This window comes from Scyliorhinus canicula, chromosome 12 (assembly GCF_902713615.1).
Source record: "Scyliorhinus canicula chromosome 12, sScyCan1.1, whole genome shotgun sequence".
Classification (NCBI taxonomy): domain Eukaryota; kingdom Metazoa; phylum Chordata; class Chondrichthyes; order Carcharhiniformes; family Scyliorhinidae; genus Scyliorhinus; species Scyliorhinus canicula.
Window position 1 is genome coordinate 74682154 of NC_052157.1, and position 71741 is coordinate 74753894.

The 71741-nt window shown below is 49.5% G+C and overlaps 1 protein-coding gene across 2 annotated transcripts; it reads right to left on the bottom strand.

Moving 5' to 3' along the window:
* Positions 1-33150: 33150 nt before the first annotated feature.
* On the bottom strand, positions 33151-60267 carry LOC119975256 (transcobalamin-1-like). 2 transcript variants are annotated; one of them, XM_038814938.1, is made up of 8 exons: positions 58858-58932; positions 57225-57386; positions 53424-53578; positions 52342-52508; positions 48276-48462; positions 42489-42675; positions 34505-34623; positions 33151-33351 (listed from the first exon to the last, which is right to left on the bottom strand). In XM_038814938.1, exons 3-8 carry the CDS (start codon positions 53461-53463, stop codon positions 33290-33292), a joined length of 762 nt encoding a protein of 253 aa, XP_038670866.1. In that variant the 5' UTR covers positions 53464-53578; positions 57225-57386; positions 58858-58932; the 3' UTR covers positions 33151-33289. The 2 variants fall into 2 exon arrangements, with proteins under 2 accessions (XP_038670866.1, XP_038670867.1); XM_038814939.1 differs by lacking the exons at positions 48276-48462; positions 52342-52508; positions 53424-53578 and adding an exon at positions 60128-60267 and having other exon boundaries at positions 58858-59019.
* Between the last annotated feature and the right edge of the window lie 11474 nt (positions 60268-71741).

The window sequence follows — 71741 nt, forward strand, 5'->3', positions numbered from 1 at the left end:
ATTTCTTTATTTCCCGTTATGAAACTAATTAGTGATGTTGCCTGAGGGATGTTGTGCTGACAAACAGTTCAGAGGGTGGAACATTTCGGCAGCAGAATCTCAAAGGTTCATCCCGCTTACAGACTATGAGTAGGTGCCCAGTGCAAAGAACAGGCCCAAATCCAACAGATCAATTCCCTCAACAGTTCCCAAGACAGTTGATAGGAATAAGTGTTTTTTTTTTAACCTTCCCCATGTAAAGTAACAGCAAGTTGGGTTTCTTTGTCATGATTTTTAAAAAAGTATTAAAAAAGGCCAGGAAGAGTGAAGTCAGAGAGAGACAGAGACAGAAAGGGACACCTGGAGAATTATATAAATACAGTAAATCGTGAGAAATCTGCCTATATGTACCTTGGATTCTGACTGAAATGCAATTATTGTTTCTTCTCTAATCGAACACTGCCAATATGATGCTGCCAAAAGCACAAATTCCAAATGAGCCTAAAGAAGGTCTTCTATTCAATATCCTGACTGTTCAGCTGTGTTGCTGTTGTTGTTAATTTATATTTTAAAAGTTCCTTCTTCTAAACAACACATTTAATTACCTGCTTTGTTATGTTAGGTTATTACACACAGGTAGGCCAAAGAGGGTGAAGACATGGTTGAGGCAGAAATGTGGTGTGGCGGGGCGGAGAATCCAACCCATTATATAATAACGAACAAGAAGGTTTTTAGGAAAATTCACAGTGGTTTCAACGCAATCATTCGGGTTATAATTCCACTTTTCGTTTTACTAAATTCAAATTTCACAATGATCCTTGGTGGGATTCAAAAGCAGATCTCAAGGAGCCACTACACCAACAATTGCCTGAAACATGCAAACACGTAAAGGGGAAGAATCTAGGCGGTGATGATGGAAGGTGGCAGCAATTTCGAATGTAAACACTGTCACGTTCTGGTGCGGTAGTGAGAGGTGCTGCTGCATCAAAACCCACTTTGTCTCTCAGAACGAAATATGGAGAGCCACAGATAAACAGGAGACAGACACCCACAAAAAGGAACCCAGTGCATTGATTTAAAATGCCTGCTGCCTGTTTCATTTTGTCACCTAACTCATCACGCCAGAGACTTGATGGGGAATATTCAAGACTGTTCAAAACATTTTCACATTTACAAATTGATACCACTCTCAAGAGGGATTGTTAGCTTGTGGGTTAGTCAATTTCCAAATTTAATTAATTGATGATATGTGGAAAATGGTGAAGAAAATATGAGAACAACAAGACCCAGAGGCAGCAATTTGTTCACAATCAGTCAAGGTTTAAATAGATTTAAAAAAAGAGAGCTGGATAAAGAATAGTTGAGAAAAATCCCCACACAGGGCCTCAGAGTATTACATTGGAATATCCAATATGACAGTCAGAGGCTTTTTCTCCGGGTGGAACAAACCATTACAAGGGACATAAATTTAAGGTAAAAGGTGGAAGATATAGGGGTGATGTCAGAGGTAGGTTCTGTACCCAGAGAGTAGTGGGGGCATGGAATGCACTGCCTGTGGAAGTAGTTGAGTCGGAAACGTTAGGGACCTTCAAGCGACTATTGGATAAGTACATGGATTAGGGTAGAATAATGGAGTGTAGATTAATTTGTTCTTAAGGTTCTCTGTTCTTACTGTTCTCTGCACAGTAGCATTGTGGATAGCACAATTGCTTCACAGCTCCAGGGTCCCAGGTTCAATTTCGGCTTGGGTCACTGTCTGTGTGGAGTCTGCACATCCACCCCGTGTGTGCGTGGGTTTCCTCCGGGTGCTCCAGTTTACTCCCACAGTCCAAAGGTTGGGTGGGTTGGCGATGATAAATTGCCCTTAGTGTCCAAAATTCTATGATCTATGATTAACCTAGGACAAAAGTTCGGCACAACATCGTGGGCCGAAGGGCCTGTTCTGTGCTGTATTTCTCTATGTTCTATGTAAAGGGAGGCCTTTGGGCACAACAAGCGGGAGAGCCTGCAAAAACCGTTACATTTGGCTTAGTTGACTAAACCCCTCAAGTTTTTTGAGAAGATTAAAACTTTCAAACAAGCACCAGGGCCGAGCTTGGCTGGTGGAGAAAAGGCCCTCCATGTCAAATCTTTCCTCCACCCTATCTACACACTGCCCTCAAGGTGGTACGGTGATAAATATATTAGTGTACATGTCCTTGCAGAATGTGCGTTTGCAAAGTAGGTCTGGAGAGAGATCAGCTAGTTTTTTGTCGAGGTTGACACCAAGCAGTTCCGTGGCACAGGAGTCTGAGCTCTATGAGTTGTTCCCAAGGGGGGAATCTGACACAAACATCAACTGATGTTGCAAAACCATCAACTCTGTTAAAGGCGCCTTTTAGACCTGTCTCCAAAACCTGTTAGTCTTCCAATGCGAAGAGGTCTCCCCGACCGTGTGTTTCAGACTAGCACATTCCAAAGTCCAGGGACGGAATTCTCAATCACTGATGCCAGAATCAGGAAATGGAATTGGACGAAGAATCAATTCCGATGCCGAAATCGTGTGGGGTGCCGATTTCACGCCAAATCGCAATTCTCTGTTGCCCCGACAGTGGCGTCAATGAACAAAGAATAATACAGAATAGGAGCAAGCCCTTTGGCCCTCCAAGCCTGTGCCGATCACGTGTCCTATCTGGATCAACCGCCTGTATCCACCTACACCCCATCAGTTCATGTGCCTATCCAGATCAGTCTTAAAGTTCGCTCACTTATCTGCCTCAACCATCTCACTTGGCAGTACATTCCAGGCCACCACCACTCTCCCCGCGCACCACGACTCAACCTGTCCCCCCCCCCCCCCCCCCCTCACCTTGAACTTGTGCCCCATTGTATATCTCAATTCCTCCCTGGGAAAATGCCTCCAAAATTTCACTGTATCTATCCCCTGAATAATTGTCTAAGCTTCTATCAGGTCACCCCTCCGCCTCCGTCTCTCGTGGGAGAACTTTCCCAATTTATTCACTCTCTCCACATAGCTAATACCCTGCAACATTCTATTTAACTGGAAAATAATTTTTGAGCTTTTATACTCGATACCGGTCCTATGAAGGCAAGCGTGCCATATGCTTTCTTTACCATTATTTATTTAATCATGAAATCCATCGAGCGGCTAGTCATGAGACGGATCAACGCCAGCCTCACAGATGGTCTTGATCCACTGCAGTTTGCCTATCACCGCAAATGGTCCACAGTAGATGCAATCTCCCTGGCTCTACAATCAACACTCGAACACCTCAACAACATGGCACCTACATAAGATTGCTGTTCATAGACTAATGCTTCGCCTTCAACACCATTATCCCGACAAGACTAATAATCAACTCTGCAATCTTGGAATTGACACCTCCCCATGCAACTGGATCCTTGACTTCATCACCAACAGACCCAGCACCTCCTCCACAATAGTCCCGAACACTGGAGCCCTGCAAGGCTGTGTGCTCAGTCCTCTACTGTACCCCCTATACACACATGACTGTGTGACAAGATTAAACTGCAACTCAATCTATAAGTTTGCAGATGATGCGACTGTGGTGGGCTGTATCTCAAACAAAGACGAATCGGAATACAGATTTGAGATAAATCCCTTGGTTGCATGGTGTACCGGAAACAACCTCTCTCTAAATGTCGTAAAGACCAAGGTACTGATCATTGACTTCAGGAAGCGTAACACGACATACACTCCCTTCTGCATCAATGGCTTCGAAGCTTAGATGGTCGATAGCTTTATTTCCTGGGGGCTCACCATCACCAACAATTGCCCTGGTCCACTACAGTCTATCCCTTCTGCGAGCCTCAGAAGCACATGGCATGGGGAGTAGTAATGAAATTACTACCCTAGAGATCCAGCTTTTTAATCGACTAGTAACTCCCTAAATTGCTGTTGCAGAATTTTGCTACTCTTTCTACCTATGTCATTCATGCCCATGTGGACAATGGCCTCTGTCTGATTTCCGTCCTGTTTTAGGATGCTTTGTACCCGCTCAGCGACGTCCAGGACCCTGGCACCAGGGAGGCAAACTACCATCTGGAGTTTCTTTTGCGGCCACAGAACTGCCTGTCAGTGCCCCTAACTATTGAATCCCCCAACACTATTGCTTTTAGATGCTTTGTACCCCTGTCTGTGCAGCAGAGTTAACCGTGGTGCTGTCGCGCTGCCCACTGCTGCTACAGACCTCTGATGGACCTTCCCCCTCATGGGTATCCAAAACGGCATACTTGTTAGAAAGGAGGACAGCCATAGGTGACCCCTGCACTCTCTGCCTACCCCGTCTGGCGGTCACCCATTTAGCTTCCTGTACCTTGGGTGTGACCACATCTTTGAAGCTATTATCTATAATAATTGGAGATAATTGTGTACACTTCAGTGCTTCCAGCTGCTACTCTAACCAATCCATGCATTCGGTGAGCTTTTGCAACTGAATTTCCTTTCCATAGATGTAGTCCTCAGGGACACTTGAAGTGTCCATGATGCCGCACATCATGCAGGAGTAGCACACGGCCCCGCCAAATGTCACCTCTCTCCCTCTTTTGGGTGTCAGATAAAAAAATTAAATACTAATGCCATTAATAAAAATGTACTGCTGCTTCTTTCACAAACAGACCCCCCAAAATGTAATGTGTCTTCTGGTTACCACAGGTTGTTATCCATTATTAAATCTAGCTTGCTAATCTCAAGTCAGTGTGAGAAGATAAAAATAAAGAACAACTCTTACATTACAAAATGTGATGTGTGATGCCGGCGTTGGACTGGTGTGAGCACAGTAAGAAGTCTTGCAAAACCAGTTTACAGTCCAACAGTTTGGTATCACTAGCTTTCGGAGCGCAGCGCATTCCTCATTAGAAAATGTAGCTCAGAATCTACTCCAGTGAACCTCAGAATTAAAGGTTGAAGGACACAAGTCCTCTGATTTATTGTGAAGCAATTAAGAGCCACTCTCTCTTTTGCAAGTCTGACGTCTACAGAACGTTCACTTGGCGCTCAGATTAAACACTGGACACAGCTCCCGCGATTCCCGGCTGTTCCTGGTGTTCATGTGAATGTAAGTTCCTGAGTGAGACGTGGCCCGAAACCCACCCCACGCTCAATTGAAACACTTACCGGTCACTAGGCTCCACCATCCGAACACTGTTCCCGTGATTCCAGGCTGCTCTTGGGATTCCTGTGAAAGTTAGTTCCCGAGAATCAATTCAGTGGGCAACACAGTAGCACAGTGGATAGCAATATTGATTCACAGCTCCAAGGTTCTCGGCTCAATTCCCGACCTGGGTCACTGTCTCTGTGAAGTCTGTAAGTTCCCCAGCTGTCTGTGGTGGTTTGCTCTTGGCGCTCCGGTTTCCTCCTGCAAGTCCCAAAAGACGCGCCGTTAGACAATTTGGACATTCTGAATTCTCCCTCTGCGTCCCCGAACAGGCGCTGGAATGTCGCGACTGGGGGCTTTTCTCAGTAATGTCACTGCAGTGTTAATGTAAGCCGACTTGTTAAAATAATTTACAATTCTAGAATGTATGTACAGTTAACATCATTGGCATGCCATTAGTATTCACCGCAATTCACACCTGCCAATGGCCCGAATTCCCCACAGCAGGGTTCAGTTGTGTTTTTCAAAATTGAAAAACTGGTGTTGTGGCTGATGAGGGAGAAAGAGGTGGTAAGGCATGGAGAGGCGCGACTGTGCGCTGCCGGGTCGGAACTCGCCGGGCTGGCTGTGGTTGTGGGCTTGCCTGTCAGGGCTTCGGTGGGAATGATGGGAAAAGGGGCCGTGTGGCCGGGGTGACCACCTATGGACCGCCATTTCCATGGCCTTCAATGCATCCATCTTGCTGCTCACCACAATGATCACCCACCTTGCCCCCTGTTTCTCTCGAGTGACACGGATATGTGTGCCCCCAGACCCGCACCCTAACCTGCAGCCTCCACCGCACCTTCTCCCCTTCTCGGCCTAAACCCGCCGAAGGCCATTACACGGCCCACGTAAGGGCAATGCCCAGAGTAGTCCCTACGCGGGTGCCGTGATGCATACCGTTGACATGGGCAGCGCCAGTCGATGGTTCCCCTGCCAATAAGCATGGGCACCATGCCCAGAGGCCCTGATGGTGCTCAGCGCCGATGGGGCCAAGGGTGCTGGGATGGGGGTGGAGACATGCAGGACCAGGGCCTGCAGTGCCAACTGGGGGCACCATTTAGTCCATTGGACCTTGTTGGGCACAAGGTATGCACCATGCTGACATAGAACATAGAACATAGAACAGTACAGCACAGAACAGGCCCTTCGGCCCTCGATGTTGTGCCGAGCAATGATCACCCTACTTAAACCCACGTAACCCGTATACTCATAACCCAACAATTCCCCCATTAACCTTACACTACGGGCAATTTAGCATGGCCAATCCACCTAACCCGCACATCTTTGGTCTGTGGGAGGAAACCGGAGCACCCGGAGGAAACCCACGCACACACGGGGAGGACGTGCAGACTCCACACAGACAGTGACCCAGCCGGGAATCGAACCTGGGACCCTGGAGCTGTGAAGCATTGATGCTAACCACCATGCTACCGTGAGGCCCCATGTCAGCCTTTCACTCCCTGCACCCAATGGATATTGGAATACAACCAGCAATGGTGGCCTTCCTCCTGGCCGTTGCAGCCCTGGAGGATGTCATGCGGCTAAAAAGCTGGTGCTGCTTGAGGGAGAGGATGCGGCAGCAGCGGAGCATAAAGCAGTCGAGCCTGCAGAACTGAACAGCCGGTAGCCGCCCAGGATGGAGAATCAGCTGGCTAACAGGCCGAGCAGGAGGAGATGCCAAGAAGGTGCAACATAAGGCCTCGCGTTTACCAGCAGCGCCTGCCATTCAAGGACCTGACGGACCAGGCACGCCGCCCAACACTCCCGCTGAGCTTGCTGACAGTGCGACATAGCTGCCAGATGATGGCGCAGCTGGCACGCAGGGGAATGGGGAAGGACACCTGCTCCCAGTGGCCGTCAAGCTAATGGTCGCCATGGAGGTTTATGCCACGGGGTACTTCCAGATGCCGAGTGGGGACCTGTCTGGTATCTCACAGAGCTCGGTGCACAACCGCACTGTCACAGAGGCCCTGTATGCCCGGTTGGCCCATATATCCCTTTCAATGTAGACCGAGCCAAGTCAGTGGGATTCGCCTCCATTGTCGACATGCTCCAAGTCCATGGGGTACTCGGCAGGATGCATGTTCCCCTATTAGTAAGGCCAGATGACAGGCCGCTCTACACAAACCGAAAGGGGTTCCACTGGATGAACGTGCAGTTGGTGTATGACCATTCATTGCGCATGGTGCTCATGTTAACCCAATACCCAGGCAGAGTGCACAAAACCATCACTCTGGCACACTCTATGAATCCTAGGTTGGGGGGGAGGGGAGGGTGGGCAGTTGGTAGCTCCTGGGCAACAGGGATTATCTGCTGCGATCGGGGCTCATGACACGTTTTGGAAGGCCACAGGCCGATGTGGAGACCTGTTACAACGACCCCCAAGCAGCGACTTGATGCGGTTCAGGTGTCTGGATTGTTCTGGAGGGCCCATCCAGTATAGTGCTGGAGCTAACCTGCATCATGCTGGCCTGCTGTGTCCTCCACAACATCGCACAGCAGAGAGGTGATGTGCTGGAGGAGGTGGACGATGAAGGCCAGATCTCTTCCAATGAAGAGGATGCAGGGGAGGCCTGATGGAAGATAGCGCCGGCGCATGGCAACTCTCTGCAAGTGTTCCCAAACAGATCCGCCTTTTACATCTCTTTTTATCGTACTAATCTTTTAAAATTTAATTCTGACACTAACATTATCACTAACCTTTCTCTTTAATCTTCCCTTGCAGGTTTGAAGATCCTCCGAGGCCCATGGAGAAGACCTTTTGACCCGACTCGACTTGACCTTGCTGCACTCCTCTGGAAGCTGATGAGATCCAAACTGGACATGTGGCTTTAACCTCGAACTGGACCCGACCCGGACATCGGAGCCCCCGGTCCGGCCTAAATATCGACGCCAGCCCCCGGACTGCCCGGCTCAGTCGCCGGAGCCTCAACCCGGCCCCCGACCATGAGACCCGTCCCTACCCGACACAGAGAGATCGCCCAGGGACCCAACCTACATGAGGATGGAGGAAAGAAGAATCTACTTGGAGGCCCGACCTGGCCTACTCCAAGGCCGGACCCCAGGAGTGCCCAAGGAGGGAACAGAACACGAGACCCAGCCCAACCTGCCTCAGTAAGACCCTGCCTGCGACACGGGACCCTGAAATGGCAGAGACCCTGCGCGAGGACCCGAACTTGCCACAAGGTGTTCCCATACTTGCTAAACAACGGGTCCCGACATGATCGCAGCCATGTCCCCCGGCAACCCCAATACCACAACCTGTGCCCGGGACACTGCCAGATGCGACCCCGGAACGGAACCAGCGCCCTGGCACCCACCAGTGCCCCAGCCCCTGCCAGATACAACCACCTACCTTCCATAAGGTCAGACCACTCCCATCGGATCCCGGGAGCATCCAGCCGTAGCCACCTACCAAGGAAGGGAGGGAAAGTTGGAAGTCTTCAGGTGAGACTGAAGCAACGCGGTTTCAAGACTCCTCTCCGTCATACTCCTGGCTAATGGCCAAGCGATTGAAAAAAGGCTGGGTGAACTTAACGCCAGACCTACCTCTCAAGGGGAAGTAAGAGACTACTGTGTGCTCTGTTTCACAGAGACATGGCTCACCCTCACATCTCCGGATTATTGATTGACATGCTTTATTGTCACATGTAGTGAAGTATTTTTCTGCTTTTGAGGGAACATGCACAATACCTGCATAGTAGACAATAGAATAATCAACAGAGAACATTGACAAATGGTACATTGACAAGCAGTGATTGGTTAAAGTGCAGAACGAGAGGCCAAGCAATGCAAATACATGAGCAAAAGCAGCATAGGGCATCACGAATAGTGTTCTTACAGGGAACAGATCAGTCTGAAGGGGGTTGAAGAGTCTTTTATCAGTGGGGAAGAAGCTGTTCCTATGTCTGGATGTGCAGGTCTCCAGAATTCTGTATGTTCTGCCTGATGGAATGGTCTGGACGAAGGCAATGCCTGGATGGGAGGGGTCTCTGATAATGCTGTCTGGCTTCTTGAGGCAGCGGGAGGTGTGTACAGATTCAATGTGGCGATGGCAAGCTTGTGTGATGCATTGGGCTAAGTTCACCAGAGTCTGCAGTTTCTTGCGATCTTAGGCCGAGAGTTGCCATACCAGACTGTGTAACAGCCAGATAGGATGCTCTTTATCGTACATCTGTAGTCGTTTGTGATAACCGATGCAGACATGTCACATTTATTTCGCTTCCATAGGAAGTAGAGACGTTGTTGGGCTTTCTTGAGTGTTGCATCGACGTGAGTGGACCAGGACAAGACTGTTGGTGATAGTGACCACCAGGAACTTAAAGCAATCAATCATCTGCACTTCGGAGCCAGATGGGAGTGTGTGTTCTGCTACGCTTCCTGAAGTCGATGATCAGTTCTTTGGTCTTTCCAACATTTACAGAGATGTTGTTTTTGGTACACCATGCAAACAAGTGATTTATCTCCCTCCTGTAGTATGATTCGTCCTTGATTGAGATACGGCCCACCACTTTCGTATCAGCTACAAACTTACAGATTGAGTTGGAGCTAAATATTGCCACACAGTCATGTGTGTATATGGAGTACAGGAGGGGACTGAGCGCACATCCTTGCGGGGCTCCAGTGTTGATGACTATTGTGGAGAAGGTGCTGTTGCCTACCCTGACATATTGTGGTCTGTTGGTGAGGAAGACGAGGCTCCAGCTCCACAGGTAGGGGTCAAGTCCAAGATTGCGAAGTTTGTTTATTAGGAGAGTCGGGATAATGGTGTTGAAGGTGGAGCTGTAGTATATGAACAGCAGTTTTATATAGGTGTCCTTGTTGTCGAGGTGTTCGAGTGTTGATTGTAGAGCCAGGGAGATAGCATCTGCCATAGACTGGTTGCGGTGATTGGCAAACTGCAGTGGATCGAGACCATCTGGGATGCTTGCAGTGATCCATCTCATGACTAGCCGCTTAAAGCATTTCATGATAACAGACGTCAGGGCCACCGGTCGGTAGTCATTGATGCAAGCTACCGTGTTCTTTGATACTGGCATTATGGTGGTCTTCTTGAAGGATGTGGGGATCTCAGAGTGGCGGAGTGAGGTGTTCAAGATGGCTGAGAATACACTCGCCACCTGGTCTGCGCAGGTTCTGAGTGCTCGCCCAGGGACTCCGTCGGGGCCCATCGCTTTCTGCGGATTCACTTTCAAGAAGGCAGCTCTAACCTCTGAGGCTGTAATAGTGGGTATGGGCTGTGTCCAGGGCTGTTGGGGCAGGTGGCACTGATACCTTTGCTGACTACTCAAAGCGGGCATGGAACTTGTTCAGGGATGCTTCAGCCCCAGATATTCTGCCTGGCCTTGCTTTATAGCCTGTGATCTTGTGTACGCCCTCCTATCATCGTCATGGGTTAGTGTCGTTGGCCTGGGACTCTAGTTTCATACGGTATTGTTTTTTTGGATCCCTGATGGCTTTCCGTATGTCGTACCTGGATTTTCTATATAGGTCAGGATCGTCAGACTTGAACTCCTCCGTCTGGAACTTTAGCAGGGAGTGAACCCTACGATTCAGCCAGGATTCCAATTGGGGAATACCGGTTGAGGCATACCAGGACTGTACCATACAACGTGAAGGTTTCTTCATTCAGCGGTCAGACTGCACCGTGTCATCAGGCAAAGCAAAGTGTGAAGGGATTTGCCTCCTCATCAACTCCTCTTGCTGCTTGAATATGGTGACCCTGGCGGCCTACTGCTCCCTGGATCAGGATTACCTGTCTGTTAAGTGCCGCCCATACTACTTTCCACGTGAGTTTACTTCAGCCATTATCATAGTGTCTACATCCCACCCCAGACAGAAGAGAAGAAGGCGCTCGACGAACTGTACACTGTTATAAACAATGAAACAGAACACCCGGAGTTCTTGTTCATCATGTCAGCGAACTTCAACAAGGCCAACCGCAAGAGCGTACTGCCAAAATTCCACCTGCACATCTCCTGTCCCACTAGGGACAACAACCAAATTCCCACCCAACTCGATTTTCAAATTTGCTGATGACACCACAGTAGTGTATCGGATTTCAAACAATGATGAGACAGAGTACAGGAATGAGATAGAGAATGTGATGAACAGGTGCGACGACAATAATCTCTCCCTCAATGTCAACCAAACGAAGGAGATTGTCATCAACTTAACATAGAACATAGAACAGTACAGCACAGAACAGGCCCTTCGGCCCTCAATGTTGTGCCGAGCCATGATCACCCCACTTAAACCCACGTAACCCACATACCCGTAACCCAACAATCCCCCCATTAACCTTACACTACGGGCAATTTAGCATGGCCAATCCACCTAACCCGCACATCTTTGGACTGTAGGAGGAAACCGGAGCACCCGGAGGAAACCCACGCACACACGGGGAGGACGTGCAGACTCCACACAGACAGTGACCCAGCCGGGAATCGAACCTGGGACCCTGGAGCTGTGAAGCATTGATGCTAACCACCATGCTACCGTGAGGCCCCATAACTTAAGGAAGCGTAGTGGAGGACATGCCCCTGTCTACATCAATGGGAAAGAAGTAGAAAGGGTCGAAAGGTGCAAGTTTTCAGGTGTCCAGATCACCACCAAACTGTCCTGGTCCCCCCATGCCGACACTATAGTTAAGAAAGCCCACCAATGACTCTACTTTCTCAGAAGACTAAGGACATTTGGAATGTCACCTACGACTCTCACCAATTTCTACAGATGTACCATAGAAAGCATTTTTCTGGTTGTATCACAGCCTGGTATGGATCCGCAGGAGATTACAAAAGGTTGTGAATGTAGCCCAATCCATCACGCAAACCAGCCCCTCATCCATTGGCTCTGTTTCTGATTCCCGCTGCCTTGGAAAGGCAGCCAGCATACTTGAAGACCCCACACACAAGGACATGCTCTCTTCCACCTTCTTCCGTGAGGACAAAGATAACAAAGTTTGAGGTCACATACCAACCGACTCAAGAACAGCTTCCTCCCTACTGCCATCAGACTTTTGAATGGACCTACCTCGTGTTAATTTGATCTCTCTACACCTTGTTATAATTGTAACATTATATTCTGCAATCTCTCCTTCCTTCCCTATGTACGGTATGCACTGTGTGTACAGCATGCAAGAAACAATACTTTTCACTGTATACTAATACATGGGACAATAATAAATCAAATCAAACACTGCTACTCAAAAATCAAGGGCACCTACCATTCCATCGCCCGTTCCATCGCCCGGTCGCTCTTTGGAAAATAAGTCCATAAGACAGTGCCCCTTCTCCCGGAATACAAACACAAACCTAAATGGGAGAATCTGGCCAAGAAGGTCGTGCAGTGCTGGTCCGAGGAAACAGAAGAGCTCCTAGGTGACTGCTTGGAGTAGGTGGACTTGCCCATATTTAACAACACAGTGACCAAACTAAATGAGTATGCCACCACCGTCACAATGTTCATCAGCAAATGTGTGGACGACTATATATCAAAGAAAGCAGTATGCACATTCCCAACTGGAAACCATGGGTTAATTGGGAGCTTGACTCCTTTTTGAAGGACAGGTCTGTGGCGTTCAAGTCAGGCGACCTTGACCTGTACAAGAAATCCAGGTACATCCTCCGCAAAGCCATCTGGGATGCCAAGAGAGAATATCAGACCAAGCTAGAGTCACAGGCCACGATTACAGACTCTCGGAGGGCAGCACGGTGGCACAGTGGTTAGCATTGCTGCCTCACGGCGCTGAAGTCGCAGGTTCGATCCCGGCTCTCGGTCACTGTCCGTGTTGAGTTTGCACATTCTTCTCGTGTTTGCGTGTGTTTCGCCCCCCACAACCCAAAAAGATGTGCAGGGTAGATGGATTGGCCACGCTAAATTGCCCCTTAATTGGAAAAAAAATGAATTGGGTACTCTAAATTTCTTTTTAAAAGACGTTATAGACTCTCGTTGGTTATGGCAAGGCCTAAACAACAAAATGAGCGACAAAGTGAAGCCGAGCATATGCTGTGGGCAGTAACGCATCCTTCCCCGATGAGTTGAATACACCCAATGTTTTGTTCAAGCAGGAAATCATTGATCCGCTGTCGAGTACCCCAGCAGCACCAAACGCACCAATACCCACCGTTACAGCTTCAGAAGTCAGATCGCCGTTCCTGAAAATCAACCCTTGGAAGGCGAAGGGTCCTGACGGCATCCCTGGTAGTGCACTCAGATCCTGCGTAGACTAGCTGAGAGATGTGTTCGTGGGCATCTTTAACCTGTCCCTACTTTGCTCCGAGGTCTACACCTGCTTCAAGAAGAGCACCATCATCCCGGTTCCAAAGAAGAACCAGGCAACGGGCCTCCGGTGGGCCTGACATCAATCGTAATGAAGTGCTTCAAGAGATTGGTCATGAAGAATATCAATTCCATATTTCCAAAATGTCTAGATCCACTGCAATACACATACCGCTGCAACCAGTCCACAGCAGGCGGCATCTCCTTGGCCCTACACTCATCCCTAAAGCATTTCAACAAAAAGGACTCTGACATCAGACTCCTGTTCATTGACGACAGCTCCCCCTTCAACACTACAATGACAGCCAAGCTCATATTAAAAATCCAAACCTGGGACTTAGCTCCTCACTCTGCAGCTGAATCCTCGACTTTTTGACCCATAGCCCACAATCAGTAAGAATAAACAACAACACCTCCTCCACCATAGTCCTCAATATCGGGAACCTGCAAGGCTGCGTACTTAGCCCCCTACTAAACACCCTATACACACAATTGCATGGCAAAATGTGGTTCCAACTCCATCTACATGTTTGCTGACGACACGACCATAGTGGTTTGGTGATCTCGAACAACGACAAGTCAGAATAAAGGAGGGAGATAGAAAACCAAGTGGAGTGGCGCATCGACAACAACCTATCCCCCAACGCCAGCAATACTAAAGAGCTGGTCATTTACTTCAGGAAGGAAACTACTGTATGCACCCCCCCCCTCTGTGCATCAACAGAGCTGAGATGGACATGGTTAACATCTTCAAATTCCTCGGAGTGCACATCATCAAAAATCTTTCCTTGTCCACGCACGTCTACGCTACCACCAAGAAACATAACAGCGTCAATACTTCCTCAAGAAACCCAGGGAACTCGGCATGTCCACACTGACACTAACAAACTTTTACAGATGCACCATAGAAGGCATCCTATCTGGCGCTATCACAGCCTGGTATGGCAACTGCTCGAGCCATGGCTGCAAGAACCTTCAGAGAGTCGTGAACACAGCCCAGTCCATCACACAGACCTGTCTGCTATCCATTGACTATCCACACCTCCCGCTGCCTGGGAAAAGCAGGCACCATAATCAAAAACTTCTCCCACCTGTCTTACTGACTCTTCCAACTTCTTCCATCGGGAAGGAGATACAAACATCTGAGAACACGCACAAACAGATTTAAAAACGGCTTCTTCACTGCTGTTACCAGGCTCCTAAATAACCCTCTTATGTACTGACCTGATTAATATTAAATTTGTTTATGCAACATTCGATGCCGGTGTCTATATATTTGCATTGTGGACCTTGTGTTGTTATTTTATGTATTCACTTTTTTATCATATTTTCTTTTCATGTAATTAATCATTTGAACTGCAAGCAGAAAACCCATTTTCACTGTACCTCTGTACACGGGACAATAAACAAATCCAATCCAATCCAGGGTTAGGATTGCCTTGACATGGGGTCCAGGCAGGTTCGGGAGGCCGCATTATGTGTGCACTAGGTCAACGTGCAAGGGCGCTCTGATCGCCTCCAGGTTGACTGACTGGTGGACGGGGGGTGCTGGCCAGCAGCACTGAAATCTCATCCCTTTTTCCACTCAACAACCCCACCACCATCCTCGATAACCCGCCCACCTGCTAATCCCTCCGTGACACGTATCTGCCGCAATACATGGGTACAGGTCCTGGGTTGGCAGTAACAGCGGATCTGGTCATGGGATGTAAGATGATGAGAACCCACTCTGCGATGAGCTCTAGTACTCTATATTGCTCGACAATGTACAACTCCTGCCCATCGTCTACCTTGTGATCACTACATGCGAGCTGGCCATTCCATCGCATGATTCCATCAGATGTAGGGTGACGTAGGAGGGGATTGTCGGGGGGGAGGAGGTGGAGAGGTGGAAGGTGGGAAGCTCAGCTCCCTCACAACATCTGCCCATCTCCCCCACCTCCCCCGTACTCTCCGTATGGCCCAGATCAGCCCACGCCTTTCACCCATCTGACAGAGCACTGAAGCAGGTTGTATATAGAGATACATGCCCCAGCCCCGATAACTAAACTGGGCCCGACACCTCTGCAAACTGAACTGGTATCTAACTTCCTGGCCGTATGGGCCTTTCATCTGCATCTTGGTGGATGCCCAGATGGTACAGCAGGAGTCGTGGTGGGCTGCTGTGATTCCCGCCCTGCGACCTGGGTCCTCTTTGGCAGCCATCTATTGATGTGACCGGGCCTGTTTGAGCCTAGCTGTTGCTCGGGTGTCCCAGTGGTGTGGTTACACCTTGTGCTGGTCGCTTCTCACAAGCTGCGCCAAGGACAGGGGGCATCCAAAGTGCTGCAGTGTTCTGGCACCACTCCTGCAGCAGTCACCGGGATGGGCCCCATCACCTGCTCCTCCCTCTGGGTGCTGATGGCCCCTGGGCTACTCCATGGATTGGTGGTACGAGTGGAGCTATCCACCACCACTTGGCGCTACGAATCCTAGAGTTCTGTTGCCATCTCAACCAGGGTTTGCATGATCGCGACCAGGGCGCACAGGGAATGGACCACCTCCATCTGGGACTGCACCACGTCACGCTCTGACTGTGCCACCACCTTCTGGATAAGAGCAAATTACTGCGGATACTGGAATTTGAAACTAAACAGAAAATGCTGGAAAATCTCAACACGTCTAGCAACATGTGTACGGGGAGAAATGAGCTAACATTTCGAGTCTGCACGATTCTTTGTTAAAGATAAATTTGACAGAGGGTCATCTGGACTCAAAACATTGGCTTTTTCTCTCTCTCCCGATGCTGCCAGGCCTGCTGAGATTTTCCAGCATTTTTCCTTTGGTTCCACCACCTTCTCGTACTGGGACAGATCCCTAGGTGCCTGTGCCATGGTGGCCACCATCTAGGCAATGCCGTCGCCCTCCCAGCCAAGGCCTGCTGTGACTGAGCCACGCTCAGCAGCGCCACTGCAATCTCCAGGTGGCCCTGCACATGGCTGCCTTTGAGAGGGCAGCCCAGTCCTGGGACTCACCACTACCTGCGCAAACGGCCCCTGGCCTTGGACATGCTGATCCATAGCCAAAACCATTACCTCCCCAGGTTTTGCACCGCAGATGCCACCCATTTGGTTTTGGGCTGGGTGGCACGTATGTCCAGCATCATCCCCTACTCCTGCATGGAGTTGCACCCTTCCAACTGCACCTGCAGGTACTGGATGCTCACCCACAACCCCTAATTTAGTCCGTCTAACTGCTTCACCACAATCGATGGGACTGTTCATTCCAGAAGCCGAAAACCCATCTGGACAGCAACCAGTTCCTGGGGTCGGACCGCCCTTCGACCGTCTCTCCCCCCCCCCCCCCCCCCCCCCTTGGGAGTTCCTATTTCTCCCTAATGGGGAGAACCCAGCTCTGGCTGCGGTTGTGGCTGCGTATGGGGATACCAGAGGATACGTCGCATCACCAGCAGGTCCTGCAAGACACAGGACAGGATGCATGATTAGACCATGGGCCGAGGGTGAGTGAATGTGTTGGGAGTTTATGGAATCGGGGTGATGGTTGGTTGGAGATTTGTGTGGGTATGAGGGTGGTGTGGGGTGAGGATGGTGTGGAGGTGGTGTGGGGGTGAAAATGCTGTGAGGACGGAGTGGGCGTGAGGGTGATGTAGGGTGAGGGTTGGTGGCTTCAGTGGCCAGTGCACACGGCCATGGTGTCCGAAATGGGTGCCAGCATGCAGTGCGGTGCGGTGTTGGTGCGGTAGAAAGCGTGTTACGGATGTGTGCGATGGGGGTTGGTGCCAGGGACACAGTGCTGTCTACTCATCCTGCCTGCCCTGGGGAAGTCATGCAGTTTTTGCATGCACTGCCGACCGTTCTGGACGGTGTTGCTGCTGGCTCTTACTGCCTCTGACACCTGGGTCTAGGCACGCCGAATGACGGCATTTGGCATCCTCCTTCCCAGGCAAGGGTAAAAGGTGGCCCGCCTCTCTTCCACCGCATCCAGGAAGGTCCGTGAATCTCGAGACCTCTCCCCTTTCTACCATCATGTTGGCTGGGATGGCGTGTGCGGGGAGTGAAGTGTGTCAAAGTGGCGGCAGCTGGTCAGCCTCCGAAGCATAAACCCCTAATCTGGCACTGTCCCTCATTGCAATCGATTGCGTTCCACATAGCGCCGGTGTTAGCCCCTCAATAGTCGCTGAATCACCCCAGCTGTGGTCCCAGTTTTGTTGCTGTGGTAGTCCAGGACTTCTGCCCCAGTGTCAACAGTTCGTCTGAGGAACGGAGAGTCCCACCGTCCAAATTTTGCAGTGTCTTTTCTTTGATCCTTGAACGGGGACATTACTTGGAATTTCAGGAATGGAAAATCCCACTGTCCATTTTTTTCAGTGGGAAGGGCAGCACAGTGGCACAATGGCTAACACAGCAGTCTCACGGCGCCGATATCACAGGTTCGATCCCGGCTCTGGTTCACTGTCCGTGTGGAGTCTGCATATTCTCCCCCTGTTTGAGTGCATCTTGCCCCCACAACCCAAAGATGTGCAGGGTAGGTGGAATGAACACTTCAAATTACCCTTAATTGGAAAAAATGAATTGGGTACATTAAATTTATTAAAAAAATATTTTTTTTTTACAGTTGGCTCGATGCTCCGATTCTGCGGCTATGTCTGCAGAATCCGCCTGGTCTCACGACCAAAATGTTGGTCCACACCCGCACCAATTCTCCATCCGGTGGGGAGCTCACAGCCACCCCACTTAAAGCCCCCGGCAGGATGGCCGGCCACGCCATACAATGTGGCGTCGTCTGCACGCAGACCCGACATGCAACAAACTTCCCCCTGTAACCCCCTCGTCACCCCCGCTCCATCACCCACCAATCCCCCCAGCCCCCACCGAAGCCCCTCAGCAATGGATGAATGTCCATCACACGACAATCGCCAGTCGGGGAACAGTTCAGCAGTCAAGGGAATTCAGCTTCTGACCTTCGGGTAAGCTCTCTCCACGGTGGCCTTCAGAGCATGCGACAATGCAGATTTGAGCAGAAACTGTTACAAGTTCCACATGCATGAGTACAGCCTCAACCAGGACCTTGGATTCATGTTGCATTACATTCACCCCCCCCCCCCCCCCTCCCCCACCACCACCACCATCTGGCCTGGGCTTGCGAGGTCCTACAAACTGTCCTGGCTTGAGATAATTCACACCTCTTTAACCTGTGATTATTCCTCTCTCCAGTCATACTATCTGGACCTGTAAATACTTAATTACCTGCAACGACTCACATTGAAGGTATCATCTTGCATCATTGAATTTGTCCATTCATGTCTTTGTGGAATCCAACTCTTCATTCACCTGATAAAGGAGTTGCGCTCCAAAAGCTAGTGGTTCGAAACAAACCTGTTGGACTTTAACCAGGTTTTTGTACGACTTCTTACTCTGCCCACCTCAGTCCAACGCTGGCATCTCTGCAGCTTTGTCGTCCTTTTTTCCACAGAATTTACAGTGCAGAAGGAGGCCATAGGCCCATCGTGTCTGCACCGGCTCTTGGAAAGAGCACCCCAGCCAAGGTCCGCACCTCCACTCGATCCCCATCACCCAGTAACCCCACCCAACACTAAGGGCTATTTTGGACACTATGGACAATTTAGCATAGCCAATCCGTCAAACCCGCACATCTTTGACTGTGGGAGGAAACCAGAGCACCCGGAGGAAACCCACGCACACATGGGGAGAATGTGCAGACTCCGCACAGACAGTGACCCAAGCCGGGAACCTAACCTGTGACCCTGGAGCTATGAAGCAATTGTGCTATCCACAATGCTACCGTGCTGCCCAAATGGTGATGGTGGGGGTCGTGGGTTTGGGAAGGATATGTTTGGGAATATTGTTAATTTCCTGCCGTATATTTTATAGATGGTATACACCTGTTGCACTGTGTGTTGGCGGTGGAGGGAGTACATCATTTAATATGATCCATTTTTTGGGCAAAGCTGAAATGGAACAAATCCAATTGAGAAAAATCTACTGCCCCAGCCGCGTCACCGCCAGCAGGAGCACAACTAAATTTGCACCACAGCGCACATTCCCCCAGCCTCTGGCACCAGGGGCATACGTACTGCTAGCCCTTGGCACAAGCAAGGCCATGTGCATGCTAAAAAGAAAAAGGAGACTTTCGTACAGTCTAAAAGCGTGGGGACAGTCGAAAACCTTGAGGAGTATACAGAAAGTAGTGAGTTACATAAGCGTAAGCGGGAAATTAGGAGGGCTAGGAGGAGTCATGAAAAGTCCTTGGCAAGTAGGATTAAGGTGAATCCCTAAGCTTTTCATTCATATGTAAAAAGTAAGGTGGTGGCCAGGGAAAAGATTGGACCACTTAAACCAGTGGGGGGAATCTATGTGTTGAGCCAGACGAAATGGGCGAGGTACTGAATGAGTACTTTGCCTCAGTGTTCACCAAAGAAAGCAAATTTGTGGATTCTTGGGTCTGGTATCTAGATCATGTTAACATCAAAAAGGAGGAGGTCTTGCGTCTTTTAAAATATATTAAGGTAGATAAGCCTTCTGAGCCGAATGGGATTTATCCCAGAATACTGAACAGCACAGTGGGTAGCACTGTTGCTTCACAGCTCCAGGGGCCCAGGTTTGATTCTCAGCTTCGGTAACTGTCTGTGCAGAGTTTCCATGTTCTCCCTGTGTCTGCATGGCTTTCCTCCGGATGCTCCAGTTTCCTCCACAAGTCCCCAAAAACGTGCTTTTAGATCATTTGACATTCTGACTTTTCCCTCTGTGCAACGTAACAGGCGCCAGAATGTAGCGATTAGGGGCTTTTCACAGTCACTTCATTGAAGTGTTCATGTAAGCCTACTTGTGACAATAAAGAATATTAATTTTACTGAGGGAAGCAACGGAGGAAGTATCTGGGGCCTTGACGAACATTGTTGTATCCTCATTGCTACAGGTGAGATCGCAGAGGACTGGAGAGTAGATAATGTGTTACCACTGTTTAAGAAAGGTAGCAGGGAGAATCGTAGAAAATATAGGCTGTGGAGCCTCACGTCGGCATTAGGTAAATTATTGGAGAGAATCCTCAGGGACAGGATTCATACCCATCTGTAAACAAATTGACTCATTAGTGATAGACAGCATGGTTATGTGAAGGGGAGGTCGTGCCTCACTAACTTGATCAAGTTTTTTAGGAGGTGCAAATGATGATTGCTGAGGGGAGAGGGTGGATGTTGTTTACATGGACTTCAGTGATGCCATTGCCAAGGTGCCTGACGGATCTTTGTGCCTATTTGGAACCCTGGATATCCGCTATCTACTCTCAGCTCCCAAATAACAAAGGTCAAGTCTATGCTTTTTGGCAAAGTGCACTGGAACTTTATTTTGTCAGCTGTATTGTCCACTGGTAAATTTACTTTCAATACAACATTGAGAGAGTTCCCACTTGCCCTTTAGCAAGCTGGTCAGATTGATTGTCTTTAGTGAATACAGTAGCTGAGTTTAAAATACAATTACAGATTGTGTTAATTTCTTCAAATCATATTATGCAGTATAAAATGACTAAGTGATTTAAACAAAAGAAATATGGTGATTTAGCAAAAGCAAGCAGCAAGCAAATAGTTTTCAGAAAGAGACAGATGGATTCCAAAATGAATTTTTCCATCCCGGCAAGTGATTCTTAAGGAGCTTATTGTCTTAAGGTCTCGCCTTCTTTTCACCTGTGATTGGCCTTAACTTATTTATAATTCACTCATTTCGGCCAAACTATTCGGCTTCCTCTACGCTCACGGTTAATATGATGATAGTTAATTATTCTTAATGAGTTCTCATTTAAACCTCTGAAATCTGACTAGAAAAGTCAATTTCGATCAGTGCCTTCTGGCAGACTGGCACAAAAGGGGAAGCCACACGCAATCAAAGGGTAGCAGTAGAAGGGTGTTTTTCTGAATGAAAAGTTGTGACTATATCCAGTATATTTGTCAAGCATGATTTTCCCTTCATAAACCCACACTGACTGTGTCCGATCCTGCCATTGTTTTCTATGTGCTCTGCTTCCTAATTTTCACCTGATGAAGGAGCTGAACTCTGAAAGCTGGTGGTTCAAAGCAAACTTGCTGGACTTTAACCTGCTGTTGTCAGGCTTCTTACCGTGCGCACTCCATTCGAACGCCAGCATCTACACTACTCAAATTACTTGATTGACATCAATTCACATTAACGGTGTATTAAAATATTAATTTATCATAATCTGAAAATTAATCAGAGAATTAAACAGTACTTGAATGGGAAATTGAGAGCCTGACGCATTCAGATCCCCATTTAATTAGCATCAAAACTTGCAACCTGAATCTCGCGCAAAATGTCTTTTTTCGGGTGGATTGAGCACATTGTGTGGTAGGGCGGCCCGTTTGAGAGGTGTGTCATCACAGTCCAATTGACTAGCTCATGTCCTATGATGTGGGAGTGTGTGGAACCCGACCAATGAGGAAATAGGCATGACCCAGGAATAGGCTCTTGGTCAGATAAACGCAGGAGCCAGAGTGTGAAGACCTGTGTAGCGACTCTGTATATAAGTTACCCTTGTTAGTCACCGATGAAGCCTTTCTGGGCAGCATGGTAGCGCAGTGGTTACCACTATGGCTTCACAGCGCCAGGGTCCCAGGTTCGATTCCCCGCTGGGTGACTGTGCGGAGCCTGTACATTCTCCCCGTGTCTGCATGTGTTTCCTCCGGCTATACCGGTTTCCCCCACAGTCCAGAGACATGCAGGTTAGTTGGACTGGACATGCTGAATTGCCCTTAGTGTCCAAAAAGATTAAAAGGGGTTATCGGATTACAGGCATAGGGTGGAAGTAGGTCGGTGCAGACTCCATTTGCCGAATTGCCTCCTTCTGCACTGTATGTTCTATGTTCCTTCTTCCCGATGTCTACCTGCTATTGCTTTGAGCCAGCACAACTGGCTTCTCTCACATTCATCATTCTACCATTGCCGTCCCTACCTTCAACTGCCTTTGCCCTGAACAAGGGAATTCCCTTCAGAAACATCACAATGTCTCTCCTCCACCTTTAACGCCACTTAAGACCTACGTAGAATTCCGACACTGCGGAAGGATGTCATTTGGCCCATCGAGTCTGCACCAACCCTCTGATAGAGCATCCTATCTAGGCCTACACCCAAAACCCTATTCCTGAACTCCATTACCCCACCGAAACTGCATGCCTTTGGATACTAAGGGGCAATTTCAACATAGCCGATCCAATGCACATTTTTGGATGTATTTCATACTCATGTCAATTTGTGTTGCTCCATTTTAAATTAGGCCAATGATGCTCCTGAGAAAGTTCTTGTGACACTACTAAATTATATCCGTCATCTCAGTTGAAATCTCTAAAATTCTTAATCTCTCTCTCTCCTGGGTCTCTCTCTGTTTTTTTGTTTCTGTCTCTCTTTCCTCTCCTTTCCGTTTTCTTTATCGTTTCCTCTTCTTTCTTTTCCTGTTCGTGCCTCTTTTCAAATCCTATTCTCTGCGTCATCACTCTGAGCTACCTTTCTCCCTCGCTTCTGTGTGAAGCTTCCACACGACCCCCTCTATGACTCTCTCTGTTCCATATTTATAACGTGCTCTCTCTCACACTCTCTCCCTTTCTTTCACTCAACCAGTCTCTCCCTCCCGTTCTCTACTTCCACATCTCTCCCTTCTGCCTCCCTCCCATCCACCACCCTCCCGTCTTCCAATCCTTCACCATCACGCCCTATTATTCTCCACCCTATCAGCGTCTCTTATTCTGCCCTCCCTTCCTAGGCCCTCCCCGACTCCACGAACGCCCGCCATTCCTCAGCCTTCACTCACTCTCTCGGCTCTCTGGTCCTCCCTCCCTACATCCTCATTTCCACCTTTTATCCCAACTCCCATCCTCCCTCCCCTCCTCATTCCTCCATCCACCCACCGCCACTAACCACGTCCACTACCTCCCTTCCAACCCGCTCCCCACTTCTTTCTCCTTCTCACGTCTACAGCACTCCTACCCTCCCACCTTCCTCACCCCACCTCCCTCTCCCTATCTCCCTCTGTCCACATCTTTGTTCCCCTCCGATCATCCTTCCTCCCTTCTCCCACCTACCCTCTCCCATATACCCAGTCCCGACTTTCTCCCACATCCCACCCAGCACCTTCTCTCATCCTTCTCTCCACCCTCTCTCCTCCCTCCCCATTCCTCCTTCTTCCTTCCTCTATCCCTGCTCCCTCCGCCCTCCTTTCTTCCTCCCTCCCTCCTCCCGTCTTGTTCCTTCATTCTTCCTCGCTTCCAATCTTCTCTTCCCTTGCATCTTTCCTCCACAGTCCATCTTCTCCATATTAACCTACCCCCCAACCCTCCCTCCTCCCTTCCCACCTCCCCTAACCAAGTCAGCTTTCTCCAACTCTCCCTCCCTATCCTACCCCTCACCACTCCTATCCCACCAACTCCTCTAAAATCACACCCACTCACTTCCTCAACCGCATCCCTCACCTGCCCTCTGACTCCCCTCTATCCCCTTTCCCACCCTCCACTCACTTCCCACTTCTTCCCACCTCCCCCTTTCCTCACCTCCCACTCCGTACCTCCCGATTACCACCCCTACTTCCATTTTACCATCTCATTATTTCCTATCATTTATCCCCTCCCTCTCCACACTTCCCATCTCCCTACCTCCACCTCCCCACCTCACCTCTACTCACAAATCATCCTCACCTCCCATTCCCTCCTCACTTCCCCGCTCCACATCTTCTACTCCCCTCAGACTCCCTACCTCCACCTCCTCTCTCCTCATCTTCACTCCACCATTGCTTTTTCCCCCATCTTCCTCCACCTCCCGACTTGCCCACCGCTCCTGTGCATTCGTAGCAACACTTTCCCTCCTCCACACATATTTCCCTCTCCCCACCTCCCTTGTGTATCCCCTCACCTTCCCTTGCCCTATCCCCACGTACTTCTCCCCACATCCTATTTACCCAACTCCACACTCTTGCCACCTCCCACTTCCCCACTTTGCACCTCCTCTTTGCCCTCCCCACCTCAGCCATCCCGACATCTGCAACAGCCCACCTCCTGCTGTCCACATTCCCCTCCTCTCTTGCCCTTCCCTCACCCCCTCCCCTCACCTCCTCCCTTCTCCCCACACCACCGTCTCCTCCTTCCAATAGTAGGGTGACACATTGGTTCGCAGCCCCCACTGCACTTCCCCTACACCCCTGCCAGTTCCCCGCTGCCCCCTCCTTCCTCTCTCATCCCCAACTCCCACTCCCACTCCACACCTACCCTTGCCTACCTCTCCCTCAAAATCACCCTTCTCCGCCTCCCCATCTCCTATCTCCTTCCTCTCTCTGCTCACCAACACTCTCCCACCCTATATTTGCCCAATCCCCACTCCCCTTTCCTCTTTTCTCTCTCCTCTTGTCTCTCTCTACTCCCTTTCCCCTCTCCCGCTCCCCTCTAACCCATCCCCACATTCCTTTCCCACCTCCCATTCTCACCACCCTCTCCAACCTTCAACCCTCCCCTTTCCATTCGTTCCTGTCCATGCTCTTCCCTCCCCCTTCTTTATCCGCTTTCCCCGCTCCAGTCCAGTACCCGCTCTCCTGTTCCCCCTCCCCTCCCCTACCTTTCCCTCCGCTCCCCCTCTTCTCCCTACCCCCACTCCACAAAACCCTGCCCCTCCACCTCCTCCCTCACCCTTTCTCAGCTATGCCATTCACTCCCAATCTCTACACAAAGTCTTTATGCTTCTATATTTTGGGCTTGATGCTCTGTCCTGCAGTCCTCATCTTGAGCCCCGCTGGTGGTTGATTGCGTATGTCTACCAACACCTCTGTGGGGTTCTTCATCCTATTTGGGTATTCAGTCCCGATGCAGTAAATGGGAGATTTGGCTGATCCAGGCTGCTGGGGGTCCTGTCTAGCAGTGGTAGTGGGGCGGACTCACAACGGAGACAACAATATTTCATGCCAAAGTTCCCCCAGATGGGAGATGGGCGCACTTTTCTCTGGCATCTGGAGCCAATCTTCCCACTGCTTGTCAATGGGATTTCTCGGGTGGGATTCTCTGTCGGGCCGGCGCCATAATTGAAAAAGGCGATTGGGCGGGAATCAGTTGTGACACCAAAACCACGTCCGGCCCCAGGCACCCGATAAATGCCATGCTCTGGTGCCTTGACAGCGACGTAAATGCGTTCAACTCCGCACGGACAGTAAATGCCGATAGCATAGCGGGCTTGACCTGGTATTCTCTGGGGTCTCCTCGCTGCTCCGAATCCACTGGGACGATCTACTGATCTTGAGTTTAACTTGCGGTTTAAAAATTCGAGGAAGTGATGCCGTTGCTGATGAGGGAGCGAGAGGAGGTTGGAAATGCAGTGGCACGACCATCGGCTGCTGGTCGTGCCTCTGGCTGCACTGGCAGTGGGGGGAATCTGCCACGCCTGCAGGGGCTGTCTGAAGGCACCAGGGGATGAGCTGTTGGTTTGGGGTGAGCTCCCGGAGACGAGGCTATCAAGACACGGGCCGTCATTGTCGCCTAAAAGACAGCCATCTTGCTGCCCCCTGGCGCCCCACACTGGCCAGCGGTTGCACAGAGTGACGCCGATCATATGGGTCATACAGGTGCCTCCATCACACTCCGCTTACCAGCCACCACTACCAACACCCGGCAGGAGGCACCACATCAGACCTCGTGTGTCCTCATTTGAGTACGAGGTGAAATGGGAATGCCGTTGAAGTTTCTGGTTGAGCAGGGGGATCGTACAGCATATCTGCCATATCATGCCACGCCTGGCAACGCAGGAGTTTGGAGGAGGACATCCGCTCCTGGTGGCCGTCAAGGTGAAGGTCGTTGCCCGCAATCTTTATGCCACGGGGTCCTTCCAGCAGCCGAGTGGGGACCTGTCAGGGATCTCGCAGACATCAGTGCACAGGTGCATCTGCGCCGTCATGAAGGTCCTATATGTCCGATCGCACAGTACATCAATTTCAATGAGAACTGAGCCCACAAGGATGCCCGGACAGCGCAATTTGTCATCATTGCTAAAATGCCCAGATCGAGGGGGTGATGGACGGGACGCATGTTACCCTGAGAACACCGGTCCATGTTGGGTCTGTCTTCACAAGCTGAAAGGGGCTCCACTCGTTGAACCTGCAGCTGGTGTGAACCGATAGCTGGTGTGTGACTATGAGATGCACATCTGAGGCTAATATCCAGGCAGTGTGCACAACACCTCCATCCTGGCACACTCCACGGTCCCTGACATAATCGAGGCACACCCTGGATGAGGGGTTGCCTCTTGAGCGACAGAGATCATGACCAGTGGTGAGATTGTGCAGTGCTTTGGCATCCTGAATATACAGTTCAGATTTTTGGACCCCTCTGGAGGAGCCTCCAGTACAGCACTCGGAGGGTCTCCCACATCATGATGGCCTGCTGCGTGCTGCATAACATTGCACTGCAAAGGGGCGGTGTGCTGAAGAAGGAGGAGGATGAATGGCAGGCCAGGTCTGATGAGGAGAAAACGGGGGAGGGGGCGAGGATGGGCAGCACATCGGGCCCGGGCAGTAGGAGGAGCTCAGGACTGGTCAACACTGGCTGAATGAGGGCCCCTGACCCATACCCACCCCCAATGTCCAACCACCGCCCCGCCCTCCAGCACGCACTCTGCTGCCAGTCCAGCTCAAGTCATCCATCTGACAGATCACCAAGGCAGGTTGAAATGTTGTGAACAGTTCTTTATAATGCAACAGTGTACATAGATGTACAGTTTTGTGCCCAGGTTCAAATCCACCCATGCCAACTTAACTGCTGTCTACAATTCTGACCTTATGGGCCCGAAATCTGCATCTAGGTGCATCGCCAGATGGTACATTAGGAGTGGATGCGGTCGACTGTGGTTCCTGCCCTGTGACCTGCGTTCTCTTTAGCAGCCATCTTCTGGGGCAATCGGGCCTGGGGGGGCAGGGTTGCTGCTCAGGTACCCCAGGTGGTTTGGTGGCACCCTATTGCGCCCACTGTTCATCTGATGCGCCAGGGACAGGAGGGAGGGATTCCAAGGTGCTATGCTTTTGCAGCACCTCCCCTGTGGGAGTCACTGGCTCAAACTCCATCACCTGCTCCTCTGTCGGGTTGCTCGATGACCCAGCAGCAACTTGGGATACGCATGGGAATGGAGTTAACCCCTGAGGCTCCCCACCTCCTGTCGCTGCCAGATCTTGAAGCCCGCTCCCATCTCAACCAAGTTCTCAATATTTACAGCTATGGAGCACAGAGAGTGGATCACCTATCTCTGGGTCTGTACCACATCAGACAGTGTCTGAGCCACCTCGCCCTGTGCCTGCATCAGGTCAGCCAGTGACCGGGCAATGCTGCCGGTGGCCTCTTCCATGACTCGCTCTCACTGGGGCCACTCTCTGGAGCACCACGGCAATATGGACGGCATTACAGCACAGTGGTTATCACTGTTGCTTCACAACGCCAGGGGCCCAGGTTCGATTCCCGGCTTGGGTCACTATCTGTGCAGAGTGTACACTGTCTCCCCGTGTATGCGTGGGTTTCCTCTGGGTGCTCAGCTTTCCTTCCACAAGTCCCGAAAGACGTGCTTGTTAGGTGAATTTGACATTCTGAATTCTCCCTCGATGTCCCCGAACAGGCGCGGGAGTGTGCCCACTAGGGCATTTTCACCAGATGTTATTGCAGTATGCCTACTTGTGACACAGATAAAGATTATTATTATGTCCAGGAGGCCCTGGTTCATGGCTGCCTGTGACGGGCAACCCTGTTCTGTGCCTCGGCCACCACCTGTGCAGAGTGCACCAGGCCGTGGACATCCTGACCCGTGGCCGATACCTTCTCCCCCCAGGGCCTCCAGACAGACACAAATCATGTAGAATTGGACTGAGACTCAAATGGAGTACTAATATGCGGCTGCCGCTTGTCAGCCTCTCCAGTGTCAATCCCGACCACAGTGAATCCGACAACATTTCTCGTTGGAATCATTTGTGTTCCACGTGACACCAGTGCGAGCTCAATAATGGTTGTTGAATTGCGTGTCAAATTCGCTACCGTCGTACACATCAATTCTGTTCCGATGTCACGCCGGTTGGGAAAATCGCGGGCCGCGCCAGTTTTTCACGCGACGCCGGTCCAACGATTCTCCCAACCGGTCCCGTTGTGTTCCGCGCGGCGCAATCCGGGGAAGCGCCCGAGGCACCCAAAATGGCGATTATCCGGGACCCCCGCTATTCTCCGGCCCGGATGGGCCGAAGTCCCAACGGCGTGACCCCAGTTCTCGCCGTCGCCGTCTACACTTGCTTTTTATAGTCGTGAGCCAGTCGTGCTGGCTGACGCTGAGCAGTGGGGAGGTGAGCGGACTGTCCAGTAGTCTCCGCAGACTGGGGAAGGCTTCCCCGAGAACACTGCGGCCAATGGAGGGGGGGGGGGGAGAGGGAGTGAGTGGAGGTGGGAGGGGGGAGCAGGAGTGAGTGGAGGTGGGGGGCAGAGGGAGTGAGTGGAGGTGGGGGGAAGAGGGAGTGAGTGGAGGTGGGAGGAGGGAGAGGGAGTGAGTGGAGGTGGGAGTGGGGAGAGGGAGTGAGTGGAGGTGGGGGGGTGAAGAGGGAGTTATGGAGGTGGGAGTGGGGAGAGGGAGTGAGTGGAGGTGGGGGAGAGGGAGAGAGTGGGGTGGGAGGGGGAGAGGGAGTGAATGGAGGTGGGAGGGGAGAGGGAGTGTGTGGCGGTGGGGGGGGGTGAGTGGATGTGGGGTGTGGAGAGGGAGTGAGTGGAGGTTGGAGGGAGCAGAGGGAGTTGGTGGAGGAGGGGGAGACGGTGTGAGTGGGGTGGGGGGGAGAGGGAGTGAGTGGAGGTGGGAGGGGGGAGCCGGAGTGAGTGGAGGTGGGGGGAAGGGGGAGTGAGTGGAGGTGGGAGGAGGGAGAGGGAGTGAGTGGAGGTGGGGGGGTGAAGAGGGAGTTATGGAGGTGGGAGGCGGGAGGGAGTGAGTGGAGGTGGGGGAGAGAGTGGGGTGGGAGGGGGAGAGGGAGTGAATGGAGGTGGGAGGGGAGAGGGAGTGTGTGGCGGTGGGAGGGGGGTGAGTGGAGGTGGGAGGGAGGAGAGGGAGGGAGTGGAGGTGGGGGGAAGGGGGAGTGAGTGGAGGTGGGAGGAGGGAGAGGGAGTGAGTGGAGGTGGGGGGGTGAAGAGGGAGTTATGGAGGTGGGAGGCGGGAGGGAGTGAGTGGAGGTGGGGGAGAGGGAGAGAGTGGGGTGGGAGGGGGAGAGGGAGTGAATGGAGGTGGGAGGGGAGAGGGAGTGTGTGGTGGTGGGAGGGGGGTGAGTGGAGGTGGGAGGGAGGAGAGGAAGGGAGTGGAGGTGGGGGGGAGAGGGAGTGAGTGGAGTGGGTTGTCCATCCGCGGATGCCACATGTCAGCCACCCTTCCATGGCAGGACGGTGACGAGGACACGCCCGCAGGTTGTCGTGTGGCTGATGGGCAGAGCCCACTGATGCACCGGTGAGGAGGACGTTGTTAACTGACTGTAGGATGAAAATAGTGACCAGGGGTTGGGCTGGCCGCGTTTCAGCAGCGCGCCCAGGCCACCGGGGCACACAGGTATCCCATGGCAGCTGGCTGCTGAGGTGTCTAAGAACTTTGTGTAACATGTCGTTTATCTGCCCCCCACGACCCTTCTGTAGGTCACCATGTACGCCAACCAGACAGCGATGTTCACCGCAGTGTTTGGAGCCGCTGCACTGCAGTTGGCCATCCAGCAGCATTGACAGCGAAAGCCCACAGTGGATGCAGATGCAGGGGCGGCTTCTGCAGCAGAGGGGACGGCCACGGAGTGGCCCATTGTCGCCCCGCAGGCGCTCATGGCCGGTATGCTCAGGGGGATGCCGAGGGGAACATTGAACCCCAAACGCTGAGGAAGGCACAGGATGTGGGCACTGATGTCGAAGTGGCTGGGGGGAGGAGGAGGAGGAGGAGACACTGATGGTGGAGCCAGGGCGCCACAGGCGGCAATCGAAGCCCACCAGGTGTACCATGACAGGATGACTTTCGAGGCCCTACCAGACATCACATGCAGGAGGAGACAGCGGTTCAGCAGGGAGACGGTCGCACATATCTGCCACCTCGTGGCGCACCTCGCCCCACGTGGAACGGGAGGAGGACACGCTATACCGGTATCCGTCAAGGTGACGGTGGCCCTAACCTTCTATGCTACCGGTTCCTCCCAGGCTCTGAGCGAGGACCTTTCCGGGATATTACAGGCATCGCTCCACAGTGCATCCGGGACGTGACCAACGCCCTGTTCACCATCGCGGACCATTACATTACATTTCCCAAGGACCGAGCACATCAGGCAGCATGAGCCCGTGCATTTGCCAAGGTGGCCAGGATACCGATGGTCCAGGGAGTGATCGATGGTGTTCACGTCCCCATGCGCCCGCCTGCAGGCAACAGGGAAGTGTTCACTAACAGGAAGAACACATACTCGATGAATATCCAGATGGACTGCGACTCCCACATGTGTATCATGCACGTGTGCGGAAGGTTCCCAGGGAGTCTGCATGACGCCTACATTATTGCGCAGTCGTTAATCTCTGCAATGTTTGAGGGTCGCCCCCCCCCCCCCAGCTGAGGGGTTGGTTGCTGGGTGACAGGGGTTATCCGTTGTGGTCCTGGCTGATGACGCTGATACGGAGGCCTCAGACCAATGCGGAGACCCTATATAATGAGGCCCATGCAGCAACTAGGGGTGTGGTGGAGCGGTGCTTTGGACTGCTGAAGATGAGATTCAGATGCCTGGACTGCTCCAGAGGGGCTTGCAGTACCGGCCCGACAGGGTCGGTCGCATAGCTGTTGTATGCTGTGCGCTGCACAACACTGCTATGCAGAGGGGAGATGCCCTAGTGGAGGAGTCGGAGGGAGAAGCCGATGGCAGTGGTGCTAACGCTAACGAAGAGGAGGAGGATGAGGAGGAGGTTGAGGTGGAAGAGGTGGAGGAGGATGGCGTGCTGCAGGGTGGGGCGTGGGGCGCAGCACACAGACACGACCCAGGTGCTGGTAATGTCCAGGAGGCTGCACAACGGCACCATCAAGGACAGCGGGCGCGCAACGCGTTGCTGTCCGCAAGGTTCACGCATTGTGTGGGAGGGGATCGCTGAACAGTACCACTTGCATCTTCAGTCGTACACACAGACACCACTCAACCCCTCCCCCACCCCCCCCCCCAAGATCTCCCGCTCCGCGTGCACTGCACAAATTCGACATCATCTTTCCACTGCGGCACTACAGTATAGCACTACATTGATGACTGTGTCAGCGGGTGTGATCAATGCCATGTTGAATGATGACAGCCCGATCTGCGATGAGCTGCGATGAGCTGTGAGCTCAGAATCGTTGGACAAAGTTTGACTCATGGCAATAGCTGAACCATCCATCTCGGTGGTCGCTGCGTTCGTCAGGGACACTCCATCACGTGCCCATGTGGGGTAGCTGGTTTAGCTCACCAGGCTAAATCGCTGGCTTTTAAAGCAGACCAAGCAGGCCAGCAGCACGGTTCGATTCCCGTACCAGCCTCCCCAGACAGGCGCCGGAATGTGGCGACTAGGGGTTTTTCACAGTAACTTCATTGAAGCCTACTCGTGACAATAAGCGATTTTCATTTTTCATTTTCATTTTCATAGCTGGCGTCGGAGTGCCGAGGACTACGGTGTCCGACTGTGGGGGGGGGGGTGTAAAGGGACTGCACACCTGGCACCGATGCTTAACCGCTCGTCAACCCCAGCGACACTCGGTCACCATCAGGAGCCCCGTGGCACCGGACATAGCCCAGATTCTTACAAGTTAGGTGCAACAGTGAGTTTAATGGTGAATGTTATATACAGATGCCCTATCCCCTACAACTAAACTATGCCCTGCCCCCATGCCAACTTACTATGTGCAATGTGTCCAACTTCCTTGCCTTATGGGCCAGCGACTGTGCGACCTCAACCTGTGGGTGCGTGACGCCATCCAGCACGTGCGGCAGGCGGTCGATGCTTTCCGCGACTGACTGCTGGGACTGGGCCATGATCCGGTGAGACTTGGCCAGGGCCCATAGCGCGCCAGCAATGTCGTTGTGGCTCTGGCGCATTGCTGCCTGTGAGAGGGCAGCCCTCTCCTGGGCCATGGATGACCCGTGCACATGAGGCCCAACGCCTTGCAGAACCTGACTCCTGGCCGAAAACATTTTACCCATTGCCTCGACCGCGGACACCACCAGTGCGGTGTCGGCCTGGGTGGCTGCGATGAGTGGCACCACTCCCTGCTCCTGGACGCGGATGGACTCCTCCAACTGCATCTGCAGCTGCTGGAAGATGGCCCTCATCCTGTCATTGTGTGAATTTCTTGAAATCAGAGATGGGGACACAGCTCTTCCATATGGGAACGAAAATCTTCATCTGTCCCCATTCGTACCATCAGATGTGTTCCCCTATTGTCAGTTTTAACACCGTCCGAGCTCAAATACCATTCCTGTTAACATTTACTTCTGTCTGTGACTGTCTGGTCTTTAGACTTGGATCTATTGGACAATCTTTCCTGTTTTGGCACTGTAAATCCTTAGTAATGTTTTGTCTCTTGACTTTTATCTGTGATGTACACATTTGTGATAGAGATGTGCCAATGCTCTTCAGCTTTAATGTAATTTATTATATGGAAAATGGCCCAGTGATGCAAGAAGAGATCAGGTTTCATAATTTTCTCGCTTCCATTTGTGTTTAATTTTACACTATTGCTTCAGATCAACATATTCTGATAGTATTCTCCTCTCCCATTGACAGTATGTCTCTTCCCTCAGTGGCTGTCAAGCTCTCTCATACTCATTGACCACTTAGATCAGTATTTTGAGAGTCTTGCGATGATGTTTTCACCATTGGAAGCTTTATACTCTGCAACACCTGGGGAAAAAACAAGAAAACAGTTGCTAACTTTTTATTTTGCTGGAGGTTGAGGCAGGAAATAAGTGTTCATGCTATTTTTAGCTTGCCAAAAATACTGTCGAACATGGTGGAATCCAACACTGAAAAGCCGCCAAGGAGAGGGTCAGTCCTGAGTAGATGCTGCACTGACAGAGGGACAAAGCAGGGAGCACTGCACTGTCAGAGGATCAATGCAGCGGGATCGCTGCACTGTCAGTGTCCACCCTGAAGGAGTGCTGCACTGTCAGAAGGTCAATGCTGAGCGAGTGCTGCACTATCAGAGGGTCACTGCTGAGAAGCGCTCCACTGTCACAGGTTCAATGTTGAGGGAGCGCTGCACTGTATTGTTGGAGGGTCAATGCTGAGGTAACGCTGCTCTGCCAGTGTCAGAGGGCACTGTGCTGTTGGAGAGTCAGTACTGAGGGTGTGCTGAACTGTCAACTGGTCAATCCCAAGGGACCGCTACACTTTGTACAGTTAGTACTGATGGTGTCCTACTTTGATCGTCACTATTGACAGAGTCCCGCAGTATCAGAGGGTTGTACTGAGGGAGTGCTGCACTGTTAGAGAGTCAGTACAGAGGGAACGCTGCACGGTCAGAGGGTAAGTACTGAGGGAGTGCTGTAGTGTTTGAAGATCAGTACTGAGGGAATGCCACACTGTCCAGTAATGAAGCCGTGTGCACTGGCAGCAGGCAAGGACTGAGGGAGCACTGTGCTGTGCTGAATGACAATTAAATAAATGCTGCACTCTGAGGGCGCACTGCACTGTCAGATGAATGAGGACTGAGGGATCACTGTGCTGAATGACTATTAAATGAGTGCTGCACTGTCGGATTGGCAGCACCGAAGGAGAGAGGAACATTTGGAGGGATATTGTTGCACCTTCAGAGGACAGTTGTGCTGGGAGATGGGTCTTGGAATTTCTCATGATTGTCCGGACTCATGTGTATCCCTCAAAAAACCTCACTAAATCACATTGTTGTTTATGGAACTTTATGAACACAACTCGTCCTTTCATTTCAACATCATTCTACGTCAATCAAAATGCCTATTTGTCTGTGGGCTGTTTTGGGATATCCTGATCTTTTGAATGGTACTCAAGGAATAAGAGTTCATTCCAACTATCTTACCCACAGGAATTGGCACTGTCCCATTGAGGAACTGCCAGTAGGTTCTCTTTTTCTCACTTCCATCAACGCCTCCGATGCTGGTGATGAAGGGACCCAAGGATGTCCTTATCTGAGTGAACCTGGTGTGAGTTGGAAAACAAGGACACGCGAGAATGAAACATCACAGGAACAATCAAACTCTAGGTAAGCCATGGGATTCAGGTGCTGCATTCCCTCTTTAAAATGGAGGAATTCTGAAGTTTTAAACTCTCAATGAACATGGGCGGAGCTATTCATTGACTGACACCAGAATCGGGAATCGCGATTGGGCACAGGCTCGGTTTTGACGCCAAAATCATGGCGGGCGCCGGTTTCATGTCAAATCGCAATTCTCAAGTGCCTCGATAGTGGCGGGAGTGTGTTCTAACCTGCACGTACAGTAAAGTCCGTTGGAGTACAAATCGTGGGCCTGACCTGGTATTGTCCAGGGCCTCAGCGATTCTATGCCTCACGTGGGGGGAATTTCCGATGGTAAGGTTCACTTATGGGGTGGGATTCTCCCATACTGGGTAGGGCGGGCCGTACCGGTGCCGAGGAGTGGCGTTAACCACTTCAGCGTTGGGCAGCCTGGAAGGTGCGGAATCCTCTGCATCTTCAGGGGCTAGGACGGTGCCGGCGGGGCTGGCGCCGTGCCAAAAAGCACCGAAGGGCCTCTGCCGGCTGGCGCGAGTTGGTGCATGCGTGGGAGAGCCAGCGTGTGCTGGCATCAGCCTAGCGCAAGAGCAGGGGGTTACTTCTCTGCGCTGGCCATGGAGGACCGTTACACCGGCGTGGAGGGAAAGAGTGCTCCCTCGGCACAGGCTTGTCCGCGGATTGGCGGGCCCCTCGATCACGGGCCAGGCCACTGTGCCCCCCCCCCCCCCCCCCCCCCCCCCAGGGCCTGCTACCCACGCGCCCCTCCGAGGACTTTGCAGGCCGTACGCACAGCCAGGTCCCGGTGGTACGGACCTGTTGTATTTAACGCTGACGGGCCCCGCCGAAAACGGGGGGGGGGGGGGGGGGGGCAATTGTCCCATTGCGGAACGCAAAATCGCCGGGGGGAGGCCGCTGCCAACGGCTAACGGCTGCTGACCGGCGCGATTCCTGCCCTGCTGAAAATCCGGTCCCGGAGAATTCGGCAGCCGGCATCAGGGCAGTGCGGCAGGATTTACGCCGCCCCCCGGTGATTCTCTGGTCCAGCGGGGGCCGGAGAATACCGCCCATGCTTTTAAAAATCAGGAAACAGGCACCATAGTTGATAAGGGGGAGAGAGAGGAGTTAGGACAAGGTGAGGCAGGAACATTGGCTGGCGGTCCTGACACTGGCTGGGCTGGCTGCATTGGGGGAGGTGGTAGGGGAGTGATGGTGAGAAGGGCGATGGAGTCGGTGTGAATCCCTACAGGACTGGGCCGATATCCACGCACAGATCCCCATTCTGCCAGTGCCACAGCCTGCAAGGCACCTATCTTGCTGCGCATCATACTGAGCACCCACCTTTGCCCCTGGTGCTACAGGGTGCCACCACACCCCATCCCCCATTAAGCCATCCCAACACCCCCGCAACCCACCCTCCACGATTCCAATCCCCAATCGCCACCACCTGCCTGCGGGGCCTCACAATGCCTGCCCAAGAGAAATGCCCACAGTAGCCCATTCGGGGGGAGGGGGCACTGGGCATGGGCCACGAAATGTACTGCTGGCAAGGGCAGTGGCAGGTGATGGTATCTCTGGCAGCAGGAAGGGGCATAATGGTGTGGGGCACCAACTGGGGCATGGGTTCAGGCATGTGGAGAGGAGGGACATGCGGAGGCAGAGTCCGCAGTGCTAACCGGGGCCCTGGTTGCGCTAGGCGGTGTGCACCATGCTAAAATGTCAGTCCTTCACCCCATGCAGACAATGGATATTGGAACACAACGAGCAATGGTGGCCTTCTTCCCAGTCGCCGCAGCCCGAGGGAACAAGCGGTCCTAGATCTTGTCTTGTGTAATGAGACAGGATTGATTCATGATCTCATAGTTAGGCATCCTCTCGGAAGGAGCGATCACAATGTGGTGGAATTTAAAATACAGATGGAGGGTGAGAAAGTAAAATCAAATACTAGTGTTTTGTGTTTAAACAAAGGAGATTACAAGGGGATGAGAGAAGAACTAGCTAAGGTAGACTGGGAGCTAAGAGTTTATGGTGGAACAGTTGAGGAACAGTGGAGAACCTTCCAAGCGATTTTCACAGTGCTCAGCAAAGGTTTATTCCGGAAGAAAGAGGGAAAATCGACCGTGGATATCTAAGGAAATAAGGGAGAGTATCAAATTGAAGGAAAAAGCATATAAAGTGTTGCTGTTGGGGGAATGGTGTTGCTGTTGGGGGAATGGTGTTGCTGGTGGGGGAATGGTGTTGCTGTTGGGGGAATGGTGTTGCTCCCTCAAAAGCAACACCATGCCCTCAACAGCAACACCACTCCCTCAACAGCAACACCATGCCCCCAACAGCAACACCATGCCCCCAACAGCAACACCATGCCCCCAACAGCAACACCACTTCCTCAACAGCAACACCATGCCCTCAACAGCAACACCACTCCCTCAACAGCAACACCATGCCCCCAACAGCAACACCATGCCCCCAACAGCAACACCACTTCCTCAACAGCAACACCACTCCCTCAACAGCAACACCATTTCCTCAACAGCAACACCACTCCCTCAACAGCAACACCACTCCCTCAACAGCAACACCATGCCCCCAAGGGCAACAACATTCTTCCATCAGCAAAACCTTACCCAACTTCAACATTAATCACCCAACAGAAACACCACTGCCCAATTGCAACATGGTATCCCAAAGCAATACCATTCCCTCAACAGCAACACAATTTCCCCAACAGCAACACCGTCCCCTGAGAAGCAACAACATTTCCTCAACAGCAACACCATTCCCCCAACAGCAACACCACACGCCTCAACAGCAACAGCATTCCCCAATAGCAACAACATTCTCCCAATGTCAACATCATTCCCCAACAGCCACACTATTCCCAAAATAGAAATAACATTCTATCAACAGCGGAACCATTTCCAGCAACAGCATTAGTCACCCAACAGGAACACCACTCCACCAAAAGCAACACCATTCCCCCAACAGCAACATCATTCCCCCAACAGCAACACCACTCCACCAAAAGCAACACCATTCCCCCAACAGCAACACCATTCCCCCAACAGCAACACCATTCCCCCAACAGCAACACCATTCCCCCACCAGCAACACCATTCCCCCAACAGCAACACCATTCCCCCAACAGCAACACCATTCCCCCACCAGCAACACCATTCCCCCAACAGCAACACCATTCCCCCAACAGCAACACCATTCCCCCAACAGCAACACCATTCCCCCAACAGCAACACCATTCCCCCAACAGCAACACCATTCCCCCAACAGCAACACCATTCCCCAACAGCAACACCATTCCCCCAACAGAATGGTGCGGCTGTTGGGGGAATGGTGTGGCTGTTGGGGGAATGGTGTGGCTGTTGGGGGAATGGTGTGGGTGTTGGGAATGGTGTGGCTGTTGGGGGAATGGTGTGGCTGTTGGGGGAATGGTGTGGCTGTTGGGGGAATGGTGTTGCTGTTGGGGGAATGGTGTGGGTGTTTGGAATGGTGTGGGTGTTTGGAATGGTGTGGGTGTTTGGAATGGTGTGGGTGTTTGGAATGGTGCGGGTGTTTGGAATGGTGTGGATGTTTGGAATGGTGTGGGTGTTTGGAATGGTGTGGGTGTTGGGGGAATGGTGTGGGTGTTTGGGGAATGGTGTGGGTGTTTGGAATGGTGTTTCTGTTGGGAGAATGGTGTTCCTGTTGGGAGAATGCTTTTGCTTTTGGGAGAATGGTGCTGCTGTGGGAGTTATGGGGCGCGATTCTCCGCTGCCCACGACGGGTCAGAGAATAGTGGGAGGGCCTTCCCGACAATTTTCACGGACTCCCGGTATTCTCCCCCCCCCCCCCCCCCCCCCCCCCCCCCCCTCTGGCCGCCCCCCGACATGAATCGCCGCTCGCCGTTTTTTCCAAACAGCGATTCTCCGCAGGCCGATGGGCCGAATACCACGGAGATTGCGGCCGTTTTCACGGCCGGGATCACACCTGCTTTCAGCGTTCGTTAAAACGGCCGCAAAGTGCCCGTCCCGGACAACCATGGCACCGATTAGCACGGCCACACCACGGCCGTGCCAATGGTGGCATGGGCCTGCGATCGGTGGGCACCGATCGCGGGCAGCGGGTCCGATACCCGCAAACTATTTGTTCTTCCGCCGCCCCGCGGGATCAGTCCACAGGGCAGCTGAGGGGCATGACGGCCCGCACACGCGTGGGATTGACGCGTCTGCGTGATGACGTCATCCACGCATGCACGGGTTGGAACCGTCCAAACCGTGCATGCGCGGCTGACGTCATCGGGCGCTTCAGCCGCCGTGACTCTTGGAGGGCGGAGTTAGCGACGTTCGCTAACTCCGCGTCGCCGTGATTCCGCCGGCCCCGATACTAGTCCCGCCCGGGGGGGGGGGGAGAATCGGGTCCCGGGACGGAGCTCCGAGGCTGGCGTGAAACACGGCCAGTTTCACGCCAGCCTTCACGGCACGCCGGATTTGCGGAGAATCGAGCCCATGGTGTTGCTGTTTGAGAACGGTGTTTCTCTTGGGAAATGGTGTTTCTGTTGGGGGAATGGTGTTGCTGTTGGGGGAATGGTGTGGCTGTTGGGGGAATGGTGTGGCTGTTGAGGGAATGGTGTGGCTGTTGGGGGAATGGTGTGGCTGTTGGGGGAATGGTGTTGCTGTTCGGGGAATGGTGTTGCTGTTGGGGGAATGGTGTTGCTGTTGGGGGAATGGTGTTGCTGTTGGGGGAATGGTGTTTCTGCTGGGGGAATGTTGGTGCTCTTGTGGGAATAGTGCTGCTGTTGGGGAATGGTGTTGCTGTTGGGGGAATGGTGTTGCTGTTGGGGAATGGTGTTTCTGCTGGGGGAATGTTGGTGCTCTTGTGGGAATAGTGCTGCTGTTGGGGAATGATTTTTCTTTTGGGGAATGGTGTTGCTGTTGGGGGAATGATGTTGCTGTTGGGGGAATGGTGTTGCTATTGTGGGAAGGGTGTTGCTGTTGGGGGAATGGTGTTGCTGTTGGGGGATTGTTGGTGCTCTTGTGGGAATGGTGTTGCTGTTGGGGGAATGGTCTTCCTGTTGGGAGAATGGTGTCACTGTGGGGGGAATAGTGCTGCTGTTGGGAAATGATTTTTCTGTTGGGGTATGGTGTTGCTGTTGGGGAAATGTTGTTGCTGTTGGGTAATAGTGCTGCTGTTGGGGAATGGTGTTGCTGTTGGGGGAATGGTGTTGCTGTTGGGTAATAGTGCTGCTGTTGGGGAATGGTGTTGCTGTTGGGGAATAGTGCGGTTGTTGGGGAATGATGTTGCTGTTGGCGAAATGAATGAAAAAAATGAAAATCGCTTATTGTCACGAGTAGGCTTCAATGAAGTTACTGCGAAAAGCCCCTAGTCGCCACATTCCGGCACCTGTCCGGGGAGGCTGGTACGGGAATTGAACCGTGCTGCTGGCCTGCTTGGTCTGCTTTAAAAGCCAGCGATTTAGCCTGGTGAGCTAAACCAGCCCCTTATGGTGTTGCTGTTGGGAGAATGTTGTTGCTTTTGGAGGAATGGTGTGGCTGTTGTGGGAATACTGTTGATGTTGAGGGAATAGTGTTGATGTTGGAAAAATGGTGTTGCTGTTCTGGGAATGGTGGCGGTTTGGGGAATGGTGTTGCTGTTGGGGGAATGGTGTTGCTGTTGGGGGAATGGTGTTGCTGTTGGGGGAATGGTGTTGCTGGTGGGGGAATGGTGTTGCTGGTGGGGGAATGGTGTTGCTGTTGGGGGAATGGTGTTGCTGTTGGGGGAATGGTGTTGCTGTTCGGGGAATGGTGTTGCTGGTGGGGGAATGGTGTTGCGTTCGGGAATGGTGTTGCTGTTCGGGGAATGGTGTTGCTGTTGGGGGAATGGTGTTGCTGTTGGGGGAATGGTGTTGCTGTTGGGGGAGTGGTGTTGCTGTTGGGGGAATGGTGTTGCTGTTGGGGAATGGTGTTGCTGTTGGCGAAGTGGTGTTGCTGTTGGGAGAATGTTGTTGCTTTTGGCGGAATGGTGTGGCTGTTGTGGGAATACTGTTGATGTTGGAAAAATAGTGTTGCTGTTCTGGGAATGGTGTTGCTGGTGCGGGAATAGTGTTGCTGGTGCGGGAATAGTGTTGCTGTTGGGGGAATGGTGTTGCTGGTGCGGGAATAGTGTTGCTGGTGCGGGAATAGTGTTGCTGGTGCGGGAATAGTGTTGCTGTTGGGGGAATGGTGTTGCTGGTGCGGGAATAGTGTTGCTGGTGCGGGAATAGTGTTGCTGTGCGGGAATAGTGTTGCTGTTGGGGAATGGTGTTGCTGTTGGGGAATGGTGTTGCTGTTGGGGGAATGGTGTTGCTGTTGGGGAATGGTGTTGCTGTTGGGCAATAGTGCTGCTGTTGGGGAATGGAGTTGCTGTTTGGGGAATAGTGCGGTTGTTGGGGAATTATGTTGCTGTTGGCGAAATGGTGTTGCTGTTGGGAGAATGGTGTTGCCATTGGGGGAATGGTGTGGCTGGTATGGGAATATTGTTGATGTTGAGGGAATAGTGTTGATGTTGGGGAAATGGTGTTGCTGTTCTGGGAATGGTGGCGCTTTTGGGGAAATGGTGTTGCCGTTGGGAGCATGATGTTGCTGTTGGCAGGATTATGCTTTTTGAGCAAAGGTGTGGCTGTTGGTGGAATGGTGTTGTTGTTGGAGGAATAGTCTTTTTGCTGTTCAATGGTTTTGTCTTGGGGGAAAATAAAGTTAAATTAAGTAGATAACCTGCAAGAGCGAATATCAGAAAGTTTATTTATTCTAACAAAAACGTGACCCGTGAGTAGAGCTATTTGAGTGTTAAGCAAACAAAATCTTCTGGGAAGATTTGGGTTATACCGGTGACAAACTTGTAACATTAGTTTGACCCGAATGGCACCCACCGAAGTCTGCCTTGTAGTCAGGGACTCAAGTGAGTCCCTGTTCACCACCTGACTCAAGTGAGTCCCTGTTCACCACCTGACTCAAGTGAGTCCCTGTTCACCACCTAAACCCTTTTTTGGTTTAGGGGGAGATTTCTTGGTGATTACAACTTCACACCCATCACTCACCCCATCACTCATCCCACCTCTCACTGAAACGCACAGTTCATCACTCACTCCGTCACTCACTCCATCACACCCTTTCAGGTAGTACATTGCTCTTCACGTCAATCACCAAATCACTGAACTCATTGCTTTCCCCATTGTCTACCCTCATTACGAAACTGATCACTCACTCTGCTCCCATACTCCACCACTCTCTCAATCCTCCAAACACCACCCCCATCTCAGCCTGCCCCATTTCCACTACCAGCCTTGCCCCACTCCTACACATCCTTCACCTTAATCCTGCACCCCCATTCCACAATCCTTAGCTGCCATCTTATATCCTCCCAGATCTTCTACTCTGCACTGCAGAGTGAATTTACTATCCATAGAACCATAGAACAGTACAGCACAGAACAGGCCCTTCGGCCCTCAATGTTGTGCCGAGCCATGATCACCCCTCTCAAACCCACGTATCCACCCTATACCCGTAACCCAACAACCCCCCCTTAACCTTACTTTTATTAGGACACTACGGGCAATTTAGCATGGCTCATCCACCTAACCCGCACATCTTTGGACTGTGGGAGGGAACCTGAGCACCCGGAGGAAACCCACGCACACAGGGGGAGGACGTGCAGACTCCACACAGACAGTGACCCAGCCGGGAATCGAACCTGGACCCTGGAGCTGTGAAGCATTATGCTAACCACCATGCTACCCTGCTGCCCCACTATCAATGATCACATTTCAGTTCTTGATGTTACTCACGTAAAGAAAGTTGGATCTTTCTCCTCAGCAAGCTTCATGAGTTGAAGAAGTCTGGTACCTCCAGGCACCGTCAGACAAAGGGAATGACTACATGACGTAGTGCAAGGCGGCAGACTAATAATCACAGTGTAGTTCACAGTGATCTCTCCGCTATTTCCAGCCTCCAGGATTTGCATCGTTTTGGCATCTAAATAGAGGGTTAGACAAATTGTCTTTGTGCGTAAATTTGCCTAGGTTCTCACACCATATACGAAAGGACCACTGCTCTGCTGCATTTCTTGGGATATATATATATTGGGATATATTTCTTGAGTGTATACTGACACTGAAAATGCTATCGGCGAGTCCCATCACATGATATGATCAGTCAGCGCCAGGAGCAGACACCTCCAAGTCCAAAACCTAACAATCATGTTTAAATGCCTCAACTGTACTTGTATTCTCCCTACATGAACTGAGGAATTGCTGATATATTGTATTATCTGCAGTGCGTACAGTGAGGGTTAAAAGACTGGGGCTGGATACTCCAAAAATGGGGTTGTGTCCCCACGACAGAGTCAAAACGCTGGCGTTTCACTCTGGACTTTCCATTAGAAAGTCATTAGTGATTCTCCCATCTGCAAGGGGCTTGCAGGGCCCAGAGTGCTTCTCGCAGCTCTGGCTGTGGATAAGGGGCCCCGCACTTCGGTGGTAAGTCTGCCCATGCGCCCGGTGGCATGGCGGACTCAGTCGGCGGACCTGGACCAGGAAAGAATGTTCCAAAGATTAGCCCCCGCGCCGCCCTGTATTACCCGCCTGATCGCCCTACCGCCGGCCGCCCATAAGCCCCCCCCTCCACAGTACTTTAATCCCCCACCAGGGCAGCCCCGGAGTTAATCTGCAGCTGCTACCCGAGGTTCCCGATGGCCTGATACGTGCTTGGAACCACATCGTACGGAAACTCGGCCTGTTGCGCGTGGAGAATCGCGGAGGGGGTCAGGTGGTTCTGTCGATGGCCCCCTACCCATGCTGCGTAGATCACGCGTTCAAGAGTGACTCTCCGGGGACCAGAGAATCACTTCAGCAGCGTCAGGCATGATTTTCCGTGTGAACGCCCATTTTCTGCGCCCTCGCAACGCGATTTCGACTTGGAGGCTCGGAGAATCCAGCCCAGGATTAGTGTGTGTATTACTGCTGTAGTCGTATTTTCAAAACTCCTGGTTGCAAGACAGTTTGGCTTTTTTCCCGCAAGTGGTGCAATTAAAGCATAGTAAGATTTTGGGGATTTAAAAAATATATATATTAAGAGGGTTCCCTGCAGATTGATTAATTAGAGAGCTTGGGCGGGATTCTCCCGCAATTGGCAGGGTGGGCCACACTGGTGCCAAAGAGTGGCTGTGAACCACTCCGGCGTCATGCCGCCTGGAAGGTGCGGAATCCTCCGAACTTCCAGGGGCTGGGCTGGCAGTGGAGTGGTTGGTGTCGTGCCAACCGGTTCCGAAGGGCCTCCACAGTGGCCTGGCTACAATTGGGGTGCACCAATCTGTGGGCGGGCCCTGTGCCGTTGGGGCACTTTTTCCCTCTGCGCCGGCCTGTGTAAGGCCTCCACAATAGCCAGCGCAGAGAAGAAACCCCCTGTGTATGCGCTGGAGTGCCAGTATGTTCTGGCAGCATGCCAGTGGGCCCCGATCGCAGGCCAGGCCACCATGGATCCCCCTCGTGCCCCCCACCCCCCTCAGGACTCCGCAAGACACCCTCAAAGCCAGGTTCCACAGTATGGACATTGTCTAATCCACGCGGTGGGACTGGCTGAAAACGGGCGGCCGCTTGGCCATCGGGGCCTGGAGAACCGCCGGGGGGGGGGCACTGCCAACGGCCCTCGACAGGCACGGCGCGCTCCCCGCCCATGCCAAAAACTGGTGATGGAGAATTCGGCAGCCAGCGGTGGGGGCGGGATTCACACCGCCCCTCGCCAAATCTCCGACCCGGCGTGGTGGTGGGGGGGGGGGGGGGGGGGGGGGGGTAGTCAGAGAATCCTGCCCCTTGTGTTTAGTTTAGATTTAGGATTTAGTTAACGGAGGAAGCAAGGGTTGAACAGTCAGTGTTAGTTCTTTAGGCTGGAAGGTGTCTATGAGAGGTTTCTCGAAGAAATGTAGCCAGGAATTGTGCATTATTTTGATAGACTGTCAGTCTCTTTCGGTTTAAAGCAGTCTCAAAAGGTCTCTCTTTCTCAAAGTAGACTATCCAAGACAACTCCATCTGCCAAGTATTCCCGAGTCTGCTGACTGTATTTAAAAGTGGATTGGAATCTGAGATGGTTTGTTCTTTGAGCGGAAATAAGATAGCAGTTAAGGATTATTGTATCACTGTATTGATTAATATTGTTTTGAGGGATAATTGTCAGCTATCTTCTTGTGTAATGTGATAGATATTTAAATACTTTGTTAGTATGGTTTGTTTTGATATACCATATTCCCTATTTTGTGTGAAATCTCTCCTTTCCTCACAGTCTACAAAATAAAAATATTATAAATTCTTCCACGCCCCTATCAACCCTCCCAATTTAGTAACTGCCTCCATCCCCTACAACTCTCCCGTCTCTGTAATCTCCTCCAGCCCTATAAACCTCCCTATCTCTGTAAAGCCTTCAGCCCTTACAACCCCCATCTCTGAAATTCCTGAAGACCTTTCCACACTCCTAGTTTTTGTAACCTCCTGAAACCCCTACCACCCTCCCTATCTTTTTAACATTCTCCAACCCACACTACCCTCCTTATCTCTGTCGCATCCTTCAATCCCCTACCAACCCCTCATAAACGTCCCATATCATCTAACGTCGGCTGGATAAGCTATTTTATGTTTTCCCTATTATGTATTTTCTTGTCATGCAACGGAATGATCTGTCTGAGATGCATGCAGAAACAATATTTTTCACTGTCCCTCTGCCAATAAACAAATCCAATCCAATCCCTTGACAGTTACAATGCCCTCTATGCCCTGCTCATCTGGCAGAATTCCCTCACTACTGATCTACTACTATTGAACGAGCCCCTCAGTACTGAGTTTCCGCAGCGCAACACACCCAGCTATCCACTCTGTCACTGCAGCACCTCCTCAGATCTGTTATGTTCACAGTGCAGCACCCCTTCTGGACTGACTCATTGACTGTGCAGCACCTCCTCAGTACTGACTCTCCAACAATTTGGCACTTCTTCAGTACTGTGCCTAATGCATTGCAGCACTCCTTTAGTGCCCCATCAACAGTGCAGTGCTCTCGCCCTATTACCCCTCTCTCAATCATTTTACCTGGCCAATATGGGGCTCAATTTCAAGGGTGCGAGACCCAAATACTGACTTTCTGACTTTCGATCGAAGGAGAGATTCAGACTCGCTGCCACTCAGTGTTCTATGATGCAGAATCAGAGACTTCCGGTTGCGGTGATGCAGAGCTAAGCCGCACGTTCGGTAGCTCCCGCTATTTTTGGTCTTTTGGGCTCTTTTAAGGGCCCGCAGCGGTGCTGGTTGGACTTTTCCCCGGGTGGGAATACATCCACTGTGATGGACTGGACCAGGAGCGGAGCGGTCAAAAATCGGCTTTGGAATAGAGAAAGGTGCGAGGCAGGAAAAACAAGATGGCGGCAGGCAGGGAACCGGCAGCGTGGCAGCAGTGGGCGCAGGAGCAGCAGGAGCTGCTTCAGAGAGCTGAAGGCTGAGATCCTGGAACCGTTTAAGGCCTCGCTGGACAAGCTCATGGCGGCTCAGACGGCTCAGGATGCGGAGATCCGAGAGCTACGGCAAAAGGCCTCGGAGAGCGAGGACGAACTCCTGGGCCTGGCAGTGAAGGTGGAGTCGCACGAGGCGCTTCTCAAGAAATGGCTGGCAAGGGTGGAGGAGATGGAGAACCGCTCCCGTCGGAAGAACCTGCAGATTCTGGGCCTCCCGGAGGGGATGGAAGGTTCGGATTTGGGGGCCTACGTGGTTGTGATGCTGAAGTCGTTAATGAGCGCAGGGTCGTTCCAAGGACCCTTGGAGCTGAAGGAGGCCCATCGAGTGCTGTTGAGGAAGCCCAGGCCGAACGAGCCGCCTAGGGCGGGTGCTGGTCCGGTTTCACCTCTTCGTGACCGTGAGTGCGTGCTGAGATGGGCGAGGAGGAGGAAAGGAGCAGCAAGTGGGAGAATGCGGAGATCAGGATCTATCAGGACTGGAGCGCGGAGGTGGTGAAGAGAAGGGGTGGTTTCAATCAGGCGAAGGGAGTGCTTCACAGGAAGGGGGTGAAGTTTGGCCTGGTACAGCCGGATCGCCTCTGGGTCACTTACAAGGACCGCCAGCTCTACTTTGATTTTTTGGAGGAGGCCTGGGCCTTTGTCCAGGCAGAGAAGTTGGACTCGAACTGAGGACTGGGGAATGATGTACACAGTCCGGAGGCTCTGTATTCCTTGGTATCCTTCTGTTTTATTGGCTGTGTTTAATGTTGCCTTTTTGCTGTTCTGCTTTTTCGCTTTTTGGGGCTTTTATTATTTTGGGGTGCTTTTTCGTTTTTTCACTGGTGGAAGGTTGGGGAGCTGCTCGCGGTCCCGCTGGGTTATGTGCCCGTCTCTTTCCCGCGTGTTGGGTCGGGGGGGGGGGGATTTTGGATGGAAGCGCGGGTTTTCTTCCGGCTCTGGAGGAGTAGTGGGCAGGACCAGCACAGGGAGGGGGGAATGGTGGTGGTGTTGCATTGGGGGGAGGGGGGTTCGTTGGGATGACGGGAGCAGCCGGGCTCAGCAGGAGTGGCTGACTTACGGAAGTACAATGGAAGGGGTTACACAGCTAGGGGGGCCCTAGCTTTGGGGGGGGGGGGGTGAAGTGGGGGGGGGTACCGGTTACTGCTGCAGGGGCCGTAGGGGAACTGCTGGTGAAGGGGGAGGTTGAGGGGGGGGGGGGTCTGCCACCATGGGAAACGGGCCTGGGGGCGTTCTGCGGGCACGTGGTGAGTCAAGGGAGAGTTATGGCTGACCAGCGCAGAGGGAGGGGGAAGACCCCCTCAGATTTGGCTGATCACATGGAACGTGAGGCGGCTGAATGGACCGGTGAAGCAGTCCCGGGCACCTGAAGGGGCTGGGAGCGGACGTGGCTATGCTCCAGGAGATGCACCTTAAGGTGGCGGATCAAGTGAGGCTGAGAAGAGGCTGGGTGGGGCAGGTGTTTCACTCGGGGCTAGATGCGAAGAATCGAGGGGCGACGATCTTAGTTGGCAAGAGCTTGTCGTTTGTTGCACGAGTGGGTGGCGGACGGTGCAGGTAGATACGTAATGGTGAGTGGTAGACTTCAAAGGGAGGGGTGGTTCTGGTTAATGTGTACACCCCTAACTGGGATGATGCGGGCTTCATGCAGCGAATGTTAAGCCGGATCCCGGACCTGGAGACGGGGGGCTTGATCTTGGGAGGGGACTTTAATACGGTGTTGGATCCAGCTCTGGATCGTTCGAAGTCTAGGACGGGCAAGAGGCCGGCGACGGCCTCGGTGCTGAGGGGGTTCATGATCAGATGGGAGGGCTAGGCCTTTGGAGGTTTTTGAGGCCGGAGGCAGGGAGTTCTCCTTTTTCTCCCATGTCCACAAGGCTTATTCCCGTATTGTTTTTTGTTCTCAGCAGGGCGCTAATACGAGAGTGGTGGGGGCGGAGTATTCGGCGATAGTCATATCTGACCATGCTCCGCATTCGGTGGACCTGGAGCTGGGGGAGGGGAAAGGTCAGCGCCTACTGTTGAAAAATTTGAATAAAAATTATTTTAAAAAACAAATATGATGCAGAATCCTATTTCAACTCACCTACAGCCCAACTGCACGGCAACAGGTCTACATCTAGGTATGTCTTGCCCTGTGTTGGGGGTAAGACTTGTGAGGCCAGTGGTGGGCTTGTGAAAGATCCGGCCCCGATCTCCAGCAGGACCTCCCGCAGAGTGTTTGAACAGTTCCACACTTGGAAGGGGATGAGTTGACCATTGGCAATGAGAGCCTGAGTGATAGAAGGAGAGGGATGGGCTGGCATCTGTTGCATATTCAGTAGCTAAGGCTCTATGCATCACATGATGATAACCCCCATCATCTAAGCAAAAGGAAACCAAATTTCCCTCAACTCGTCAACAATCTGTGCATCTTCAGACTGTGGGGGGAAACCGGAGCACCCGAAGAACACCAGTGCAGACACACGGAGAAAGACAGTCACCGAAGACAGTCAGTCACCCAAGGTCGGACTCAAACCTAGGTCCCTGGTCTCTTGCACTGTGAGGCAGCAGTGCTAAGCAGTGTGATACAATGCCACGCAATTTCTCCAACCTGTGCTAGCAACTTGAAATCTAGCTATATCTATGTCTTTTCAATCCCCTCCAACACCCATACTCTGAAATCTCTTCAAGCACATGGTAATCTCTTAACTTCTGTAGCCAGCTCCAGCCCTACAAGCCTCGTTAACTCTGTGATCTCCTGCAGCTCCTAAAACCTCTCCATCTCTGTAACCTCCTTCTGCACCTACAACCCACAGTCCAAAGATGTGCAGGTTAGGTGGATTGGCCATGCTAAATTGCTCGTAGTGTCCTAAAAAGTAAGGTTAGGGGGGGGGGGGGGGGGGGGGAGGGCTGTTGGGTTACGGGTATAGGGTGGATACGTGGGTTTGAGTAGGGTGATCATTGCTCGGCACAACATCGAGGGCCGAAGGGCCTGTTCTGTGCTGTTCTAGTTCTATGTAACCCACCTATCTCCGCAATCCCCTCCAGCTCCGAAACACCGCCATATCTCTGTAACCTCCTTCTGCACCTACAACCCTCCCTATCTCTGTAATCTCCTCCAGCTTCTTATCACCTCCCTATCTCTGTAATCTACTAGAACCCTACAACCTTGCCTATCTCTGTAATATCCTGCAGCCCCTATAACCCTCCCTTTGTGTAAACAGCTCCAACTGCTACAACCCTCCCTTTCTCTGTAACCTCCTTGAGCCCCGAGATCCCTATCTGACTTTGAAACCTCCGCCAGCACCTACTATTCTCCCTTTATCTGCAATCTCCTCTAGTCCATACAACCCTCCCTATATCTGTATCCTCTCATGTAACCTCCTCCAGCTCCGGTAATTCTGTCTTTGTAACCTCCGACAACACCTACAATGCTCTCTTTAACCTCCTCTGGTCCCGACAATCGTCCCTGTCTATGGACATTCCTCCAACCCTTCCAAAGGGGCGGCACGGTGACACAGTGGTTGGAACTGGTGCCTCTCAATGTCAGGTTCGTTTTGGACCTTGTCTGTGTGGAACTTACATGTTCTTCCCATGTATGCATGCGTTTCACCCAGGTGCTCCAATGCCCTCCCAGAGTCCAAAGATGTGCCGGTAAGGTGGATTTGCCAAATTAAAGTTCTCCTTTGTTTCTAAAGGTGTGCAGGATAGGTGGGGTTACGGGTTCATGGGGATAGGGCCTCGGTAGGGTGCCCTTTCAGAGGGTCAGTGTAGACTCTAGGCCAAATGGCATTCTTCTGCACTGTAGGGATTCAATGGAAACTATGGATTGCACCGCTCCTGATCTCTGTAACCTCCTCCAGCACTTATATCCCTCTCTGGAACAGCCTCAAGGCCCTGCAACCCTCACTATCTCAATAAACTCCTCCAGGACCTACTCCTGGTCTGTGCAAACGCATCCAGGCCTTACAACCCTCTTTATCTCTGACCATCTCCAGTCTCAACAACTCTCTCTATCTCTGTAGCCTCGACCATCCTTTACAACCCTCTCTGAACTCTATGACACCCTCCTACTCGTACAACCCTCCCTAATTCTCTAACCACGTTTAACCTCGACAACTCTCTCTATTCCTGTAACCTCCACCATCACTTACAAGCCTCACAAATTCAATAAACTCCTCCAGGATTTAAAGCTCTTTGAATCTGGCTGAACTCATCCAGACCCAACAAACCTCACTATCCATTTAACCTCTCCAGCCCCAAAACCCCTCATTATCTCTGTTAGCTTCCACAAACGCTACAACCCTCCCCATTTCAGTAACCTTTTGCAGCCCTTACAGCCCTCGTATCTCGGCAACATCCTCCAGCCCCTACAACACGCCCTATCTCTGTAACCTTCTCCAACCCCTACAACCCTCCCTACCTCTGTGACCTCCTGCAGCTCATTCAATCCTCCCTATCTCTGCTACATCCTCCAGACCCTACAAACCTACCTATCGCTGTAACCTTCTCCAACCCTACAATTCCCCTATACTGTGACCTCTTGCAGCTCATACAATCCTCCCTATCTGTATAATGGCTCAAACCTCTAAAGTCCATTTCTCTTTACCCTCATTCAACCTCATTAACTGTCACTACTTCCGTAAGCTGCCACATACTTCATAACCCACAATATCTCGAACCCCTCCAGCCCCTACAACCCTCCGTACCTCTTTAACCTCCTCAAGCCCCTACTGTCCATATCCCTATAATATCAAAATGTCCCCACAACCCTTCATATTTCTGTAACCTTCTCCAGTGCCTACAACACTCCTTATTCTAATTTCTGCTAGCGACTGGAACCTGGTTAGCAGTTTCAAATTCCTAGGGGTGCACATCTCCAAAAATCTGTCCTGGTCCACCCACATCGACGCTACCACCAAGAAAGCACAACAACGCCTATACTTCCTCAGGAAACTAAGGAAATTTGGCATGTCCATATTAACCCTTACCAACTTTTACAGATGCACTATAGAGAGCATCCTATCGGGCTGCATCACAGCCTGGTATGGCAACTACTCGCCCAGGACCGCAAGAAACTTCAGAGAGTCGTGAACACCGCCCAGTCCATCGGACGAATCTGCCTCCATCCATTGACTCCATTTACACCTCCCGCTGCCGGGGGAAAGCGGGCAGCATAATCAAACACCCGTCCCACCCGGCTTACTCATTCTTCCAACTTCTTCCATCGGGCAGGAGATACAGAAGTCTGAGAACACACACGAACAGACTCAAAAACAGCTTATTCCCCGCTGTTACCAGACTCCTAAATGACCCTCTTATGGACTGACCTCATTAACACTACACCCTGTATGCTTCATCCGATGTCGGTGCTTATGTAGTCACATTGTATACATTGTGTTGCCCGATTATGTATTTTCTTTTATTCCCTTTTATTCCCATGTACTTAATGATCTGTCCAGCAGTTCGCAGAAAAATACGTTTCACTGTATCTTGGTACGTGACAATAAACAAATCCAATCCTTCGCTATCTCTGCAACCTCAAGTCCTCAAGTCCAAACAACCCTTTCTATCTCTGTAACCCCTTCAAGTCCCTCAAACCCTCCCTATTCTGTAACCTCTCCAGCCCCTAAAACAATCCTTATCTTTGTAACCCCCTCCACTTCCTACAACCCTCTCGATCTCAGAAACCTCCCACAGTCACTACAATCCTCCTCATAACGACAATCGTTAGAAGTCCAACACGCTATAAGTTGCACCACAATATTTCAGCAACCTACACTAGTCCCTGAAACCCTTCCTATCTCTGTAACCTGCTCCATTCCAGATCTCTCACTCTCCCTCCTTTCTGCTCGATCATTCTTTCCCTTCATTTCCTCTCTACCACTCTCTTTGTCACTCACTATCTCCTGCTCTATCGCCCTCTCTGTATCTCCAATTCTCTCGCTCGAGCTCTCTTCTTCACTTCCCTCTCCCCAATTTATTTATATTCCATCTATTTCTCTCTATCTGCCATCCATCAGCACCCCACCCCACCCCCCCCCACCAATCACCTCCCTCTGCCCTTCGCTTCTATTCTGCTGCTTGCTCTCGCCCTCTGTTCTGCCCCACCTCTCCCCCTCTCTGTGGTATCCAATGTTACACTGGCCATACAATTCTGACCAGCCTACCTGCATGGCGAGGCCAGTGCTGTAGATATTGCCAATGATACCCCGAGCGTCCTTTGCACAGAAAATCTGCAGGATCAACTTAATAGAGGCAATTCGGATGGTGTCAGCTGGCTGGTATAATTGCTGCTGCATGCAAGTAAAAGCAAGGGCCACAATAGCAGCCGTATCTGGAGGAGAAACAGACAGGCTTGTTAGAAGTAGCAGGCAGCTAGAGTATAGATATGCGATCATAGAATCCCGACATTGCAGATATCGGCCCATCGAATCTGCACTGACCCTCTGAAAGAGCCTGCTAATCCAGGTCCAATCCCAAACCATATCCTTGTAATGCCACCTGGCATTACAATTTAGCATATCGAATCCACCTAATCAGCGCATTTTGGACAATGGGAGGAAACGGAGCACCGGGAGGACCCAGAGAAAACCCATGCAGATACTGGAAGAATGGGCAAACTCCACAGACAGTTGCCTGAAGTTGGAATCGAACTCTGGTCCCTGGCACAGACATATTAAATGGGAGATCTTGCTGGGAGATAGACGGAATGCTTAACATATCAACTACCATCCTCTGTCGGAAGGAGGAGAGATTGGTTAATAGATGCACACAGTCCATCTCTGGAGAGAGAGACAGACAGATCTCTTCTTGCCATTGTGCCCCTCGGTCCTCCCGTCAGTCTATCTCTTGCAATTCTCTCTCTTTCTCTCTCTCTCGTTCGCTGCCTGTCCCTGCTCCTGTCTGTATGTATCCATCCATCTATCCACCCACCGACCACCTACCCATACATCCATCCATCTGCCGATCCATGTCTCCATCTCTCCACATACTTTTATTTCTCCTTCATGGGTTGTAGTCATCTCTGGCTAGACCCCTAATCGCCCTTAAGAAGGTGGTTGTGAGCCGACCTCTTGAACTGCTGCAATGTAGTGCTTCTCCTCGATCCTTTATTTCTCCCTCCCTCTCCTGCGCCTTTATCTTTCTCTTGTTCCATCTGTTTTCCCACTCATTATATTTTCTCCCATCATCGTATCTCCACCCAGTCACTTCTCCCATCTGTTGACCAACCCAGATGTGTTCTACTCACCCACTGAGAATTCCTGTCCAGGGGCGATCCTGTTATGCATTACAGCATGGGCAAAGTTTTGATATCGCTCTTGCTGATGTAATATTTCTGTTTGCAAAGTGCAAGCACCGCCAACCCAATCTGGTAGTAGGTAGTGATTGGGTGGCCATGGATCTCTTGGGAGAAAAGAAGGGGAAATCACGTCAGTTCCATATTCTCAGATTTAGAAAGCAAGAGGGTGAAAAGGAAGGTTCTCTCAATGACAACACAGCAATACTTCACAAACCACACGACGTAAGTCCTTGCATCCTATCTCACAGTAATTTCCTCAGGAGTAGGACTAAGAGTTATCATTGCAGGGAGTGATAAATCTCAGTAAGAGACCATTTGGCCCATTGCCCATGTCCCAGAACTTTGAGAAAGCTACCTTAGTCCAATTCCCCCTTGCTCTTTCACTGTAGCTTTACAAGTTCCTGCACTTCGATATATTTATCGTATTCTGCTTCTGAAAGCTCCAATTGAATCTGCTTCATCCATCGGTCAGGCACCAGCTTTCAGACAGAAGGAGGCCATTCAGCCCATCTTGTCCCTGCCAGCCGGAGGCCACCCAGGTGCCCTTTCTAATTCCACCTGTCTGCACCTGGTCCTTTGAGCTTTATCTTACACTACTTATGGTGCAGATCCAGGTACATTGTTTCCTGTTACTAAGCCAAATTTTATCCAGCTTGCCACATTACCCTGAATCTCATGGGATTTTACTTTTTCAACCAATGTTCCATGTGAGAGGTTGTCAAAAACATTGCTAAATTCCATGTACACAACATCCACTGCACTACCTTCAACTCTTCTTGTCACATCCTCCAATAATAGTCAAATTTGTGAGGCAAGACCTTCCTTTACCAAATCCATGCTGACTATCCCTGGCCAGTCAACGCCTTTCTGTGTGACAGTTGATCCTATCTCTCAGGACAGATTCTACTAATTTTCCCGCAACTGATGTAAGACCAACTGGTTTATAATTGTTTGGCATTTCCTTCATCCCCTTTTGCACAATAGAACCACAATTTCATTTTTTCCAGCTAACCTGTATCTAGTGATGATTGGAAACTCATCCTCAGTGAATCTGCTATCTTCTCCCTGATCTCCTTCAGCAGCATAAGAAACAATCCATTTGGCCCTGGTACCTTATCAGCTTTCAAGTATTCTGCCCAACCGAGTCCTTCCTCTGTCTTTGTGGTTATCTCACTCAATATCTCAGAGTGTTCCCTCTGGACTACTATGTCTGCAACTTCCTTTCTTTGTAACGGAGACAATATATTCATTCAAAACCTTCCCACATCCTTTGCATCAGCACACATATTTCCGTATTCATCGCTGATAGGTCCTTTTCCCTTAACGAACACTTTACCATTAAATATATCGGTAAAACATCTTTGGATTTTCTTTAACTTTACTTGTTAATCGTTTTTCATGCCCTCTCTTTAATTTCCTTATTTTTCTTTACTTTGTCCCTGCCCTTTCTAACAGTTTATCCGTATTTACTCTATCTAAACCCATATTTTGAATGCCTTAATTGAATTTCCACTTAACCTTTCCTGTTCTAAGGAGAACAACCCAAGATTCTCCTGTCTTTTCCACATGAACTGAAGTATCGCAACCGGGTAACATTCCATCAAATCTTCCTCCAATCTATCCCCAAGTCTTTGACATCTTCACAGACTACGTGCAGAATATATGGGTTGCGCTTGTCCAGATCACGGAACTGACATTTCTTTGAACAATAAACCTCAGTAGAATGTAAAATTGAATCAAATATCTCTTTTAAAACTGGCAAAAGTTAAATGCTCAGCATGAACTGCAAGATGTGTAACCAACAGCCGAAGGTTGCAGAAAGAGAGATTGCGAGAGGGATAGAGAGTTCACACAGAAAGTCCAAGCAATGTATATGGGCACCAGAAACTGTGCACAGTGCTCAAAGTCTGGTCTAACCAAGGTAGCCCGGGGCAAAAATCGCGGAGGCCGTCGTGAACTCGGCCGAGATGCACGACGGCCTCGGGGCCCACCCCCCCCCCGCACCTTATTCACCCCACCTGGGGGGGCTAGGAGGGCCCCCGCTGTTCCCGGCAGCGGCCTCATCGCGCCGGAAATGACGCGCGAACGGCGCTTCACGGATGACGTCACCGCGCATGCGCGGTTCCATCTTTCTCCACCGCCGCCCGGCGGAGGGGAAAGAGGACACAGGCCCGATGATCGGTGGGCACCGATCGTGGGCCTGTCCCCTCTGGAGCACAATCGCGGTGCCCCCGTCCCAAACGTGCCCCTAGATGCCCCAAATGGGCATCCAGCGCCCGTTTCACGAATGCAGCGACCAGGTGTGGTTGCTGCCGTGGTGAAATATGCGTGATGGGCCGGCCGCTCAGCCCATTGGGCTCGGAGAATCGCCGTTCGCTGTGAAAAACAGCGGGCGGCGATTTTTCCGAGGGGGGGGGGGGGGGGGGGAGAAAAATGTTGGATGGCCCTCCCACGATTTTCTCACGCTGCGCGGGGAGTGGAGAATTCCGACCCGGAGATCAGAACTGTGCACAGTGCTTGGGGTCTGGTCTAACCAAGGTATGTGGAGATCAGAACTGTGCACAGTGCTCTAAGTCTGGTCTAACCAAAGAATATGGAGACCAAGATTGCACAGTGCTCCAAGCCTGGGCTAACCAAATTATAAACATAGATACATAAAAGATAGGAGCAGGAGGTGGCCTTTTGGACCTTCACGCCTGCTCCGCCATTCATCACGATCATGGCTGATCATCAAACTCAATAGCCTAATCCTGCTTTCTCACCATAGCCTTTGATCCCATTCTCCCCAAGTGCTATATCTAGCCGCCTCTTGAATGTCTTAGCATCAACTACTTCCTCTGGTAATGAATTCCACAGGCTCACCACTCTTTGGTGAAGCAATGTCTCCTTATATCTGTCCAAAATGGTTTACAGTGAATCCTCAGACTGTGACCCCTGGTTCTGGACAAACCCATCATTGGTAACATCTTCCCTGCACCTACCCTGTCTCGTCCCGTTAAAACTTTATAAGTCTACTTAAATATGTAGACCAAGTTTGTGCACAATGCTCCAGATGTGTTTTTACCAAAGTATACAGAGACAGAACTGTGCACAATGCTCCACGTGTGGTCTGACAAAAGTATATGGAGACCAGAACTGTGCACACTGCTCGACATGTGTTGTAACCAAGGTATTTGGAGACCAGAACTGTGCACAGTGGTCCAAGTCTGTTCTGAGAAATGTACATGGAGATTAGAAATCTTCTCTGGCAGAGTTTGGGAGCATTACCATTGTCAGGTATAATCAGAGGAATGAATAACCAAACCAGGGACTCTATACACTGTAATTTAACAGGTAAAATTATCATCTAATGGAAAGCTTTTTTGTGATATTAAGGAAAAGGGATAGGTTAAATATAGATAAATCATTTTAATTTTTTGAGGTGTACAGGATCAAGATGGGGTTGGGGATAGATTTTAACAATGAGAGCTGAACAAGGCACACACACCCTAAAGGTGAAAGATATTCAACAGTCTCTTCCACAACGAGTCATTGATGCTAGATGAATAATTAACTTTTAAATGTTTGATTGTTAATTTTTGTTGTCAAATGTATTAGGGCATATGAGCCAGTGATAATCACAATCAGATCACTTCAAATATATCATTCAGTACATGATGGAGCTCGGTTATGATGGCAAATGCCACCCATCCCCGCCACTGTTTTTATCATTCTCCAGCTCTCCATAGACTTCACTCTCCCGCTGCTTACCTATACTTTTCATCTCTTGACCAAATTTCTCAGACAGTAGTTTTCCCAGGTCGGTACCAGGGGTTGTATCCGATTCATTAACCTTCACGTTTAAGGTGTTTTCACAGGAGGCGATCAAAGCCAAGACGTAAAAACTGAACTCCCCACTGGACAGACTCGCAGCTACTCAGGAATCAGAACATGAAAAAAAAACACAACAGCCTGTCAGCAAGCTGGATCAGGAGAGGAGAAGAAACAAATCGGTTCTTACATGACACACAAAGTGGTAGCACCATGAGGAATCATTGACCCTGTGACATTGTAGAACTCATTCAGTACTGACCCATTGACAGTGCAGCACTCCCTCTGTACTGACCTTCTGACAGCGCAGCACTCCCTCAGTACTGACCCACTGACAGTGCAGCACTCACTCAGTACTGATCCATTGTCAGTGCAGCACTCCCTCAGTACTGACCCACTGACAGCACAGCATTCCCTCAGTACTGACCCTCTGACAGTGCAGCACTCCCTCAGTACTGACCCACTGACAGTGCAGCACTCACTCAGTACTGACCCATTGTCAGTGCAGCAATCCCTCAGTACTGACCCACTGACAGCACAGCACCTCAGCACTGACCAACTGACAGTGCAGCACTCCCTCAATGCTGACCCACTGACAGTGCAGCATTCCCACAGTACTGACCCTCCAGCAGTGCAGCACTCCTTTTGCACTGACACTCTAACAGTGCAGCACTCCCTCATACTGATCTGCGAACAGTAAATCATTACCTCAGTACTTACACTCTGACAGTGCAGCACTCTCTCAAACTGATCTTCTTACAGTACAGCACCACCTCAAACTGATATTCGAACAGTGCAGCACTCTCTCAATACTGACCCTCTCACAGTGCAGCACTCCCTCAGTACTGACCCTCTGACAGTGCAGCAATCCATTAGTACTGACCCTCCAAAAGGGCAACACTCACTTATACTGATCTTCTAACAGTTCAGAACTCCCTCAGTACTGACCCTCTGACAGTGCAACACTCCCTCTGTGCTGACGCTCTGACAGTGCAGCACTCCCTCAGTACTGACCCTCTGACAGTGTAGAACTCCATTAGTACTGACCCACCAACAGTGCAGCACTCCCTCATACTGATCTTCTAACAGTGCAACATTCCCTCAATACTAATCCTCGAGCAGTGCTGCACTCCCTCAGTACTGATCCTCTGACAGTACAGCACTCCCTCAGTACTGACCCTCTGACAGTGCAGCACTCCCTCAGTACTGACCCTCTGCCAGCGCAGCACTCCCTCAGTACTGACTCTCTGTCAATGCAGTATTCCCTCAGTACTGACCCTCCGACAGTGCAGATTATTTCAATACTGATGTTCTGACAGTGCGGCACTCCCTCAGTACTGCTCCTCCAACAGTGCAGTATACTATCAGTGCTGACCCTCGAACAGTGCGGCACTTTCTCAGTCCTGACTTTCTGCCAGTGCCACTCTGCTTGGTATTGACCTTCTGACTCTCACCTAGTTAAACATAAATGAGTCACAACATGAAATTTAACTGTGATTGAGTTATGCAGATGTTCGTTTTTGCTCTTACACCCTGTGGACCTATGCGATGTCTTCAATCTCTGCCCTCTTACCATTGTGGAGAACATTCTTCTTCAAACTAGTTACATATTTCTGCTGGAGGAGTGAGTAGTTCACCAAACGCAAGGTAACAAATACACGGGGGTCAGGATATTGCTCATGCAGATGCTCAGCCAGAAACTGCTCCAGATTTCCAACTGCTGGACTCCACAGTGCTGCAAAATGTTCAAACACAAGCATTGGAAAAGGTAGAAATTAAAAACATATTAACCTGATCACTGGGTTGCAGTTTACATCTTGCCCCGTGTTCAGACCATCGGACTAATAATTCCCCTCTCAGCAATTATTTCATTTGCCACGTAAAGATCTTGAGCTGTTCTTGAGTCTGCGACCCTCACCCTGTCAGGTAGATAGTTTCAAATACACTAACTAGCTCTGTAAAATCAACTTCTCAATCTGCCCTCTGTTTCTTTAACTGATCATCATGAAACTGTGTCCTTTGCTTATTGTCATTCTAATCCCTTCGCCCGGATTCACTCGATGCTCATCACAGAAAGACAGAATCACAGAATTGTCACAGTTCAGAAGGGGCCATTTAGCCCATCATGTATGCTCTGCCCCCCCCCCCCAAATCGAGCATCATGACTTAGTGCCATCCCCTGCCATTTCCCCGTACCCCTGAACATTGTTTGTAGTCACTTAATGCCCTCTTGAATGCCCCAGTTGAACCTGCCTTCATTATATTTCCAGGCTGTACATTCTAGACCCCAACCACTCACTGTGTGAAGGAATTTTCTCACATCACATTTGTCTCTTGCAAATTGCTTTAAATCTGTGCCCTCTCATTCTCAATCATTTTGCAAGGAGGAACAGTTTCACCCATATACTCTGTCCAGCCCACTTGTAATGTTGAATATCTCTATCAAATCTTGCCTTCGCCTCACCAAGGAAAACAGTCCCAACCTCTCCAATCCATGCTCGTAACTGAAGGTTCTCATCCCTGGAACCATTCACGTAAAGTCTCGTCTGCACTCTCTCCAGTGTGTTCACATCCTCTGAAAATGTGTAGCCCAGAACATTACACAACATTCCAGTTGAGGTCTTTTATCATTTCAGCATAACCTTGCTGTACTCCTTGCAGTGCCGAACACAGCCATGAACATGCCCTTTATCCTCTCTGCTCCAAGGAGAACACGTTCGGTTTGTTCAGTATTTAAATTCTAATGGAAGTCCCTCATTCTGGTTAAAAGCTGAATGCCTTGCACCCCGTTAACTTTAATCCCAGTCAGAGTGTGTCTAAACCAGGTGGCCACCATGACTTACCACAGCCTTGGGGGTTATCAGGGAGAAGAGCCAAAGTCAGGAAGAGTAGCGTCAAGTAGGCCATCTTTCGCTGGAGTCTGTAGCTGGACACTACCTCATCCCGTCAGTGGGAGATGGGGAGGGTGGCTGTGCATATGTAGGAAAAGAAGGAGGGACGGTTACAATCAACACAGGCTGGTAACTATTATTTACCTTCAATTAATGATAAGTTAATAATGTAAGCCTTATCTTGTATGCCAAGTTAATTGCAGCAACAAATATTAACTGAACAATTTGTAATGTGCCTGGCAGTAATGTCAAAGAAAGGCATTTGCCTTATTTGGCTACGTGTCTGCTGGCTAAGCGCTGCATTAATTGCCCATCTGTAATTGTCCTTGAGAAGGTGAGCTGCCATCTTGAATGACTGCAGCCCATGTACAATACATACACCCACAGTGCTGACACAGTGCTGATAGGGAGGGTGTTCCAGAATTTCGATCCAGTGACATATTATAACTTCCACATCCCCACCACCAACAGGTTGGCATTTCTCAGAAACTGAACTGCACCAGCCATATAACTACTATGGCTACAAGAGCAGGTCAATGGCTGGGAACATTGGGGTGAGGAACTCACCTCTTGCCTTCCCAGAGCCTTTCCGGACTCTACAAGGAGCATGAAGGAATATCATGGAGGATAAATATTTATCTGGGAGACAATGTGGAGTCTGTCTGTGTGGAGTCTGCACATCCTCCCCCTGTGTGCGTGGGTTTCCTCCGGGTGCTCCGGTTTCCTCCCACAGTCCAAAGATGTGCGGGTTAGGTGGATTGGCCATGCTAAATTGCCCGTAGTGTCCTAATAAAAGTAAGGTTAAGGGGGGGGGTTGTTGGGTTACGGGTATAGGGTGGATACGTGGGTTTGAGTAGGGTGATCATGGCTCGGCACAGCATTGAGGGCAGAAGGGCCTGTTCTGTGCTGTACTGTTCTATGTTCTATGTTCTAATGGTATGACTTAAGTTCGATTTTTGCAAAAGGTGAGCATCGCTGACGAGGCCAACATTTATTGCCCATCTCCAATTGCTCCTGAGAAAATGGCGGCGAGTGAGGGAGGGAGGGAGTTCCAGGATTTTGGCCCAGTGAAGGTGAAGGAACAGTGATATATTTCCAATTCAGGATACTGAGTGATTTGGGGGAATCTCCAGATGGTGGTGTTCCCATGTGTCTGCTACCCTTGTCCTTCCAAGTAGTAACGGCTGTGGGGTTGGAAGGTGTTGCCTAAGGACCCTTGGTGAGTTCCTGCAGTGCGACTCTTCGTCAGTGGTGGAGATTTGTGGAAAGGGTGCCAATTAAGTGGGGCTATTTTGTCTTGGATGGTGTTGACCTTTTTGAGTGTTGTTGGAGCTGCACTCATCCAGGCAAGTGGAGAGTATTCCATCACACTCCTTATTTGTACCTTGTTAATGATGGACAGGCCTTGGGGAGTCAGAGGGTGAGTTACTCGCCACAGGAATCCCATCCTCTTACCTGCTTTTGTCACCACAGATTTATCTGGCTCATCCAGTTCTGTTTCTGGTCAATAGTAACACCCATAATGTTGATACTGGACGATTCAGTGATGGTAATGCCATTGAAAGTCAGGAGGACATGATTACATTCTCCCTTGTTGGAGACAGTCATTACCTGGCACTTGTGTACAGTGAAACATACTTGCGACTTGTCAGCCTGTGGTAGGCAATATTAGGGGTATCGCGGTACCTCGGTGGGATGTACCTTATACTGCAGTATGTGTGGTAGCACCTGCCTGCTGGTTCGCCCAGCAGACGGATCATAAGAAAGAGTCTGTGTTTCACCCACAGCAGTCATTCTGTACTGGAGCTGCTGGGGTAACTATTTGTTCATTAAAGCCTTCAATTGGACTACAATCTCGCTTCAGTAGTGATTGATCGTGCATCACATCCCAAGTTTGGACATTCAAAAATCATGCTATATGACAGTACTGCTAGGAGTGACCATTGCACAGGCCTTGTACAGACTAGGCCCCACCCTCATATGGAGAATACGCCATTGTGCTGTAGGCACTACCACCTTGCTAAATGGAATAGCTTTCAAATGGATCTAACAAATCAAGAGTGTGCAACCAACAGCAGAAGAATTGTAATAATCACAACCTGTAAACTCATGGCATGGCATATCCCCACTCTGCCATTACCATTAAATCGGGGATCAAGCCTGGTTCAATAAAGCGTGCAGAGGTCTTGCCAAGAATAGCACCAGGTGTAACTAAAAATCAGGTGTCAACCGGGTGAAGTCACAACACAGTACTACTCGTGTGCCAAACAGTGAAAGCAGTAACTAATAGCGACAGCTAAGCAATGCCACAGCCAATAGATCAGATCTAAACTCGGCATTCTCCTTTTTTCAAATTTGAGCTGCTTCACGAGTTTCCAATTGGATGGTTCCTGTCAAATATTTGGCGAGCTGGTTCCGAGTTGGCGATTCATTAACAATTGTGAAGATGAAAACCCATTAATCAATGGTGCTGCTTTCTATCTAAGCAATGCGAGATATGGATCTTTCTGATTTTTTGAGTAGCTGCTTCAAAATATGAACACATTTTTCAGCCTTCACATTGGATTGCAGATCAAGGGGATGAGATGTGATGTGTCGAAAATCATAGCTCTGTGCGAATACGGTCCACTTGGTCTTTTAGATCTCCAGATCACCAATCCTGGTATCCTGTTTCATTCTGGTGCTTGGGTGGACGGAATTAGTGCACGAGAGAATATCCAGTTCATGACTAGCTAAATGTTTATTGATTAACAATAACGTGGGACAGATAACAATATGAAAACTACTAAAACCACAAACTATTAAATCACTATTATAAAATTATCCAAGAGCATTTACAAATGTGACTATCAACTACGATGACTATCTCCAGACTCCCCGGGGTAAGTGCCACGTTCTTTACTGCCAACTGCAGGTTTGAGATCTTATCTGTTAATATTTACATAACTGCTTATGCATATCATCACATACCCCATCCATCTCTCTGCTGCTTACCAATCCTTAAAGAAAGAGATGAATGGCTCCCATCAAGAATGGAAATCCCCCTCTGATCCCCTATGGTAAATGTTATCTTTGCCAAATGGAGGAATGCCTGCCATATCATTCATCCATCCAGCTGCTTTAGGCGGCTTCAAGACTCACCAACCAAATAAGTTGCACTTCCGGGCTGTCAAGGAGGCCAAGGCCGTGATATCGTCAGCCTCTCTCCCGTCTGCAGAGTCGGATCCTCTGAAGTCCCTGATATCGCCACCCATGGGTTCGGTGTGAATCTCAGCGCAATAATCTCTGTCCTCGCAAAGGATTCCCAAAACCACCAGTTTGGGGCATGACCAACACATAAGGGTGTGGCCTGCCGGCCCACTGGAGCATCGCCCACATTTATCCTCTACATCTGGAATGAATCAACTCATACGTGACTTTGTCATGTGCATTCAAAGCACCATCTAAAATTGTATTAAACCAATTTTTTAAATTTAGAGTGCCCAATTATTTTTTTCGAATTAAGGGGCAATTTATCGTGACCAATCCACCTCATCTGCAAATCTTTAGGTTTTGGGGGTGAAACCCACGCAAACACAGGGAGAATGTACAAATTCCACAGGGGCAGTGACCCAGGGCCCCGATCGAACCTGGGACCTCAGTGCCACGAGACAGCAATGCTAACCACTGTGCCAGCCTGCTGCCATACTAAATTGTATCACACTTAACCTCACACATTTTCTTTTAATTTAGAGTACCTAATTAGTTTTTTCCAATTAAGAGGCAATTTAGCATGGCCAATCCACCGATCTTGCACATTTCTTGGATGTGGGGGCGAAACCAACGCAAACATGGGGAGAATATGTAAACTCCACATGGACAGTCACCCAGAGCCGGGATTGAACCTGGGACCTTGTTGCACCACCATGCTGCCCTATTAGCCTCACAAATGACAAAGTTGATTTTTTCCTTCTGGGTGCCTCACTCCAAATCCCTTCAAAGGTTACCCCAAATTTTTCCTCGCATTTCCTCCTAATCTGTTCAAATGAGTTTCTCCCTTCCCATCAGGTTAGGTGGATCGGCCATGCTAAATTGCCCTTAGTGTCCTAAAAAATAAGGTTAATTGGGGGGGGGGGGGGGGGGGAGGGGGGGGGGGGGGGGGGTTACTGGTATAGGGTGGATACGTTGGCTTCAGTAAGGTGATCATTGCTCGGCACAACATCGAGGGCCGAAGGGCCTGTTCTGTGCTGTATTGTTCTATGTTCTATGTACACAGTAAATATACCTTTTCGTTTAAAACAAAAACACACGCAAACAGGTATAATAATATAGTCCATTTTTCTTGTTCTTCTTCCTCCAACCAAAATCCTTCCATTCATCACATTCATGACAAAGTCTCGGCTATCACATTTTCTCGTCCTGCCACATGTACTATTTAAAATGAAATGGCTGTAACAATAAATTCCAGCGAAACAGCCTTGCATTGTTATTCCGTAATCGCTCTAAAAACGTCAACGGATTAGGATCAGTATATAATGGTGTCAAATGGATTGCTGGTCACATAAATGTTAAAATGTTGCAAAACCAGCATCAAACTCAGTCTCCTTCTCAATCGTCGAATGCTTTTTCTGGTGAGAAGTCAATTTCTTTGAAAAATAACCAACAGGCCACTCTAGCCCTTCGCCGTCGTCTTGCAGAAGCACCGCACCTACGCCCACGTCACTCGCATCAACAGCCACTTTGAATGATTTGGTATAATTTGGGATGGCTAACACAGGATCAGTGGTTAACACAGCCTTCAGGCCGTCAAATGCCTGTTGACACTCCGCTGTTACGCTTCTAGAGCAAGTCCGTCAGTTGAGCAACCACACTGCTAAAATTTGTACAGATTTCCGGTAAAATTCACTCATACCAAGAAACCGCATTATTTCCCTTCGTGTCGTGGGTTTCAGAAACTCCCCAATAACTTTCGTTTTCACATCCCATGGGACCATTCAACCCTGTCCGATTATATTGCCAAGGAAAGTGACTTGGGCTTTTCCAAATTCACTTTTGGCTAGCTTTATCACCAAACCCGCCTCTTGAAGTCGATCAAATAACTCCTTCAGATGTTTTAAATGTTCTTTCCATGTCTGGCTGAACACTACCGGATCGTCTATGTATACCGCACAGTTGGGTAATCCTGAAACCACTGTGTTGGTTAACCGTTGAAATGTTGCTGGGGCGGTCTTCATGCCAAATGGCATAACATCGAACGGGTATATGTCATCTGGAGTCACAAAAGCTGAAATTTCCTTTGCCCTTTTAAATAAAGGTACTTGCCAATAACCTTTCAGTAAATCCAATTTGGAAATAAAGGCAGATTGTCCCACTTTCTCGATGCAATCCTCCTACGTAGGATAGGATAGGATAAGAGTCCATTCTTGGAACTGCATTCACCTTTCAATAGTCCACACACAACCGTTGGGTACCGTCTGGTTTAGGTACCACCACTATGGGTAAGCTCCATTGGCTGCAACCCACTTCAATTATGCCATTTTTCAGCATACTTCAATCTCTCTGTTAACCTGTGTCAATTTTAAAGGATTAAGTCTAGATGGATGTTGTTTGTTTGGAACAGCATTCCCCACATCTACATCATGTATAGACATTTTAGAACTTCCCAATTTATCTCTACAAACTTGCCCATGTGATATCAATAACTCTTTCAGGTCAGTCTGTTTTTCCTCTGGAAGGTAACTTAACAATTCATCCCAATTTTTAAGAACATCCTCATTTTACAATTTAATTTGAGGTATGTCACAGTCATCTGGATTTGGTTCATCACTTGGAGTTAGAATTATTAAAATTCCTTTGTCTCACCATCCCTTTCAAAGTACCTTTTAAGCATATTCACATGACACACTCGGTGAGTCTTCCTTCTATCTGGTGTTATTACCACATAATTCACCTCACTTAATTTCTTTCAATTTGATAAGGTCCACAAAATCTAGCTATTAAAGGCTCACCTACCACTGGTTTCAATGCAAAAACTTTATCCTCATTGGCAAAACTATGAACTTTGGATTTCTTGTCCACTACCCATTTCATCACATTTTGTGCGACTTTTAAATGTCGTCTAGCCAATTCACCTGCTCTATTTAACCATTCCCTAAAATTTGACACATAATCCAATAGTGTAATTTCCGATTTCTCAGCCACCAATTTTTCCTGAATCAATTTAAGTGGTCCTCTTACCTCATGACCAAAAATTAGTTCAAAAGGACTCGATTTGGTAGACTCGTTAGGTGCATCCCTAATTGCAAATACGAATGGAATTCCTTTATCCCAATCCTCTGGATAATCTTGACAATCCACCCTCAACATTGTCTTTAATGTCTGATGCCGCCTTTCTAATGCTCCCTGTGATGCTGATGGTACGCAGTTGATTTAAATTGTTTTATTCCTAAGCTATCCATAAATTCTTTGAATAACTTTGAAGTAAAATTCGATCCTTGATCCGATGAATTTCTGTGGATAGTCCATATCCAGTAAAGAATTTAAGTAACTCCTCCACAATCCATTTAGCTGTATTATTACGCACTGGGATAGCCTCTGGAAACCTAGTAGACACATCCATTGTAGTCAAAAGTTATTGATTCCCACTTTTAGTTTTAGAAAGCGGTCCTACACAATCGATTCGGACCCTCATAAAAAGGTTCCTCAAATGCTAGAATGGGTATTAAGGACGCTGGTTTTATCACTGCTTGAAATTTCCCTATCACTTGACATGTGTGACATGATTGACAAAATGTAACTACATCTTTATGTAGTCCAGGCCAATAAAATGTTTCTGGATTTTAGCATGAGTTTTCCTTATTTCCAAATGACCTCCCACTGTTACCTCCTGTGCAACTCAAACACCTCCTTTCTATACCCCACCGGCAATACTACTTGAAGAACTTCTGCCCAGTTTTCATCCGCCTGCATATGTACAGGTCTCCATTTTCTCATAAAGACATCACTTTTACAGTAATACACTCTGGTATACTCTCAGATTCCTCTTCCGTATATGCTTTCTGATATATCGGTTTTATTTCTCCATCTTTCTAATGTAACCCCGCCGATTTTCCTGAACTAAAAATTTCTGCCTCAGCCTCCACTTGTTCTTGTTCTTTTTCAACCATCTGATCAAAAATCGTTTCTGATAATTGCACTTCAACTTTATCTTCACTCTTTGATTTCCTCTTGTCTTAACCTGTGACTTTGTGACCTTGCTAGTACACAATCTGAGAAAATCCCAGGATATTCGTCCTTCAAACCTTCAGTTGTCTGATTTTCCACTGGCTTATCAATCATAGTAGGCATCACTGTCACCTGCGATCCAGCTATATAATTATCCAAGATAAACAGTATTTCCGGGCAAGATAGTTTATCTATTACTCCTACTACCACTTCACCACTCTGCACTGGACTTCTCCAACCTCCCCTGAATTCCACATATCACCACCTTTTCTGGCAACATTCTTCTCAAACTACATATTTCCTCATCTACCATTTAAGATTGACTAGCCCCTGTATCTCATAAAATTGTGACTTCTTTACCTGTTCCTCCTGATACATGAGTAAACTTTACCCACACAAGTAAATTCTTTAAAGACATCTGGCACCTTCTTTACAATTACTTCTAGAACAGGCTGTACAACGTTTGCACCTCCTTAGTTTCCCTTGGGCTTTCCTTTAGCACTCTAACAATTCCCACTGTCTTATCCTATTTTACCACATCAGCCTTTCCAGTGCTTTTCTTCAACCACCAACACTGTGGCTTTACATGGCCTAGTTACTTTTCATATCTTCTCCACACCCCTGGATTTCCGTTTTTATCTGAGGTACACTCTCTTTATTGTCTCTTATCAGATCACCTTTAGCTTTACCACTGGAGTATTTCTCATGTCCCCAGTTTCTATCCCTCACCGGCTGAAACTGATGTCGGAATAACTAATTCATAATAATCTGCCATTTCTGCTGCTAATATCGCAGTTTTCACCCTCTGTTCTTCCACATGAGTTCTCACTACATCAGGAATTGAATTTTTAAACTCCTCCAAAAGTATAATTTCTCAGAGCTTCATACGTTTGGTCAATTTTCAAAGCCCTTATCCACCTATCAAAATTACTCTGTTTGAGCCTTTCAAACTCCATGTATGTTTGACCAAATTCTTTCCTTAAGTTTCTAAACCTTTTTCTGTAAGCTTCAGGCACTTTCTCATATGCACTTAAGATGGATTTCTTCAGCTCCTCATATGTTCCAGATACCTCCTCGGGTAGTGATGCAAACACTTCACTACACCTACCTACCAGCTTTGTTTGAATCAATAATACTCACATGTTCTGTGGCCATTGCATTTATTTAGCTACTTTCTCAAATGAAATTAAAAAGGCTTCTACCTCTTTCTCGTCAAACCTTGGCAATGCTTGGACATATTTAAAGATCCCCACCACATCTTCGACTATGGCGCTCTGTCTCATTATCCTCATCCATCGCCTCCAACTGTACATGTTCCTTTGCGTCTGCCAATTTTAACTGATTTTCATGTTTCAGAACCATTTCCCGAAGTTCAAACTCTCTCTCTTTTTCCCTTCCTCTCTATCTCTTTCTTCGTTTCTTTCTTCTCTCCTTTTCTTTTTCCCCCTCTATCTCTTTCTTTTTCTGTATTTGCATATTCAAGCCGCTTTAATTCTTTTTCATGTTCAAGTTGCTTCATCTGCAACTGGAGCTTTGCCATATCTAATAAGTCAGAATGTATCACAGGCAAACGTAAATGCGCAGATACCGCGTTAAGTACCTCATCTTTTTTATTTTGTCAGGTAATGTTAACTGCAATGAGTTTGCCAAACCTAACAGTCTGTTATTAGTCTCTGTCAGTTAGGTATCACGTGTTACCGCGTCCACCCCCAAAAACGTCTGAGCCTCCAAAAGAGCCATTGTTCACAACACTTTCCCCACTTAAAAACTAAAATACCACAGCGGAAAAGCAACAATCCTTCACTGTCTGCAAGTTCACAAATGCCAACCCAATAACTCGACTTTTATCCCCCTCAAGCTCCCAATTGTTATGGGTAAAGGGTTTTCAGAACCCCAAAATGTATCATAGAGTTCAACCAACCTCTCTCTTTAATGGAGTGTTGCTTTTGAAGCACATGGCTTGTTCTCCAGGTGTGGTAGTACAATTATGGCCACGTGGGTTTTTAAACAAAGAACAATGTTTATTCCATGAATTCAACTTGACCTTTTAAATAAACATTGGATCACTTAACACACCTTACTTCAAAGATAACCCTGAAAATAATACAACACTAAATAATCCGTGAAAATGTTCCTTCAAACCTCCACAAGACTTCACTTTTAACAACAGACATGAGGTTACATTCAATATACTTATAGCCTTTGGATTTTCAGACATCAACAGGCCAGTTCTGTGTTTTCTTCTTGCAGCTTTTTTGCAAAACACACAAACACTCCCAGCTTTCTCCTCAAACCTGAAACCAAAAGCAGAAGTGAGCTCCGCTCAGCTCCCCCCACCCTCTGACATCACTTCAGTAATATGAGCTGCTTAGTTTCTTAAAGGTACATTGCTTAAACATCCATTTCTTAAAGGTACTCTCACATGACAATAGCCCACTTCCAAACCTTCTCCAGGTTTTCTGCCCAATAGTAATTTAGCAAATTCGGTAGGTCAAATTCCTTAAAAATAGAAGTCCGGGCAGCCATTTTGTATTCCAGAATAACTCCATACTGTATGCTTGACTATCTGCTATCTTTATTTAGTATTTCTATACTAACTCTTAGTCTGTGCAAGCTGTTTTGCGTTGAGCAAGAAACCATTACTGTATTTTCAAAGTTCAAGTCGTTTGTAAGCTAAGTTTAATTATATCTCAGAAAAGTCTTCTGCTGGCAGGGGCTTTCTTGAGAACATTTGATTTGTAACCACAAGATGATTTCAAACTCAATTATAAAGCAACAGACACCCAATAAAGATTATATTTCGCACCCGAGGCGTGTAGCGCAAATTTCTACTGTTAGGTGTATACAAGACTGCACTTACCCAAAGGGTAGATTTCAACACTTGGCATAGTGTGGCAGAGGGGCGGTATGCAAAGTCAGGGAAGATCGGAACGAATAGGAGACAATCAGAAGGATTCGGAGAAAATCAGAAGACCGAAGATTGTACCATTAGTGGAAAGACCAGAGGACGGAAGACCCAAAGACACCTGTCCGAAAAACGGCTAGACTGTGGTCAGAAAAACTTTTTTCACCTGCTAAAAGTCTTAAAGCCACACCGGCTAGTGCTCTGACACCTCTAGAAAGGACCAGTAAAGAAAAAGTATTCAATCGGGTGCAGGCCGTATAACTAAATAAAATACAACTGTATAGTTGTGAACGTGTAATCTTCAAATTACACACACATGTTTTCGACCAAAAAATTCAGTTTTAAGGCAGATTTATGGTGGATAACAGTCCTAAAATAGACCTGGTTCCTTCAAAGGTTAGATAACAACTCTCCACAAATTCAAAGGGAGGTCCAGCTGTACCAGATGTCTCTATTGACGATATATTGGGTGACATTAAATTTTAAATTTATAGACATTCTGGATTGTCTGAAGTAGCTACGAAAATTGAATCAAAATATGATATCCCTAAAGGACGGTGGTCCATTGACGACATTGAGAGATTTTTGGGAAAAACCACACGTTTGACCAAAAATAAATGTCTGAAATGGTCTTTTGCAGTAATGTCACAGCTCCGTAGACAACAAGAAATGATCGTGAACTCAAAACACGATCATGATCTGGCATCCACTACAGACCAACTAGTGGCAGTTGTTGAACAATTACGAGATGCAAAATTTAGACATGAAAAATGTGAACAGATCAAAACATTGTTGGAAAATGAAACCTTCAAAGTTCAACAACTATCATTCCAAATTGGCAAATTACAGCGAAAGAATAGTGAATCGGATTCCACAATTCAACAGTTAATATCAGAAAATTATGGCCTTAAAAGTCAAAATTGGCAGTTACTTGAGGAAAAATTTATTTTGGAAAATGACGTGAACAACATGAAAGGTCATTGTAAAGTCTTAACAGACAATCTCGCAGCTCATAGTTTGGCTCAGAAAACAAACGGCCCTTGATTAAATCATATTCCCAGTTCCAAAACTAATCAAAATGTCCTGAACGATACAGCGACAGCTCCAATTCCACCACCAAGATCAAACATTAAACTTAAATCTACCAAAGAAAAACTCGTGGCACACATTGACCAATTGCGAGCTGCAAAATCTAACCTTGAAAAATCTAATCAAACTGAAACACTATTGGCAGACTCGAAATGCAGAACTTGGCAATTACTATTCCAAATTGAAGAACTCCAAAGAGAAATACTGACTCCAAATCCACAGTTCAACAGTTAAGATCACAAATTGATGAAGTAAAAACTCAAACAACCAGTTACTTAAAGAAAAGTGTACTTGGGAGAGTGAAATAGACACCATGAAAAGTCATAACAAAGTGCTGACAGACAAAGTACGGCTCAGAAGCCTTTAAAT

What these genes read in the sequence shown, in the direction of transcription:
- LOC119975256 (XM_038814938.1), bottom strand. Translation starts at nt 53,463, where the DNA reads ATGCATAACAGGATCGCCCCTGGACAGGAATTCTCAGTGG. An exon ending in TGGACAGGAATTCTCAGTGG is followed by an intron (nt 52,509 to 53,423) that starts GTGAGTAGAACA and finishes TTTCTCCTCCAG; the next exon opens with ATACGGCTGCTATTGTGGCC. An exon ending in AAAGATCCAACTTTCTTTAC is followed by an intron (nt 34,624 to 42,488) that starts GTGAGTAACATC and finishes AACTCACACCAG; the next exon opens with GTTCACTCAGATAAGGACAT.